The sequence below is a fragment of the Platichthys flesus genome, chromosome 18 (genome assembly GCF_949316205.1).
Source record: "Platichthys flesus chromosome 18, fPlaFle2.1, whole genome shotgun sequence".
Lineage (NCBI taxonomy): Eukaryota > Metazoa > Chordata > Actinopteri > Pleuronectiformes > Pleuronectidae > Platichthys > Platichthys flesus.
This window is the reverse complement of record NC_084962.1, coordinates 15,195,603-15,267,691: the sequence shown is the minus strand read 5'-3', so window position 1 is coordinate 15,267,691 and position 72,089 is coordinate 15,195,603. Positions and strand designations below refer to the sequence as shown.

Below are 72,089 nucleotides of genomic sequence, written 5' to 3'. Positions count from 1 at the left end.
TGAGTATCACCCTGACAGTGTCAATCAAAGACGCACATAATTACCTTTTTTTAAATGTAAAATTTCTGGCTGAGTTGTTTCATCAGACAGGATTAATTTTAATGAGTGTGAATTTTGTGTGTTTGAACGTTGTATCACACAGGAACAGAGCCAAATGAAAATGAGTTTCTCTTCCTCTGGCCTTTGAATTCTCCGTGTCTGTATTAAAAACTAGTTTGCACGGATAGAGCACAGCCCCCCCCCCCATTCTTCATTCCACAGCAGACTAACATGATTCATGATTACTGTCCGACAACAGCCCTGCATTATGCTCCGCTCCCCATTGCGGCTCCGTCTTCACAGCTGTGGTCTGTGCCTGATCAATGTCTGTTCTGAGCAGCTCCATCTCTTTCTAATTAAGATATTTCATTGTGTTCACCTCAAGGTTTTCACAGAAAGGTCACGCCGACTATTCTGCAATTTGGGTCTCGGCGCGCCTCCACAAAGGTCTTGTTCGTGAGGATGACGATCCAATCCCAGCATTTCTATGTGAGGAAAATGTCAGCGACTGATGACTTCTGGGAACTTGGGAAGTGTGCGACGTTGGCCGGTGCCTTGTTCGACCAGCTACGACTTCTGTCAGACTCACTTCCTCGCGTAATCACCTCATGTTTCATCAGAGCTTTCTACTGGGGACAAACGATCACTATAAAGTACAAGGAAACAAATTAACCAGCGGTGTCAAGAATTTAATGGTTCCAATTAGTCAAAACTTCGGGGAATGCACATTATTAAGAACAATAGCGCGTCCCTTCCAATCTGCAGTTTCAGCCTCGCTCTGCCGCAGTCTAAACGAACGTGTCTGACGGTCTTTACATTGGTCCATAGGGACACCATTACTGTAAATGGTGTTGATTAATCACACTGTGCTTGATGGGAGAGCTGGGTATTCAGTGGGAGTGACAACACGGCCCTAATGAACGAGCACACAGACACACACCATTAACAACATCACCACGAAGTATCCTGTGTGCCTGCTGAGAGTGATAAAAGTTCTCTGTCTTGCTGTTGAGTTTCTGTTTGTTGTTGAGTTGCAGTCAAACATTCCACATCAGGAAATAGGAGTAAGGGATTTGTGCCCCTTAATCTGGCGCAACCGGTCACACATGTTTCCAAGGAAGATCAAAACAATAACTGTGACTTGTTAACTAGCGTGTTAAGTAGGATTAGGGGTTCGGATGCCAGTAGCTCCCGTCCGGACCCAAATAACAGGTACACAGAGAGCACCGGTGTTGTGCTGAGTTCGGGCTTCCTGCTGAGAAGTGCATTGTTATCACAGAAATGCAGAAACAACACAATGGAAACAACTGGAGTCAGACTGCCTGTTGATGACGGTACTGGATAATGGATTGCCCATCAGGCCATCAACGCAGCTGGAACTCTCCCCGTGCACTTGATGGCCATTCTGAGCAGGACAATTGTTCCGCTGGGCAATTGTTCCGACAGTGGGGCCAGTTGGAAGAGATGAGCAAATCAATATGCCTAGTGCGGCTTCACAATGAAGCTACAGCAGACAAAAACCCTTGGGATCTTTGAGGTTAGGAGTATTGTACTTCTTCCACTTATCTGAGCTTGGGTTGCAGAGGTACTGTAGCCAGCCACCTGGGGTATCCCGGACATCCCTTTCCCCAGTCTGACCTTTTAGCCTTTCCCAAGGGACCCCAAGGCATTCCCAGACCAGATGGGCTATGCAATCCCTCCAGTGAGGTCTAGGTCTCCTCCCAATTTGACCTGCCTGGTAAAAACCCAATGGAAGCCTTATTAAATGCTGGAACGCCCTCAACTATCCCCTTTGGACATAAAAGGAGCAGCGGTTGAACTCGGAGCTCCACCCTCGGGTGTTTGAACTCCTCACCCTATCTCTGTAGCTTAGCCTCTGTTCTGCAGATCAAGTTAGTTGAATTCATCTTCTGAAGTCCGTGGATTTTAGTTTCATGGCAGTCCATCTGATAGTTACTGAGGTATCAAAATACATAAATGTCATCCTCTGTGAAGCAGGAATGCTAGAATCAAATAAAACTCCAATCAATTATTTCATTTATACACACACGCACATGCACAGGCACATACACACGCACACACACACACACAATCACACACATACGATAGTTCCAGAACCAACACAGGCATCTTTCGAGCCTTTTTTTTTTTTTTACAGAAAATTTAAGTGATACGTAGAACCAAGAGAAAAATTAGCAAAAACAAATGAATATGTTTGTAACTGATATCATGGTCTTAGAAGAAATAACTATAAATCAAGACAGAGACAGACTACAATAACTACAGACAAACTAAATGAGCCGCCAGAGATAAATTACAACAAGCTTGGAACAAGGGGAAAATAAATAATGATATGCATAAAGGAAAGGTGGGAGAAGGACATCAACTTTTCCATAATTGGAGCAATAAGGAATGAGTTGCGGCCAAAGTGTGATTTCATGAGGTGACTTTGACCTGTGATCTTCACATCAGCTCATCTTTGAGTCCGAGTGAACATGTGTCACCAAATTAGCTTCCAACCAAACTTCAGATAGGTTCACAATGTTGAATAATGGTCAGGAAAGTATTTTGCAGAATGTTAATAAGTCAGTGAAGTCGACCTTTTGACTGTTTGAGAATAAAATGTCATAATTTTATCATATCAGGCACTTTTAGGAATTTTCTGTCATCATTAGCATATAAATTCTTGATTCATGGCCAAAATATGTGTCGTGAACGTCACTGTGACCTTAACCTTGATGGATCACAGTCTAATCAAGTCATCCTTATGTCTGTCAGTGGATGTTTGTGGCGGTTGTAATGAAATTCCCTTTGGGCATTACCGATAAATCTCATTCACCAAACATGATGTCGCTGTGACCTTAACTTGGGAGATTATGTCCCTGAAATCGAATAAATTCAGAAACTCCCTAAAAGCAATCTTGAGATGAAAATTCACAAAACCATGAATACAAAATCGAATCTGTTATTCTAATTGAAATCTGAATCAAGGTTTATGTCTTTGTTACATTCTTTAAATTTGATCTGGGTAGTTTTGGTTTCACATTGAAATTCAGTGTTTGGACTAATTTTAAAGGTAAGAAGGTCCTGACTAAATAAGATCTTTGTGAATGCATCCTAATTGTACAAGTGAACGTTATACCTTAGACATCTCGTCATTAGGGCCAAACATGTGCTTTGTCATTGACCTTTAACGACCACAATCTATGCCGTTCATCCGTATGTCCCAGTGAACCTTTGCACAAAACTTGAAGAGCTTCCCTCATAGCATTCTTTCGATATCCCGTTCAGAAGCTCGGGACACAAAGACGAATGGATGGACCACACGAAAACATAATACCTCTGCCCACAGCGGTCGCTGGCCCAGTGGCAAAGAAATCAACACACATTCATCACACACACTTGGCCTGTGTTTGCACAAAGTAAGAAGCAGCAGCTGCTGTTTGGAGCAGATGCTACACACCACAGGCCCATTAGCCAAACGGCACCAGAGTGAAGTCCTTTGCTCCACAAAGTGTCAGCTGGACTCAAACGCCCCGAACATGGCTGGACCTAGGAGAATCGGACTGAGCCGGCCCATTGGTTGTTGAAGAGATGTGCTCTTCCACATCTGGGTCTTAAGGCAAAGCCCCAGCTAAGAGGCCACCTTGTGCCCCCCCCCCCGCACTCCATGGCTTACGGAGCTCTTCAGACAGCAGACGGCAGACGAAGGCTCCTGGCCCTCCCTCTGCTCGTATTGATAAACAGCATTACCATCTTGCTGTGTCATACAGGGGATTCTAGAGGGCGGGGTAATACCCACTCACCCTGCCCACACCCCCAGCACCATCCCAGCCCCCCCCCCCCCCCCCCCCTCCCCACCCACCTCTGCCTCCTCAGCTTAAATACCTTGAGGAAATCGGTGAAGGGCAGAGGAGACAGGCACTTAAGCGAGTTTGTTTATGTATGTGTGTGCGGATGATAAGGAGGATGTGGGTCTGCATTTGTGTGTGTGTGTGTGTGTGTGTGTGTGTTTGAGACGTATGCACCAGCTGAGAACATGTGTGAGAACTTGTGTTTGCGGCGGCGTGAAGCAGCAGGAGACTGTAAGTAAAAACTGCACAGAGACAGAAGCAGAGACTCAGATGCAAAGTGCCGCCGCCGCTGGAGACGTGCGGCCGTGTGTGTGAACGGTGGAAAACGCTCGTGTCGCTCATCGTCTTTCTGCTCACGGCAGTGGTTAATTATTCACCGGGGTTGTGCTGCAGAGATGAACTGAGGGGCTCTGGGATAAAGGCACTGGAGGAGGAAGATGAAATTATAAAATCCTAATGACGGAACTCTGGCTGAATGGTAATTTTCTTAAATAGATTTTGAAGAGGTGCCCAGACAGAACGGACAGGGAGAGGCATTTAGAAAAAGGGGGGGGGGGGAGAGGATTCCTCATCATCCTCGCCATCCTCTCCTCTCCACATTCTCTCCATCTCTCTCTCTCTCTCTGTCTCTGGACGTTTTCCAGCCCTCGTCACCTCTGGCCTAATCTTCCTTTTTATTTCACACTTAAGCTTCATTGCCACACATCTGTCCTTTTGTTTCGATCCACTGAACCTCAGCTTCTCACCACTGCTTCACCCAAGTTATCTCTCCAGGTATCTGCACGATGTGAATATCTTATTAACCGTTCTCTCATTGTACCCCTTGATGATGTATATTCAATCTCAATCCTGTGTGAGGTGAACTGCAGTGAGGTTTATTCTGACTGAACAGTAACCCTAACCCTAATAATCATAGTAATCATAATTTCAAATTACTGAAGGTCCTATTACAGAGTAAAGAAAACTAAATAAAAACAGACCAAGAGCAGAAAACAATGAATTTTTGAATACTAATATTTGCTGGAAAAAGGAAAAGTTTCTGTAAGAATTTCCATGAATGGGAGGTTGCGTATCTCTGCAGGAAGACAGCTCCAGAGGGAGGAGTCTGCCACACTGAATACACTGATGATGCCCACTGTAGCGAGCACACTTGTGTCCCAAGGACCACAGGCTCTGGGATAAACAAGCACGAAGGCATTTCAGACACAGGAAAATGAAAGTTGACGTCTGATGGCCAGCGGATCAAAACCCCAGAGCAACTCGGCTGTCATACTCGAGTTCAGATGTTTCATTAAACATTAACAACTGGTCAAGGACTGCAGACATCCATCATATGCAGAAATCCAGTAAACTTCAAAACAGTTGTAGCTATTCCATTAAGCATATTACTACGAATATATAAGCCAGTATACATATTTTTAAAAGACAAATATTTGTTCAGTGTAAAGCTTTGGCCTTTAAAACGAGAATACCAGTCAGTAGAGCACATAACACATAAATTACAAACACTCATAGATGTCAGTTTTCTTAAATATGCCTGACTTGTTTTTCCAGCAAGACCCATGAATTATTCCCTGGGAGAATGTCAAAAATTAAAATGCCCTATTTTGCAAAGTGTCAAAAACTCCCAAGGCCACATAGTTTTTTAAGTATTCAAGCTGAGAATCAAACAACCAACCAAAGTCAATCAAAGGGACAGAACACAGGGGAAATTACAGCAATCATTGTCGGACTTGTAGCCAATCATCTTAAACATGTAAAACACAACATGACCTCTAAGCCAAAGCTAAATATAAAACATTTTTACATCACCTGAAGTCTAACAGAACCTTTAAAACTAGCACATTCACTCTGGTTGGTTGCCCTCTCCACGCACGACCTGTATCTACATATCATACATACATATAATTTTCATACATTTGTGCTCCAGTTGTCATCTTTCAAAGTCGGTGAGTCTCGAGTCTTAGGCATCTTTCCTCTTTATTATACAGTGGGATTCAGAATCCAGCCGATTTTAAATCACTTCTCAATGGATTTTAAGATTTTACCACGTTTGAAGTGATCGCCAGGGATAGTAACATCTTTAGCACGTTAGCCGGAGCCAGTGTCTGAAAAGCTTGTGTGCTCTGCCCCCAGTTTTGATCCGTTTACAACGATACACTCCACGTTCAGGGATTCCATCATTTCCTTTTCGTACTTGGCAGCAGCCTCATGGGCGATAAATGGTATTGTGAGTGAGAACCATCAATAGAAGCAGCTAGAAAAACGTGGGAGGAAAAAGTGAATGCATTATATGGAGGATATTATGCATTTATTTCACCCTCCCACATTTTTCTCGAGCTGCTCAATCGCTCTCAGTGAATAGCCACTGTTGAGTTACCTTTGAGCAAAGCACTTAACCTCCAGCTGCTCCAATGGAGTAGCTCTCTGGCGCGTGTGTGTGGACGAGTCGGTGAATGCTGAGTTGACTCGAAGTGAAGAAGACATTCTCACAGCCTCCCACTTTGAGTTCGCTCTCACAGTTTAACATCGCCGGCCGTTTATTCACGCTTCAGCACACGAGCCGAGACGTACAAACACGCCTCTTTGATGCTGCCTCTCCAAATACCCCTCGCCTTCTGTCAGCTCCCTTCGGCGGTTCTCCCCCCTCTCCTCCCCCGTCTATCTTCGCCCTCGTCCTCCGTGACCAACCCGCCTCCCTGGCCGGGGCCGTGTTATCCGTGCAGCGGGGCCGCAGAGGACAGCGGGAGAAAAGGCCCGCTGATTGACAGAGATAAGGCCTCTAATTAGAAGCAGTGATTGGGGGCTCTGGAAAGGGGCTTTGCTTCCTGGCAGGCAGAGACAGAGACGTATCCTGGGCGCCCAACCCCTCTGCAATTAGACACACATCTGCTATCGGCGATATCAGCGGTGTCCCTCAAACGGCGAGGGGCTCTGCTGCACGCCGCCCGTCAATGTCATTCATTGTACCTTTTCCCTACATCCTTTGTAGAACCCACCTCCACCTCACCTGATGGTTCGGGGAGATTGTGAGAGTGTGCCACGCCGAAACAAATAACCCACAGCGAGAGAGAGAGAGAGAGAGAGAGAGAGAGAGAGAGAGAGAGAGAGAGAGAGAGAGAGAGAGAGAGAGAGAGAGATGAATATTCATACAAAATGTTAAACAGGAGGACGCGACGCCATCACACATTCGTGCATATGTGTGATTATAGGGCACACACATGTTCAGGGCCAGGCTGAGAACACTCATGCAGAAAGTTAAGATTCCCAAACGCATCTTGTGTTGGGTCTCGTAAATGGTGCGTGCAAACTCGGGCCGCACATCACGAGAGGATGCGTTTAAGGACATCGACCCACTAATTCCACAAACGCCTGTCCGGTCGTTCATCTCACAGGCTTCACACTCGGCATGTGTATTTTAAATTGCTAGAGAAGGGGCCATACTAACATTTTTGTATAAACAGGTGATCAGTAGTCGAACCGCAGGTCAAAATTGCCTTGTTCTCGTTTTGTATCATTTTTAATTACTTATATTTTAGCTTGTGCTGATCGCCGTCATAGCATCAACATTCAGGGAGCAAGTCGTCTTCAAAGCAGAAGCACAACATTTGTTTTTGCTGGAATACTTTCTACCAAGAGGAACTACAGAGCCTTTATTTTGAAAAGTTTTGAAATTGGAGCAGACTGAAAATGTATGAAAAACAACACCAGCTAAGTAAATCAACCTGAACTGTAATAAAGCAAATTCAGTTTCATTTTACCAAAGACATCAACCGTTTGAGAAGCACTCACTAATGATAAGGAACAACTCTGAAATAGCTCAGGAGCATTCAATCAGGCCAGGAGAACAGATAATTCAAAACAGGCAGGTTAAGAACGGGCTCTGCACTAGTGTGATAGATGCACGTTCCAACCAGCACATAGACCAACCTCCTCCTACTGTATATGTGCACAGTTAACATACCATTAGCATGCAGAAGCCTGACTCAGTGCTCTTACTGCCAGCTTTGAAATGACTGTACAAAAGCACCATCAGCCTGCAGAGATTTTACAGTCTGGGCAAAATGTCACATCACCTCAGCGCCAAGTTTTACGACGGTAATCTGTGCGGCTGACATGAAAAACAGCCCCCACTAGCATGTTCAAAATGGAATAATAGTACATCACGACACACAAAAGCACCTATCGCAGTGGTTCTTTGCACTTGGAGTGTGTTGCCGGATCGAGACAATTTATGAGGCGATATGTCTACAGCCTAATTCCAAATATGAAGGAGCTGTCATCTGAATAATCTACACCGAGCGAGCGAAAGGCTAAGGGATATTTAACATGACGAATAAGCCTGAGCTGTACCACTTGCACTATCCACTGAAGTCTTAAATCTAGAGTCCTGGCCCGAGAGGAGAGGGGGTGTAACTGAGGATAAAAAAAAAAAAAAGTCCATGTTGGTCGGAGGTGCTAAAAAAGAGAGGAGGAAGGAGAAAAGAAAAAGAAAGGCCAGACAGTTGAACAGAAATAAACTTCAGGAGTGAGACACAGGGGGCCGGTTACGCATAGTCTCTGACTAAAGAGATTTCTCAACAGAGACTTCCACTGAAAAGGCAAATTAGTGTTAGACCAGGAATAATCCATGTCGGTGAAACTGGCCACGAGTGTTGTCTCTCTGGAGAGCCAGGTCTTCATTATAGCCTCGCTGTATATTCTCAATATGATATCCCAGTCTGCCCAGTCTCCTTAGCAACCAATACATATGCCTTCAACACGCCCCGTTAAACATGCCATGCTATCGGCTTCACACATGTCTAGTGTTCAGAGTTTTATTTTGAAAAGTTGTGAGCTGGTGTCCAAAGATTATCTCGCTCTATTAACAAACTTCTCAACTTGCAATGTAATAAAACAACAACAGCAGTTAAAATAATTCAAAGTTAATATACCTGAATAATAATGCAAAAATCAATCTAATTTTCTGAAATACATCAACAACAAAGAAAATCTTCATTGCAGATAAACCAGGTGGGATGAACACAAACATTTCTTCCATGCACCATAGATTGGATATAAAATTCTCTGCTCACAACCGATAAAAAGTGAGAATACATTTGGAGCTGTTTGAGGAGGACTCGCTTAATCTGAAAGTAAACAACCCATTCCAAAAGTGCCTGTTTGGAAAGGGCACTGCTCAAGTTATTAAAAAAAATAATAATAACGTGTTTTTGTGTGGGCTCAATTCTGATCACAAGCACTTGTTCATCTTGCTCTCCTTGCTTTTTTAACATGAACAGCTCGAGCTTAGCCCTGAATAAGTGACCTTGAGCGAGGTGTGTGCTGCAAACGCCCGGCATATAATGGGGAGCAGGAGAAGACTGTTAGCTCTGTGTGGTGAGGGGGGGGGGGGGGGGCAGGGGGGCAGAGTCGAATTCCCTCAGCACGGGTCAAACAGGTTCTGCCAGACGGGGGAGGAATCAGGACAGCGAGCGAGAAGCTGCAGGGAGGGAGGAGAGCGGGGAGAGATCTGTGAACTCGCTCAAGGAGAGAAATGGGAGAATTGGAGCATTTCCCCCTGGTGGATACTCAACATTTATGACCAGACTATCAAACTGAATACAGAGAAGGGGGGGAAAGAGAAGAGCAGTATATGTATTCTCTATGCCAGTGTTTGGGAATGTCACTCACACGGATTTCTCTGCAGCTTTGGAGATGGAGGCAAAGTCCCTCTTCGACAGCAGGCTTTGAAGCAGAACTCGGGTCCAGTTCATTACTAGAACTGGTCGAGCTCGTGCCTCCTTCAAGTCCCAACAGTCCCTTAAATTCAATCAGGCCTCATAGCTGAGCAAACAAAAGAATTCAGGTCATAAACTCATGGTCTCCAAAGAGGAAGACATTTTTTATTTCTTATTCAAGATCCATGATTTATCCTGAGAAATCTGTGAAACCGTCAAAAAACATCTTGCAATGTTAAAGAAAGTTCAATAAAAACTAAATCCAGAATTTGCCCCTTTGTCCGGATCTGCATCAAAATTCAATAAGTTCTGTTTTGACCCACGTCCCATCCTTCAACCAAGTTTCATAAAAATCCAGTCAGTAGTTTTTTACGTAGTCCTGCTGACAAACAAAAGGACGAACCAACCAATAAACAGAGGGGTGAAAACATAACCTCCTAGGTGGAGGTAATAACGTAGAACCAGACAAACCAGTTGGGAACACGCACTGGAAGACGGCAATAAATGCCACTGAACCCAAAACGTGTTTCTAATCCTCCAGTTAGACATGAAAGTTAATGTTTAATAAATCAGCAAATTCCTGGAAGACAATCAAGGACTATATCTATTACTTCATCTTCAATGTCAACTTGGTCCCTATAGTAGATTAAAGTTATGGTAATATAGGAATATTCAGGGGTCTGTTTTATGAATTTGGGGCAGTTTGATTGAATTTAAGACGACTGTTGAGCCTTGGCGTTGGTCCGTGTTCTACCGAGTGTCATTCTATCAGGTGTGTCCGCAAAATCCAGCATGAAACGTCCTTATTCCACATGACTATTCTCCATCTTCGGTCTAAATCCCCACTCTCCAACTGGCCGCATGAAGGGCACGTTATCCCCTGAACTGGCTCTGAAGGCTTGGCGTTGTATATACACGTAAATCACAAGGTGCAGAACCGTCCTTGGATTTCTGGGTTGGTTTATCTATCCCCACTGTGCCGGTCCGTCGAATCCAGCAGATTTATAAAACAATGTTTACTTTGTCAGCAAAAAAAGAAGAAGTCTTGCTGAATGTCAAAGCCTCATTGGGAGCTGTGTTGTTAAAAACAACACAGTTAAATAATCTCACAAGACAAACATTAAATACTATGGATATGTTTTGTGACACAATAGAGCATTTCCCCCCCCCCTAGGAATTGAGACGCCACTCGCTACATCATCAGCAGCAAACTATAACGTGTTTACATCAGTTATTTCAGTTAAACGCTTAAAAATACTAAGAAAAAAAATATTCTTTTATCCTCCCTGTCTGGGATAAACCAATTAACTCCATCACATATAGTGAGAGAGGGCTGTATATGTCCGTGCAGAAGCTACTTCAATGAAAGCTTCAGCAGGCACAGTCTGAAAACACCTTCCTCCTGCGTCCAAAGTGAACACGGCAGCTCTGTAAATGTCTCATTACACAGCTTCTCCTTCTTCAAGCTCCTGCCCCTCTCCTCTTGTCAAGATGCATTTTTATCTTTCCATCTTTTAGTGTTGTGATAATTTAAAGCGGTGCTTGTGTTACACGCTGAGGCGGTGGAGCCTCTGTGAATCCGAGTGAAGCCCTGGGTATTTATGAATGGCTTTTAACAGCAGGGGAGAGATGAACTGCGGCTTCTTCCCCACTGCTCCTCTTTCCTCTGTCTGCTCTCCCCTTTATCTGCCCATTCTGTCAGCCCCCCCCACACACACACATCCCGAGTCAGTGTGCAGCATCCCACTGTACGTGACATTCAGCCCCAGCATGAAAATCAGCAATGGGTAATTGTGTTTGTATGGTTCGCGGGACGTGGCTGCATATGCATGTGTGTTTCTGTCTGTGTATGTAGAAGGAGGGCCCGGGTGAGGGAGCGCAAAAGGAGGGGGGGGGGGGGGGGTAATTTATGACCGCTGCACCCTATAATTAGCAAAAACTAAATTGTGTGTCAATGAAGGAGGCAGTTAAATAAGGCTCGGCTTCTGTCAGAGGACATTACAAACCTCGGAGAAGAGATCTACAGTAGCTTTCCACAGAGTCCCGCTCCCAGTTGAGAAATGGGATTGCAAAAATAGAAGCCCGTGGCCTGAATGTTTTTTTTTTCAGACCCAGTTTGGTGAGACCGAACCAATAACTTTTTTGATGAATTGCTAATTCTCAATTACTCTTGGGCTTTTAATCTGTTAATATTGGCAGCAGCATGGCCCAGAGGCAGGATCACACTGGGAAGCACCGGAGCACGTTCTGGAGAAAGACGGAAAATTGCTGTTTTTTTTTTTTATTCTTCCTCTAAACACTCTGCAGGGTAGCCTGAAGTCTGAGAGAGAGTTTGTGTGTCTGTGTGTGTGTTTGTGTGTGTGTGTGTGTGTGTGTGTGTGTGTGTGTGTGTGTGTGTTTGCAGCACTTCCACAGAAGAAGGGTTGTTCTCATTTCAAAAGGCGGACAGCGGTTGGCTGATTGATCAGATTGACTTATTCACAACAACGCCCCCGAGCTTCATCTGAGACCTCGACGAAGAACGAGACGAGGTTCGATCCCCTCGACGTTCAAACTCATTCCGGATGCAGCTGCTCCCAACACAACTCAGCATCATTGGCCATATAGAAGTGATACAACTTTGACAACAAGTGGTAATTAACAAAGATATTACTTTTAGCTTCAATTTCTAAAGAAAGGGAATAAACATAATTAAGGAAGATCAACTATGTTATATGATAGAATAAATTGTGTTATAAAAAAATACACATAATATTTACTTGAAATGCTTAAACACAATCTCAATATTTGACACCAATGCATTTTAAAAATCCAATATATTCAGGTTAAATATAAATTTAAACATAAAATACAGAAACTCCTTCATTAAATTTTCATGTGAAACTTTAAGCAGTTGAGTTAAAACTTTTCCCTCACCTATTTTCCATCATTGCAGCTATCCGGGGTTGAAGCCAGAGGCCACAGGCGTTATATTTTATTTTGCGAGAAAAATCTGACATTTTAGATTTTTCCATATATAAATTATTTACCCACTTTTGTACGGGTTCGAGTCGCAGCCTTTTGGTACTTAAGTCACCAGAACGTGCGTAATAAGCAGAGGCAATGCCGGCTCTGACCTCCAGTGAGACGAGCCCACATCAACTTCGACCTCTGCGCCTGCAAAACTTCCCCTGCTCACAATCCCCCCCCCTGGGAAACCGGTTTGCAGTATTAAAGGGCTGCGCACTAGCTGTGCATGCTAATACTTCAGCCCCGACCCACTGGCATACCAATAGTCAGTTTAAAAATCTTACTGGAGCCGAGGATATTTGTTGAGCAGAGAGGTAGAATTCTGGATCGTCGTCGTATCGAAGCCTTTTATTTGGATCTACCTCCCATTCGGCACACTCATGAAAATCAGGCCCTCTGAGAAATCAACGGAAATATAAATAAAAGACATCCTCAATTTAACCTAAAAAGTTCTTCCCTGAACAATACCGAGTTTTGTGCTAATCAGTCCTGTGGTTTTTTTGGTTAATCTTTCTCGTAGTGATACCGACAGACAGGCGGGCAAACACAGCCTCCTCGATGGACGTACAAAGACAAATGTAGGCACTGGTGGACCATTTCTATGGCTGAGGTCAAAGGGTTAGGTTTTACATCACATTATATCATGAGATCAATATTTTAAAGGGCAGGGAAGAGCCACTGACCCCTTTGTTCGCAGCACCATCCTGAAATCTCAGCACATTCCTGTTATTATTATTTACATGTAAACGGACATGTAAAATACATTTCATCGACAGTTTTTACAAACGTCTGACTGCATCTCTTCACGATTTAATGCTTCACAGTCGCCCAATTTCGGCTTCCGAGGGTAATTGCTTCAATGGCTCTGCAACATTGTGGATTGTGTGTAAATTACAGAGTAGCCTTGTTGGTATTGATTGCATTAGACAAGCTGATGTTCATGTCAGTCTCTGATAGAAGGCCTCAGATCTGCTTAATTGACGCCTGTATTAAAAACAACAGAATGATCCATTTTCTGTGAGTGGGTGTGAAAGGAGCTTCATGTATTAGACCAAGCACATAAAAGGGTCTTTGTGACACATTAAGCCTTGTGTACAAGAACTGTTCATTACTTTTACAATTTATATTAATAACTCAAGTCAATTGTGACTAAGACGTCTATGATAATGATCTATTTTAATTTGCATGACATGATAATATCAGGGTTTTGTCTTTTAAATGCACACAGAGACAGGCTGGACCATTATAGGTGAATATCCTGAAATATCGGCTCTAAAGCTACAGAGCACTATCTTTAAATACTCAACCTTTAGCTTAGATTGTGAACAATTATCTTTAACTACTGAACCTTTAGCTTAGATCGTGGTCCACTATCTTGCAGCAGTGCAGCTGGGAAACCTACTATCAAACCTGGTGTCCCCCTCTTGTCCTCACTGGAAGGACCACAGATGTATATGAAGAGGGAGAATGTGACAGAAGATCATAAACCTCAACTCTTCCACATGAGCAGATGGGACATGGACCAAAAAAAATATCACAAGTACTTGTCAATCTTCTCAAGATTGTCATTCTGGATAGTGGGGAAAAAAAAATATATACATTTATATATAAATCCTTTTTGTCTTTATCGACAGTCTGTGTTCTTCCTGTATGATCTATGGAAAAACACAAGCCATGGGAATACAACTTGCAACTCACTTAAAGTATCAGCTGATGGTGGAGAAACAGTGTTAGTCCACAAGAAGAGAATATTTGTCTTCTAGAATCCCAAATATTATCTAAATGCTGTGTTCTCTGAGCTGACTACCTAGCCAATTGTAAAGAATGGAGGGTGTGTGGAACCTGCACATTCCCTGTGGGGCTCGGACAAATTATCCCATCAACATCAATTACCCATCAAACCCAGCACACTGCCGAGCACATCCACAACACCTTGCCAAAGAGCTGCAGCAGTCTGTTCACAATGACACCGCCGACAACTGCCAGTAAAACCTTGGTAGACAACACCACTCGTAATAAGGCCTGAAAGAAATTACCACTAGGAGCCTCATCAAAAGCCAGTGGTGAAAGGCTCCCAGCTGTACAGCGACACAAATCCTTCGCTCACAGTTGCAAAGAGTCCAACCCACCCAGCCTCTCGGCAGATGCCGGTGCCAAGAAATGCAACCGCCCTCTGCGAGTTGTGTGGTTAACATCTGTCTAATCCCGAGTGAAATATTTCTTTGTCCTAAAAAGCAGGTGTTGCTTTCAGCGAACAATCCGGCCCCCGAGGGACGCGTTCAAAGTTTTAGAATGTTTTGCCAAATACCAGGTGACACAAAGCACGGGTCCTTGTTCGCTGCCAAACATCCCGTGAGGTAAATGCTCTTGTATTGAGTCTTCAAGAGCGATCACCTTCAAAATGGGGGACGTGTATAACACCTTTTCTTCACTTGCTTCATGGGAAATAGGTTTTAAAGACTGAACAGAAGATGGAATGACTTGTTATAAAAGGGGACATCTTTTCTGCTCCTTCCTGCCTGTTTTCCACTCTCTCATCATAAATCCCGGGCGGCTAATACAGTATTTAATCTGTGTCCTCTGCAGAGCTATCCATTTGAACTCCCAGCTCATTAGCCGCACTTCAAAAATCCTCCCAGTATCGCATCTCTTTCGCCTTTTATCCAATCACGTGGAAAAGCAACCCTTGCTCTTTCGCATCAATCCCTCTCTTCCTGCTCCCTCTGCATTTCTCCGCTCGTTTTATCCTGTTACTTTTTTCCCTCGGAGGATGAAGCTGCATGAAGGTGAGCGGTCTTGCCCTCTTACCCGGCAGCGCACACATGTTCATATGCAAACCAGAGAGAACGGCAGGACGAGTGGATCTTTCATTCAGTTTCATTTCGGAGCGTTGGTGATGAAACTCTATCCGGCAGAACTCTTTCTTATTTGCTCCTTTGACATAATGCAGATATGATAAATATTGAATGGGACCTCTGAGGTTTCGATGTCTTTTGGAAGTTATTCCACCCTCAAGTGGGATGCAAAGCAAAGAGAAGTGCAGCGTGACTGGAATGAGGCACCGACGCCGCTTCCCCCGGGGCGGCCAGATTAGAAATGGCGACAGTGAACACAGGAGGAGGGAGTGCAAGGCATGGCAAAATAGCAAGCTTAAGAAGGGAAGGAGAGGCGCTGAAGGGGGAGGGCTGTTATTGACACAAAGATTAAATAGATCTCCCTGTAAAACCGCTGGATAAAAATCACTTCTGTCCCTGGGTGATCACACACGCGGCCAAGTCCTCATTAGGGATTGAATATGAGGGCTGGTATCACGTGAGCAAATCGATACGCCGGTTAAAAACGCCTACATCATTGCATGGGAGAATTAAAAGCTGGGAGGAGTGTGTAATAACATGTTAGCATGGTGCCGCTTCATGCCACAGATCTTGTCTTAGTGTGTGTGTACTTGTTTTTGTTGCCTCTTTAGGACCTTTTCCAGCATACACACTGACCTTGTGAGGACCATTATACCTCATGGGAACCTAAGCCTGGTCCTGATGAGTCAGTACCTGGTTTGGGTTAGCGGTCAGCTTTGGTTAGGTCAAGGTTAGATTTGAGTTGGTCATGGGATCGGTTAGAGATGAGGTATTGGTTAGGATGGCCACAATGCGGGTAGGGAGAGAATCAGCAACCCTGCTCCGAGGACCTTACTGGCTAGATCTTCATGTCCCGTAAAAAGGAAATTTCTAATTTAACACAGGGTTAGGTGAGGTTAGTTTCTATAGTTAGGGTTAGGTTATGGGGCTTGAGAATGCATTATGAGTTTCCTCACTAAGATAGAAGTACAAACATGTTTGTGGGTCTATAAAGAAGAAGTATATTGTTAGTCACTGCACCACCTCAGGCTCTTTTGTGACCCTCATTTTAAAAGCATTAATTGGCCGACCAGCGAATCGGAGAGGACAATCCAATTAACAGAGAAACATTCTGTGCATGAAGGTGTGTTTTCTCAACACAAGCGATTAAAAGAACAAGACGTAAAAAGAAAAAACCTTAATTATTCACTCTTTCCTTATTGTTATAATTTGGATTTAAGTCGTAAAACTGACAACCAGGGACAAAGCAGCCGGGATTTATATGTAGTTATGCTCCACTGACTCCTATCTGCGAAATTTGGTTTTAAAAAACAAGGGGTAATGAGAGGTGTTTCTCTTTTAGAGGATTCGTTTTGAACAGACATTCTGCAACTTTAATGTTTTGAATTCTCTCTCAAAACTCATCTGGACCCCGCTCCCAGCAGATGTTTGTAAAAAAACACCTTCCAGGGATGAACCCATTACGGTAACTACCCAGCAACTGACTGAGGTAAAGTCTGGTGTGGAGGAGTTAAAGAGCTAAGGAGTCGGTGGCAACCAAAACAGAGCTAAAAGGAGGGTGAATAATCCTGGAAATTAGATTTGATTATTTTCAATGTTATTCTTTAATTTGTCATAGTTTAAGGAAAATTCAGGGATCAGTATCTTGCTCAACAACGAGAGCAGACCAAAGGAGTCGGGGATCAATCGACCGATCTTCTAGTTAGTGGACGACCCTCTATACCTCCTGAGCCACAGGCAATCACAAGCGGTACTTGAGCTATATAGAAAACTAAAAGTGAAATAAGAACTAAAAAGTGAATCGAAGGGAAATCAGAACTTTCTGAGTTGTTGTTTTTTAATGTCACAATGACCCTGAATGCAAAAGCAGCCCAACATGACTTTGCACAACAACATGCCTGCAAGATAGCCTGAGTCTTGAAAGAATAGAAGCATGCAAATATGCCTCCTTCACAATTTCTTCACCATTTCCCAGAAGCCAAATATCACCAGATTGACAGACTGAGGACAGCTGAGTGACGAGCTGCTGGAGAATGACGCAGACAAAAGAACAGGCCGACGTTTTTCAGACTGCAGAGGTTACAGCGTGGGTGGGAAAAATAATACGAAATAGGGTCCATATTGTGAATGCTACACAAACTAATCATTGTTCCAGTCTTATAAAAAACATAAATGGTGGAAATCCAATAGCAAGTACTGTAGCAGGCGCTCAGTGATAGTGGAGTATGGATGTTAAACCCCAGGATACACTTTTTCAGAGAGGCAGATGAAAGAAACCCTCGATGAGCGTCTGCACTGACTTTAATGGAATAGAAGCACAGGCTCTGAGGACAGGACTCTCTGTGCAGACGAGTAACTCTCTCACCATCTTGGATATCAGCCCTGTGCAGGCTGCACATTAGCAACAGAGAAATTACAAGCTGCTCAAACAAAAGGTTAAACTTTTCAGTTACATTTAAGGGGCTGTCGTGCTTTTAAAAGTCGTCCTTTCTGGCCGGTAGTTCAAGGATTTGTCGTGTCTCATGCCTCGTATACATCAGGGCGACCAGTCATCCTGGCCCCGTGTGCTGGTGATTAACTGCCGGGTGGGATGTCAGAGGGCTGCTCCTCACTTTGATGATGACTCACTGTGGCACGGCTCTTTTGATCCTCTCCCCAGCTTTGTGAATAAAGAATACACTTTGATTGACGCTGTGCACATTATGGCCGTTTGAGGGTTGGCAGGGGAGAAAAAGACGCGTCTGTCATGATGAAAAAGCCCCGGTCCCTGCTGCTGAGGGCCAAGTTGGAGGGAAGCACTTTTTTGAGTTGCTGTACAATGACTATTATGAGTCATACCCTGCCCGGCAGCTATCCGTCCTTTGTCATGGGCAGCATGTCTGACTTCAGCTGTGTTTGATCAACACCCACGGCTATTTAAAGACACACAGAGAGCCCGAATACAGATTGGGTCGGTTCCAGTTATGTGCTGAGACGAACAAATCGCTGCTCATCACGCACTCGATGTGAGATGCAAAAGAAGAGTGAGCATCGGCCTTAATCAAACATAACTGATGATAAAATGAGCTGAGCCACTGCAACAAAACACGGCCCCCTTCTTAGTTTCAGATCCTCTTCAGTATTCTCACCCAGTGCGACCTCATGAGTAATTACCGGCATATAATGCAGGGATAACAGTAAAACAAGAAAATTGGAATCTAAGAGCAAGTAACAAACAGAACTGGGTATTGTGTTTCGGGTAATTGTGTGCGCCTCGGAATTGCGCAAACTAGGTAGAAAAGGACTGAACCTGCCAAAAAACATAATGACAACAAAATGTAAAACAGACGTGTGTAGAATTCCAATGCGCCACCACGGTGATCCATTAGATACAGTAGATATACACTGGAGTAATGCATCACAGCCCAGGCTCAGCCCCGTGAGAGAAGCTGAGGTGGTTTTAATTCAGAAAAAGGAAATTTACTGAGCACCTTAGAGATGTCACGCACACTCCTCAGTGCGGCTGCTAGAACCGAACAGACGTCTTCTTGGTTATTGGCCCCAGCGGGGAACATGAGACAGGTCTTAACATGTATGCAGGGATCTGGGGAAATAGTGGCGTCCTGAGTTATAATCAGTTGAGGTTGTATGTGTTCAATGTGCTGTTAGAGGATGTTATCAGGCAGTGAGAGATGGGATAAAGACGTGATCCTGTCAGGCAGGGGGAAATGTAGGTGTGTGCGAAAGAGCTTCCATACGCGCACGGCCAATGCGAGTGCACGCGTGTGTGTGTGCATTTCGAACGTGTGTGTTCAGTTTGTGTGTGTGTGTGTGTGTGCAAGGCTTTGTTCAGCTGAGCTGTGCTGAGCTCTTCCCTGTGCATTGGGCAAATTCAAAGCAATCTGCCACCGCTCCCTAAACTAGCCAAGCGCTGACTGTTACACAAAGGACGGCGCAGAACACCTGCTGTGATGATGGAGATGGCCGCCATCCAGGACCACATATGGGTCTCATTCTGGCTGTAATGAAGACAACCTGACATAAATATCGGACAAAACGGCCCCGCGCGGAGGACCTTCACCGTCCCGCAGCAGTGTTGCTGACATTGACGGAAACATTTGATCATCCTTGGAGTGTCGAGCTGGGAGGAAGAAGCACTTTCGGGAGAGTTTGATGTAACACAATTGATTTAATGCATAACAATTCGGCTTCGGCAAATCATAAACATCTCGGTCTGCTTTGAAGCCGACAGGTGACGGAGCACGTCATCCACAGTCGAAAGGATGAAATGATTTTCGCTGCTGTAAACAAGAGATAGCTCAGCCCTCACGAGATGCATTATCTGACAGGACGCCGCAGTGTTAAAAGAAAAAGCATCTCGGCGCTTGAAAGACTCAACTGTTCCTAAACGGAGAGGTTGTGTCAAAAAAGACAAACATCAATCTAGCGAGAACAGAGGCAATAAACAGTTTGTGCGTGTTCAAAAGCAGCAACACGCGGCTTAAACAACTTATCAGCTTTTGATTAGTTGTTTTTTTTCCCCCTTCACACAGTCGAGTGGACGGATCCTGAGCAACTGGAAATGAATGCTGTTTTTCTAGTTGCATTGACAAGAGATGGTCTGATAACATGTTCTCGCTTCCTGATACTGATCCGGTACCAGTGCATTTAACAAAATTCAATAGTTGCATAGAAGTGACGATTGCTATCATTGTTGTTTGGCCTTGCTCAGGTTAGACCCACTGAATAAGGAACGCATAGAAAGAAGGGATGCCATAGAACTCCTTTTACCATCCACGCTGACAGTCATAACAACGGTTCCGAGACGTTAATGGCTGTCATGAATGCGAAAGCTACAACACAACTTTCTGCTTTGTTTGGTTGTTCTGTGGTTGTGTTTTTTTGCTTGTGTGAGACAAAACTGGAAAAGAAGATGAATGAGACTCGAGAATACACAACAGCGAACCCGACAGGTTTGTCTGTTACCTGTCTCGCTCTGGGACCGTCTCTGTCAAGTCTATAGCAACGTTTGAAAGCCGCTTCCAAAGTTGTCGGTAGTTTGTCCTTTTTTACACTCCACATGTCAGCGGCTCTGGCTAACGATACACGAAAACCACTTCTTCACCGTTCTAAAAAAGTACTTGCCAGTGGTAAAGAAGGAGGTTTTATCTGGATGGATACATAGATTTGCGTAGACACCGACCAGGCTGTGTCGGCAGTACTGGAGTCGGTCCTGATGCTGGTGGTTGGTATCAGAACGTCATCTTGTCCTGACTGGTTTGTTCTTGGGCTCAAACAGACATGGATGCCGTTTCTCTGTCCATGCTGTGATCCTTATGGAAGCCTGCAGCCAGACAGGGAGGCGAAGTGTTAATACAAGTGCCCGACAAGGAAGCTCTGGCTATTCAGAGAGAGATAACGGCCTGGCCCACAGACACAGTAATAGCCTCCCTCTGTGAAGAAATGTTGTGCTGCCAGTTCACAGCCCTCCGTGTTGCCTATTTTTAGCACACTGCAATTAATACGCTGTAATTGAAGCATATAAGCACAGCGGAAACGTACAGGCGGCTGTACACTGGGGCCCCGTGCTCTTGCAGGAGAAGAGCCAGGCATCGATGTGAGATGATCGACGTCACAGCTGTCAAATTACATATCAACCAGCATTTCTTTGACGTCCTCTTCCCCCCCCCCCCCCCCCCCCCCAATTCGGCGGCTCGTCCTAATCTGTAGCCTCGAGTCATATATCGTAAGTGATGAAGAGAATATGCTAAACCGAGCCGTGTGTCATCGTGTCACACAGACAAAGGCACTTTTCAATTGTGTGTGACAGCGAGGATTAATAATCGTCCATTACTGTCAACGCTCATCAGCTTCCTGTTTCATGTGGTACCCATGTAGGATCTAATCGTGCCTCCAGATCCGTGTTTGAGGCCAGAAGTCGTAACTCCTGGAGGTCCAATTTAGCACTCGTGTGTTATCACGTCGGCGATAATCCGCTTATTAACAATCTCAAAGTCTTTTCTGATAATTAATGGTGTTTAAATGAAGACGTGATGTACCGTATACATGAGAGCAGTGGTCCTTCCAGAACATTAATGATCCATAGCTCCCTGCTAATCAGTCAATTAATCACCATTTTATGAATCTAATGTCTTACTTAGGCCCCGTTCTACATAATGGGTTTTAAACATTCAAATCCATGCCGACCTACAAATGAGACTGGTTGTGGTGGTTCGCTCGTCGTTAACTGGGCCTTAATCAACAGCCTTTGATTCCAGATGTTATTTGGTGTGATAAGTTCTTTTTTTTACCCCCCTCATCAAACGTGTATGTTGCAAAGAGAGCGAACAACATATCCACTGAAAGTCATGATAGAAGCTATTAAGTTTTTCCCTTATATCCTTTCAGGGTGTAAACACAGTTCATTTTCTCAGAGGTTGGAATTTCTCTGATGATAAATAACCTGTCCCATACTTTTGGATCTCGTTCAAAAAACAGCTCAAAAGTCCATTTTGCTCTGTTGATTTCACACAGCGCGCCGGGGAAAAACCCACAGCAACTCATGTTTATTTATTACTTACTTAAATTTGTCATATGAAGAAGTCAATTGGTCAAAATGAGAGTGACTTTGACTCACAGAAGAAAGCAGAGTGATGGAATAATTTACAACACACATTCCTGGATTGGCTTTTAAAAATGAAGTCAATCAATATGACTAAAAGGTTTGAAAGTGTTTGACTAATATGTTCAGTAAATAACCTTCAGCCTTTTGTCTAAAAGTGCTGTTGTTATTGACATCTCGCGTTTTGTTAATGTTGTCTAATTAGAAACTCTTCATTTCATTCATTAAGAGATTGAGTAAAAAGATATTAATGAGAACAACGTCTGCGTGACTATACTGGGAACACTGGTTTAACTGTTTGACCACTAGAAAAGACCTGTTCTCAATCGATCTATTCATCAACAACATACTAACATTTCACTATGAATATGATGAATTAACAACATTTATAAATGAATAAAGGGATAAATATCAGCTAGTTGGTTATTTTTGCAATTACTTGCTTAATTGTAACATAATTATAAACTTTAAATGTTAGTTAACCATTGATTAACTCATTAGTTGCCTAATCTTTTTTAATATTTACATTTCACTTCTATATTACATGTTGGCTTAATGTCCAACATATATTTCCCAGACGATGAAACCTGTTGTGGTTTTATATGCAATGATGTATGACAGATACTCTTGCTCATGATTGACAGCTGAGACTGACTCGTGATTGGTCGAGTCTGTGTATTTGACAGAACTGGTTGCTACAGCACAGGCTCCGGCTCCCATTGGTCAAGAAGTTAATATCAGGAATATTTTTATTTCATTTTTGGATACTGTGGGGATGTGAGGTAGCATCTTCCAGCTTTATATCCAGTCTATACTTAGCATTGTCATGGATAGATTAGATTAGATTCAACTCTATTGTCATTGCATAGTACAAGTACATGCACAACGAAATGCAGTTTAGCATCGAACCAGAAATGCAAAAAAAAGGCAGTAAAGTGCAGAGTATTGTGCATATTTAAAGAGGAATGTAAATAAATAGATATGTAAAGTAAGAAATATATATGGAATAGTACACGATTAACAGGTATTGTATGATTTAAGAACTATGAGCAGTAAGAAATATATACTGGTCGAAGTATCGTTGTGCTTGAGTATATAACATCGAGCATGGCCGTGCTTACTTGTTAGATTTCAGTCTTATTGAGATATTTTGCAAACTACCTGATTGGCTGTGGAAAGCCGAGAGGTTTGAATGAGTGTGTGTTATTGGATGGTGTCTGGGTTCTCATGACATTGACTCAAATACAAGTTGCGGACTATTTTCGGGATACCTGCATGAGAGGTTTCTGCTCATTCACCTGAACCCAGCAGTGTTGGCTCTGCTCTCTAAATAAAACAGTCACATCCGGACCTGGAGTTTACCTCAGCTGACAGAAACACTAATGTGATTTATTCCTGTTCTGCCTGAAGGATCCGGTGACGGGGGGGGGGCGACAGATAAATTCAAGTTCCCCTTTAATCCCAAACTTAAACCCAGGGAGACGTTTCTGCTCAATAAACACATTTCACTTCTTCTTTCACTCTTTTTTTTGTTTTTTTTATCCACCCTATTTAGACATGTGTGTTATTTATGGATGAGTCCAGTGCACGAGGTGGGCTCCTGCTGGCGAGTCAAGCACTCAGCATCTGTACAGTTTCGTTTTGTTTTTTTAAGGATGAGATGTAAACGTCAGCGTGTTGATGGGAGCAGGCCCCCCCCCACCCCCACCCCAGCCTGTCACTCGCCTCAACGCACACATCAGGCAGATTACTAAAGAGGTCAAAACAGAAACACCTCGAAACGTCGTTCAGTAAAAACAAATTGTAATCGGAGGCTGGAAATGGAGTTTGATCTGAGTATAATTATCCATCTACTGTTTGAAGACTCTCGTAGAAGAAGAAAGTGAGTAGTGACCTGCAGGATGGCTTCTGGTCTTTGCCTCAGACGATGTTTGAACAACGAGGGATGTTCATTTTAATAAGGATATAACAGTGGCAACGAAATGCACATTGTTAACAGGTTCATTCGAAGAAAGGAGAGACAGAAAGAAAACCACTATTCAAAGTGATAACAAGCCGACAGATGCACCACAATAAAACTTAAGCAGCCTCATATAATTTAAACTAAATCTATTGCATGCCGGGCACAGTGCAATCGTGATTACCTTGTTGCAGTTTGGACCAAACTGGCTCAAAATATATGCAGGAATTGAACTCCTCCATCGCCTTTCCCATTTACCCTGGCTTTTACAAGAGAGTGTTGTGCCAAGTAATGCAGAGAAAAATAAAATGAGCTGCCAGCGACTCAGCTCCTATACGAGACTATAAAATCGGGTTCTACAGTTTCTTGTAATAAATCTACGATTAATTTAACGCCCATAATGGAAACTAGTGGGTATTACCCCAATATGCTGAATGTAATAATACAATCAACAGGGCATATCGAGTCATGCATCCAGATGTCTCAAGACAATATACCAGAGAGTGGTAATGACATCCTGGAGCAGTTATACTGTAACATGCACTGTGCTCTGTCCTATCTATACTAAAATAGGCCACGTTTGAGCCAAGCTGACACATTACTTGGCTTCTCATATGTGGAGGGCTGTTGGCAATGAAATCCATGTTATATGGCCCAGTAGTGCTGACAGGTTTCTTTTCTCCTTCTCCTCCCCCTCTCTTTATTTCTCCTTCCTCCAGGCTGAGGAGAGGCTGGCACGTGGCAAGAGGAGTTACAGAGAATGGATCTTCAGCCCGGTGTAAGAGCCTCCCCCCGGGGAAGCCGTTGTCGGACGCCAGGCCTCGTGGGCCGCTGACCTGCTGTCTCTGTGATTTATGGCGGCTGGAGGCCTCTGGCCACTGCAGACTCCTCTCCTCCCTCTCCTCCGTTTCCCCTCGCTCACGCTGCACGACCACGAGGAGCCACACACACTGCGCCACCTTCCACAGGAGGATCCAGAGAGGGATTCCTCGCACATGCAGAGCAGCAGCACGGGCGTACGCACGGATATAGTCTCATGCCACGCGGCTACTTCCTCCACAGTCTCGTGCAAAAATAAACACCTCCATAAACATTTCCCCACCGCAGCACCGTGTCCCTCGATCCCATCACATGTCCATTAGCTGGAGCCCACTCAGAGTATTCTCCATTTGACTACGTGTGGATTACTATCAGTCATGGTATGTCAGCTGTAGAGCCCTCGGTGTAGCCGCTGCTCAGGGGCAGGGCCGGATCAATGGAAGTGCGCTGAGTAACGAGGTGATGTTCCCGTTTTCCCATGGTCTGAGAGCAATCAGCAGCCAGCAGCTCTCTGCTGACTCCACACACGGCTCTGCTTTTAAGCTGAAATAACCTCACCTCACACCCCCCCCCCCCCCTCCCACCTTGAAGGGACTATTAGTTCCAGTGACTTATATTATTTTAATACAGACCCCACAGTAGGTTGATGTTTGCACCTGTGCGCGCCAGAGCTGTCAGACCAACTTAAATTCCCTTTTTCCCTCAACTCTAAAGGGTTTGGAAGGGGCACAGCGCTGCGCTTACCCTCCGGACTTTCTCTTTTTCCCTTTGAAAGCTGTTGACAGAGTGAGAGCCAGCCGGTGACCTCGCCATGGTGTTACCGCCCCCAGACAAACGCCACGTGTGCCTGACCACCATAGTCATCATGACCAGCATGGCCTTCATGGACGCCTACCTGGTGGAGCAGAACCAGGGTCCAAGGAAGATCGGTGTGTGCATTATAGTGCTGGTGGGGGACGTATGCTTCCTCATCGTGCTGCGGTACGTGGCGGTGTGGGTCGGCGCCGAGGTGCGCACCGCCCGGCGAGGGTACGCCATGATCCTGTGGTTTCTCTACATCTTTGTTCTGGAAATCAAACTCTACTTCGTCTTCCAGAATTGCAAGGCCGACAGGAAGAGTCTAGAGACCGTGGCACGGAAGGCATTGACGTTGTTATTATCTGTGTGTGTGCCGGGTTTATACCTCGTTCTCGTGGCTCTGGATAGTATGGAATACGTGAGGACTTTTAGAAAGAAGGAGGACATGAGGAGCCGCCTGTTCTGGGTGGCTCTGGACCTGCTGGACCTGCTGGATATCCAAGCGAACCTGTGGGAGCCTCAGCGGACAGGCTTACCCATCTGGGCCGAGGGCCTGATGTTCTTCTACTGCTACATCCTGCTGCTCATCCTGCCCTGCGTGTCGCTCAGTGAGATCAGCATGCAGGGGGAGCACATGTCGCCCCAGAAGATGATGCTCTACCCAGTCCTGAGCCTGGTCACCATCAACATGGTCACCATCCTCATACGGGGCGTGAACATGGTGTTGTTTCAGGACAGCCGCGTGTCCACCATCTTTGTGGGCAAGAACGTGGTGGCCATCGCGACCAAGGCGTCCACCTTCCTGGAGTACCGCAGACAGGTGAAGGAGTTCCCCCACCCGCAGAACGCCATGGCGCTAGAGCTGCAGCAGAACTCCGTCAGCCACACGCAGCCGCTGCCCAACACCACCAGTTTGCCACATGAACCCTCGCCAGCGCAGGACGTCATTGACACATGACCGCCAGCGCCGGACACGGCACCGTTCGAGACCGACTGCTTCTTTTTATGAACAGCTCCAGGAGCAGAGGTAGATCAGCTGCATGACAGGACGATGTTCTGCTCTGGTCACGCCCACTTGAACTGCTGTGAAAACCATCATAGAGATTTTCAGCATCACCTGCCTGTCAGAACAAAGTGTAAACCCACACTTCACTCTGAGTGCAGACTTTAAAAAAAAAAAAATCAAAAGGTTTTTATCGTGTTACTGTGTTTTTAATTGTTTCACATGTTTTAAAAAAGTTCAGACTTTATCAAAAAACAACCTCCACAGTGCTCGGCTCGGTGACATTACATTGTGTAAAAATGGACGCCTGGTTACCCCCTCGGTGAGTATCTTTTTTTTTTTTTGTGTGGTTTCTTTAAAGGTCACTTTTTTTCTTCCCCCTCCGATGGTGCATCTGTGGCATTTCCTTTAGAGTTCCAGCAGCAGAGGACGCAGCACTCAGCGTGAAGCACTGATGGAGAGGAGGAGCAGAGAGAGAGTCAGTGAAGAGGTTCTATCTGAGCCGTGCTCGAGCGAGGCCGGTGGCAGACGAATGCTTTTCCCCCCTCTCGTGATCGGTTCTGCTGAGGATGAAGCCGCCGCCTCGGGTCTGTGTGATGCTTTATGGCCAAAAGGTCGGATCAAAGCACTGGAGCTCGGTGCCGTACACGTCCACCGCAGCCATTCCTGCGTGTGTGCGTTGTTACCGTTTGTTTGACTGTACGTGAGCCTGAGGGAGTGTGTGCGTTCGCCACTGGAGGTTTGTGTTATTTCCGAACCCTCTGGAAGACTTCACGAGCGGTTGATGTGTGCGATGACTTGCAAATGAGACAAAATATGTTGTGGTGTCAGAAGATGAAAAAAAACAAAAACAATATGATTGGGGGGGAGATAATTTTGGATTCCTGTACTATACATTCCTCTAAAACTAGCTCAAGCCTTGAAGTCAGAGAATGCAGAGATCCAGTGAATCGACAAAAAGAGAAACAGAAAATACTTTTTTCTGATGTTATTCAGTTTATTATAATTATAATTATTATTATTATTATTATTATTATTATTATTATGTACATTCTTTACTTGTTGGAGGTCAATGATGTTTTAATGAAAGATAATATAAGAATAGTGATGACAGCATGATTTCTTTTTCCACAATGTTGTTTATGATTAAACTCAATTGTATTTTCCAAGTATTAAGTGCTCCTGTTCTGCTTCCAAGGCCACAACTACATGACAGCCAAGTCATTTCCATTATGTTTTGCACGGAGCAATCCACACAGCACATTAATATTTAGGCTGAGCTGCCTCCTCCTGGACTCCGGCATTAATTTCCCACCCCTCAGGCTACATCTGCAGGAAGCCAGCGAAAGATTTATCTTTAAAATGTGATAACAATGTGTGCAGCTTTTCTCAAATTGTTTTTCTGCTTTACTTTACCCAGATCTCATTATCACCTTCCGACGATTTTTTATGTTTTTGTTTGGTTCACACTTATCTTCTCTGCAGCATTAGTCCAGCATCGGTTATTAAACAGACCTTTTACAGCAGGTGAATGGTTCACGCTCCACACACAGAATGTTATTAACTGACCCGAGTGTTTGTTGCAGGGGTGAAGAGGTCAGACGGGAGAGGTGGACTCACTTTCCTGAGGTCAACTAAAGGTTAACTGCTGATCCTGACACAGTCACACCCTGAACGGCCCCACTTCTGATAATTGTCAGCTTCACAGTGATAAAGAGACGAGACACTTTCCCTTCACTTTAAATGAGCAGAACACGGGACATTCTTTTCATTCGGAGGTCTCGTACTGATTTCATTCATGCTTCAGGAAGTAGTGTCAAACAGAGGTTTTACTATTTGAACCACCAGAACCAAATCAGATTCACCGAACTGTAACAAATATGTGAAGCCAAAGTGTCTTGATTGCCCCCAGGTGGCTGGCTGCAGAATAACAGCTGCAGTGAAAGTTTGGATGCAAGCTGTTATTAATGAAAACTGTAATCTGCTGCAGTGGTAAAGCTACAATAAGGTGAAACATCTGTTTGTCTGCTCTACAAATATCTTCAGCAAAGCAAAGGCAGACGAGGCAAAAACATATTTATATCTCCAATTATATTCAGATAAAAGGCGTGCACGCTGTTTCAGTGCGTTTACCCTCTAACCAAGGAGGTTATTTGAAAGATAGAAGAAGTACAAGGGCTGATTTCATTCCCCATTTCCACTATATATATATATATATATTTTACGCATCAACCTCATCAAACCACCGATCTCTGAACCGAGCACCGGGATGAGTTTGGGACTCACAGATTCTGTACAAGCTGCCAGTCTCTCCTCTCCCATTCTCCTCTGTAGAAACATATTGATTGTTCTTGCTGGTGGATTATTAAATATTTCTCAGGCGTATCTCTCGAGGTCCAGGTTCATTGTGTTGTGTGTTTTCAGTGCAGCTCCTGTCTCGGCGTAGCTCTCCACCACCAGCTCCCAAAAACCAACATGAAATTAAAAGAATGAAGTAACCCTGACAGTAACAGTGAAAGCTTTTCCTACAATTTACTGTTGTGGAATTCTTTGCCGAGCTCTGTAGCTGCAAAGAACTTCAGAGCTGGGGCTAACCGCAGTCTTTGTTATGGCACGTTATACATATTTAATACGAGTTTTATTTATTTATTAATACACTGCTGTTACTGGAAACTCAACTGTCAAAACTCACAGAAGTTACTGCAGAGACAGAGAGGGATGGATTCTAGGACAGATTTGATAAATGAATAAATCGAGGTTTGTTTATGAATCAATTATACATATATAAGTTTATTTTATTCATCGAACAAACCAAACAATTTAAATGCAAAAGCAAAATCTCTGATCTTTTAATGAAAAGGAGCAGAACAAAGATTACCCCCATATATTCTGCCGTCTTTCACAAGACATTAATTAAAAAGGCAAATATATCAATCAAATTTTAAATAAAAAATGTAAATAGCTGTAGGCCGACACAGCCCCTCACTTTCCTCTATAAGTTCCTAACTAAGTCATAATTAATTTAATACCATTCATAGAAGAAAAACGATTTATCTGTCACAACAAAACAAACCTTAATTAACACATTTCATTGTATTTCCTCAACCCACTGGCTTTAATAGTGTTTTTTAATATAGTGTTTGTGTTAGTGTCTTTGTTGAGATTATTCCACAAATTGATTCCTGTCACTGTAATTCAACGTTCCATCAATTTGGTTCTGAATCTCGGTTTTAAGTAACAATGGCGTTCTCTTTTTTCAAATCTTCACAAGTTTTTCTTCTGAGTTTTGTACATTATTTGTAGAATACTGTGATTTACTAGTTCCTGAAATTTCAAAACTTTAACTGAATCAATACTGGATCTGTGTATGGACTTCTGATGATTCTTAAGGCTCTTTTTTGTCAAATGAAAACTGAACGTGTTCATGTTTTGCCCAAAGTTCTACACAATAGGTCAGATATTATTTGACCTCTGCAGCCAACATGGTTTTACATATACGCCTCAACAAGAAAACAAAAACAATGTTTTTACGTTACATCACGAAAAAAAGATGAACACTGATATGAAATGCGAAACATGCAAATGTATCATAATTCACTTTGATAATCAGCATCATCATTATTATTATAAACAAGATTATTCTATTTAACAGCGAGCCTTACCCCAGGACAGTTCAGCTCATTTTGAAGAGAAAATAAAGAATACTCCCAGAATTATTATAGTGACGCAATTATTTATAATTCTGGCCCATGGTGGCACCCCCCCCCCCCCACACACACACACACACACACACACACACACTCAACAGCAAGGTCGGCGACGAAAAGGGATTCAAAGAAGTGAATTTTTAATCAGACCTTCTCACCTCCACAGCATGTCCAGTGGATCCAGGCCTTGACAGGAGGTTCTGATGAGTAGAATGAGGCTAAAGTTAACGAAGGACATTTCACAGTTATGCAACTTTATTCTACTATCCCTCTAGAAGTACTTAGAGCATTCTTTCAGGTTTGTAGTAGCATGCACTGCCTATGGCAAACTGTGCCGTGTTGCCAGCTTGACCCAAACATCCACTGAGGCAAACATCCATCACAGTTCACAGACTGTCCAGGATCAATTTGGACCTGCTGCACTCTCCACATAGAGCACACAGTCTTCCTCTGCAGTGAGAGATAAGGTTACTACCAACACTGTGGTCACACTCACTTTTAGCTTTACCTCCAGGGCCTTGTGCTACGGAGCAGGATTTGGGTTTAAAAACGTCAGGGAAGGATAACCCAGGGTTAACTGAGTCAGCTTCGGAGAATAGGTTATGAGGACTGACAATGTTAGGTTAAGGAAAGAGAGATAAAGAAAAACCCTCCTGTGTTTGTTGGCCTTGCTTCACAGTGCAGCCCTGAGGTGGTTTAGGTCATTTGGCTGAAACTCCATGCTTAGAATCAGTGCGTGTTAGGTTTGTAGAAAACAGGAGCATCACCACACACGCAGAGAGAGAAAGTGAAGAAATGAAGTCAAACATTCTGGCTTACGGTGTTTCATGGCAGGGCGGCAGGAAGTTGGAAATCCAAAGTGAAATAAGCCAAACTCAAAACTCAGTAAACTCCAGGTACTGAGGCTGAGGAGCAGAGTGAGGACACACAGGCAGCTGGTTAACATTTAACAGAGTGAGGACAAACCATCACAGAGGAGGGAAACCAGACGAAGACAGAAAGCAAAGCAGGTGACACAAGGTGAGGAACTTCAAAATAAAACAGGAAATAAAAAGGCCAAAAATCCAAAGAACTGAAATGACACGATCAAAAACAAATCCTTGTGATATTTTAGATTGTTCTGGTATTGTGTAATTTCCTGTAGATAATATGTCTACGGCCTCATACTCTTGTTTCTGGTATTTAATAGACGGTATGTGGAAATACATCTTTATATTTCTAACTATAGCATCATGGCTCTATAGAGGTCATTACAAACACTGGATGCATTTAGGGATTTATAAATCGTCCACAAAATCAATGAAAAGTCCAGAGCAGTTGCAGATCGTGTCACTGGAAGAACTCAGAGATGCTTCTGTATTTTCCATATTTTCTGCTTTTAGTTTGGATAAAAGTATTAAAAAGATAAAAGACCAAAGCTTGGATAAAGCAGAGTCACTGTTAAAATGTGACAAACAAAGTCCTCAATGTCCTCGAACCAAGGACGTTGTGCATCATTACATAATATGCTCCTGGGTTCTATTTCTGCTCTACCTGACTTCACTATTTATGCAAAAAGAGCATTACACTGTCTACTGTACATCAACAGAAAGTCACACAAATCTCCTCTGATGAACTCTCCCTCAAAATGTTGTCACTTCGCATATTTTACTGTCACATGCAGGTCTCTCATATTTAGAGCATCCTTATTAGCGATTAATCTAGGTTTGACAACGCACAACATAAAAGAGTAGATTACCAAAATATCTAATTACACAGCTCGTGCCCCGCAAACTGATTTGTTCAATTTAGACGAGCAGTAACTCTGAACGGTGGAGTGACATCGGTTTTATCTTCAAACTCTTAGCGGGGCCCGGAGACGCAGCAACGTGAGGCGGCAGCGGGTCTGAGGAATCTGGCAGCGAGCGCGTGCTGCCCTCCTTGGCTCCGTGCTGCAACTCACATTATTAAATCCCTCTCATGCAGCACAAAGAGGCGACTCAGCAAAATGCTATTTATAACAAAAATAACAGGAATCAAATCCAGGTCGTACATCTAATTGAAAAACGTCCTCATGTATGAATAAGTCATCGGGGCTACTTAGAACTTTTTCACGTCTGCGACTGAGACCAAATCTTTGCTCTGGTTTGGATCACATCTCGTTTTTGGGGGGACTTGCAGCATTATCACACCACAGTTTGAATAATTCTTGTTAGCACCAGTGGTTGAAGTGGAAAAAGTAAATGGCAAACTTGGGAACAGAATATATTACCTGCCGCTGCCGCTGCCTCTGCACCGCCATCACCTTTCCGAGACCCTGCGAGCGAGAGATTCATCCATAAATCACCAGGGCTGCACATCAGCAGCGTAATTGTGCTCTCCGTGTACAATAAGTCAGGAAAAGCACTTTTTCTCTCCCAGCCTGTGTTTTGCTGTTTATCTCTGACTTGCTAAAAGCACCTAGTCTCAGCAAAATTAAATCAGAACCGGGCCCAAAGCCGTGCTCTTCAAGTATCTCTCTTGACCACCTTTTGTATTTGCTGACTTGTAGGAGTTTCTTGCTTCAGCGGTTTGCTTCCTACTTGTTAGTAAATGTCTGTGTTCTCTCGCGGTAATCACTCCGCTGACTACCTCACCCTTCCACAGTCATATATATGGAAATGGCCTCTCTGGCTGTGCTGCTCTCATAAACCCACAGTGTATTAAAAGTCCACTGAAGGCTCTGTCAACAAAGGACGACCTTCAGGCTGCACAATGATGCTAAATGTGAATTAGTGGATTCTGACGGGAAACGATCGACTCTACATAAAGATGGACGCCAGGTCTCCACTTCCTCTCACTATCTGGAAATAAAGCCGAAATATCCTGAATATGAACGCTGCCATTTTGCACATCTGAAGCCTGAGGTCCTGCTGATATATGGGCTAGACCACCACGATCTAGCTTAAATCACAGAAACAATCTCTGAGAAAAACGTATTTAATGTGAGTTTTTAGCTTCCCATCAATAAACCAGGAGGAGGCAGGATCCGGGACGACCACCAGGGGGCGATCAAGACACTTTGGCTTCACTATTGTCTATCCAGAAGACACCCCTCCAGGAAACAGGAAGTACATTGTTGCCAAGTTTCTTGGCTCCAATTTGACTCAAGTTAATTTTAATATCTATCTGTTAACATTTTGTCAAATAGGTGTCATTAAAAGGAAGCAGATCTGGAGACTGAGGATATTAACATGTTCACAGTATAAATCGGAGGTAATTAGATGTTAACCAATTCCTCAAATTTCAAACATCACAGAATTCTCTTTTTTTGTGCGTTTACACTGCAGAATAATAAAAAGGGCAAAAGATTCAGATGACGGTACTGGTACATGAAGTTTGTTCTAAATCTGAACTCCCTAAGTGCCTAAAACATTTGTGTATATGGTGCAGAGATTAATCACACGTACACAAAGGAATCCTCCCATTTTAACCATCAATAATACACTGAATCATCTCTGTGGGTTCTGCTGAAAACTGACAGTTGAAAAGGTCTGAGTCAGCTTCACTGCTTTATTTTTTAAATGAGCTTTGATTCTGAGCAAGGATCCATATTGCAGGCGACAATATATGCAAACACTGGATTCCTTCCAATGCTAATGTGTTCCTGTAATGATGGATGTCTGTGGAGCGTCCCGACAAAAGTCCACAGCGGCGCTCGTTGATCTATGAGACGCATCCTCACTCTAACTTTGATTAAAAGGCTGCCTGCATGACTCGCCATTAGCGGACTTTCTTCAAATGGTGTTATCGGAACTATCTGTCCCCGCTGCACACTGCTACCTTCACCAGGGCTGACTGCTTAATATTCATACACACACATAGATAGGACGGTATTGTGTTACCCCTCGTGAACTGTGCTGCATGTGCAGGATGGATTAATCACTGAGCCACAATGCACTGGGGGAACAGGCCGCGGAAGCTGTCATAAACAGATAAGCACAAATGAAAGCTGGGCGTGCATGTGTTTGAAAGTCCTGCTGTTCGTGGTGGACACAGCTGACTGTCCTCCGAGGTTTATGGCTTCATTCCTGAGCTTCTATCTTCAAAGTGTCTTCATTAATGTTTGGGATGATAAAAAAATGAAACTCAAAGTAGCCAGTGACCGCAGCCCGCGGCTCTGATAACGTCCTCATCACTATTCAGCTTCATTTTCATTTTATCAACTTACAAAGTTTGCAGACGTTTTAAATGCCAGGGGAAAAGGTCACGTGGCGGCCGAGGAGAACAAGAGCAGTGAACCACAGGGGGATTGTGGACTGTGAGCTCAGGGACTTTAAATGGACTGCGGCCAGTGGAGTGTTACAGTGAGGGAAAGGTGAGATTAAAAAAAAGAGAGTGTGGGGCGAAAAACAACAACAAGAAACAACACAAAAGGACCTGTAAAAGATTATGTACGACATCGTTAAAGCGTCATGTGCTTGATTTGTGCAATTAAACCAATCACAAGTCATGATGTATCAACCTGTTTTTATGGATTCAATAACTTATTAAAACCAAACTTTTAAAAAACAGCAAAATAGTTTGGTCCTTGTCCCGTCCACTAACAGGCGGGTTTTATGACCATCTCTGCAGCCAGCCACCCAGTGACGAATGAGACGCGTTGGCTTCACTTTTGGGGCGTGGTTATGTCGCCCATCTATGGTTGGGCTCTTTAAATAGAGTCTATCTTTAAAACCTAACTGACAAGCTTCTTAAAACTCCTTGAAAAACTTGTTTCTGCTGACCCCCAGTGGTTTAACTTCTCTTTTCAAGTATTTTTTGCAGCATTTTATTGCCTTTGTTGACGAGTTAGATTGTAAAGTGGGAGGAAGGTGGGTGTAAAAGGGTGGAACGAGAGAATCTACAGCCGCTGCAGAGGACTGGAGTTTCTGCAGTGATGTACCGGCTTAACCGGGGGGGGGGGGGGGGGGGGGGGAACACCTCTTCTACCAGGGCTGACCCAAATTATTTGAATCATCAAAATTATCAAGCAAATGCTGCGTTTTTATCAACACCCCATGAAAGAAGTGATTGTTTACTCATTGTAAACACAATATTATTAGTTATTGACAGACATGAGTGAAACGTGAGGGGCACAGAAGGTTAAACAACGCTAGCAAGGTTTTGAAAAGTCAACTTTGTTTGTGAAGTGGCAGGAGCAGATATTATATGCAGCTATTATGCAACCGTCAGGCAGTTAGAACAAAAAAAACTGCAGTTTCAGTGAAAGGTGCTCACAGCGACGTCTGCAGGGACAGACAATGTATTTCGTCTAAATCCTATTCACTCACATCGAATCAGGTCAGAGGCAGAAATCCCCCAAAAACCTGAACCATATTCACAGAGACTAAATAACATCGAGGCAGCCGAACTAATCTGGTAGCCAAAGACACCAGGGCCAGGCCTGTGTATCGTGACGCCCTTATGAGGGACTGCAGCAAACAGCAGCAGCCCAGTTTGTCCACCATCCATCACTGCAGCACAACAATTTACCCACGCAGCCGAGTCGTGTCAACCAAACGCTGGAAAAAGGCACAACCCAAGGAAAGAAAATGTCCCCAAACTGCGGCTGTGGGGGCGGCGAGTGAAAAAGATAAACAACTTCTCAAAGCAGTGCTGGTGCTGCCGTATATAATCGAGGCCGTGATGTGTGGGCCCTATCTCTCGATGTGACACAACAAATGGCGGAGGGGAGTTAAGCCGGGGCGCTCAGGGGGGAGACAAGCCTTGGCTGCCCAAACGGCCTTGTTAGGGGGCAGGGAGGGAGCTCATCAGTGGACGGGGATCAGCGCTGACAGGGACGCTTGTTATCGGCGGCACTGTGGCCAAGAGAGCGGCTCATTAGGGAGAAGCTCCAGTGGCCTGCACGCGCCACGCTGCTCTCACCAGATGGCCGGCTGTCTGATGACTGCGATGGACGTCTCATCATTTTTAACTTTAAGACATTTTTTTGCGGTTCGAAGACATTCACTGCAGTCACGTTTTGACTTTGAAAAAGTTTCAGTTTGCACAAGTCTTATTCCTTTAGGTAAAGAACGTCCATTTTCGATCCAAACTGAATCGTCTGTGATGCCGTGTGACACCACAGGCCTGCTGCAACACTGCCCCCTGCTGGTGCCGCACACTGGAAATCCAGGTTGATGGCAAGATGCAATCAAAACATGAGTTTTCCCATCATCCCCGGGCTCTCGACGGACCCTTCACAAGCTGCCAGCTGTCACGGTAAATAACAAATAGTTTGCAATCACCCCTGCCTGGATAAGTGCAGCACTTTTGAGCTTGATTACTGCACCATGCTTTTTTTATTCGCTCTCCCACAGCGAGAGGTCCAATAACTCATCATTCAACATTCACTCAGGGAGAAATAGAAGCTGCCACAGAGCAACATCCAAACCCCAAAGTGGGACTCGTTCATTTAGATTCTCTTTTCAGCCAAACGGTTTCTCTTTGCTATCTAATCTCGCACATATCGCAGAATTAAAAAGTATTGTTGCATGGTATTACTTTGAGCTGTGAGCCGAGTGTGAATTCATCCACCGCTGATGTGATCGGGACGATCTTTAAACTTTTAATTAAAAATGGGTGAATTCGGTATTGACGAGGAGCAGAAAGGATCCAATCACGCCAGGGTGACATGTCCAGAGGAGCTTCTGTAAGGGGACTCGTGGAGAAGTAGCTTTAATCACAACAGAGAAGTATTAAAACTCATTTCACCCAGAAAGATTGATTACGTGTCTTAAACTTCTCATATTTTGCAAAAAGAAAACAATGTCAACTTTATCTGCCTTGACTGAGCAAATCTGAAGCCTGACCCGGTAGTCTGGTCACTTTCTGTCAATTAAATCTTACATTGATAAATAAGGATGAATTACAGATAAGAAATATCTGCAAAAGATATATGTTGTTCTCTTTACTTTAAGAAATAAATCAAAGTTTTAAAGTCAGAGCAAGAATTTATGCAAAAACTAGAAGATAGATGACAGATACGTAGATAAGTAGATATAGATAAATATATAGATTGATGGATAGATAGATGATAAACCTTCCTTGTCATTGCAGAGAAGATTGAAATTAGTGACAATCCACAGGTGCAATCAGTTTTATCAAGAGTTTTGTAGTAGAATATAACAAATATATAAATACTTTTAGATAGTCCTGAAAAAGTAGCTTCACTCAAGTCTTAGATCATTCACTTAAGAATAAAAAAACAACAAAATAAAAAATACTCCATAACAAGTAAGAGTCCTGCATTTAAAATCCCACGACAGAGACTTCACACATTTCAAGGTGTGTGTACGCATCATATAAATATAAAGATTTGACCGTGAGTCTCAAGTCACAGATCACCTTCAAGTATCAGAAAGTGAAAGAAGTCATTCTGCAGAGAAAAGGCTCTTGTGAATGACGTGTTGTTTTATAGCATTAAATGATTAATATTGATGAATAGGTTTTACTGTTGCTGCTGTTTGAGATGAAGCCAGTTTTTACTACTTTACATATTTTACCCAGTGATTCATAAACCCTGTTTAAATGATCTCAATGAATCTGCTAGATTTGGAGGTGATTAATAGAGGAAAGAAAATATCCTACGTTTTTCTTTCCATATTAAATCATTTCAAACTCCCATCAGCACATGCTGTGAAAAAACAAAACAGCACAAGCAAACAGATGCATGTACAAGTGGCTTCATTTAATTTCTGTCTTTCACAAACAATCCAAGAACTTCTGAGACAAATGTACAGGAATTATTTTTGCCATTTTATTTTTTTTTCTTCACATTATTGCTTTACAGTAAAATGCATTGGTTGGATATGTCCAGTATAGCAAGACAAATACATTCATATAAGTTATACAGATTTCCTCAATAATGTTTTATAGTAACTAACTTTACATTAAATATAATTTTTTTTTGAATCATTTATAATTCTTGACAAACAACTCCCACGTCACATTGAGCTCACAGTGCATCAGGTCGCATTCAATCAAGAAACACTCACCGGTTCTCTCGTGCTCAATTGCCATTTCTAACGTGTGTGTTCTAAAGTGTGCGCTGATTTTCTACACATGATTTCCATACAATCTGAATTTATGCAGAGTTACGACAAATATGGCATCTTATTTCATAATTTTTTTTGTATTTTTTTGTACGCTCTGCCAAAGAAAAACTAACAAAAAGATGTGAGTCAGTCGACCAATGAAAACATATGCTGTGTCAGGATGAGTAAAAAGAGGAGCTGTGGTGTTACCGCTCAAACCTGGCAACCCGGGACATGACCACACAGAGCGACCTTCTAAATAAATAAAACCTCAACCCTGCACATTCTGAATCAATTAAATTACAGTAGAAATATGCCTTCCCCATGAAAAGAGTCACAAACATGGGTCCTGTTTGTACAGAGGGCCCAGCAGGTGAGGAAGGGCGGCGTACAGGTGGGTGTGCGTTGGAGTCTGTGGGCCCTGTGTGGTCACCTCCGTCCAGTTACACAGCTATCTGAACCCAGGCGGGGGAGCAGTTTAAGGGGTCCAACTTTTTAAAAATTCCTTAAAGTCTGCTCTCACCCGGGTCCACTGAAAAGTGACAGTCCCGAGGGCGAAAAGAACTCAACCCTCCATCCCTGCTCCCCCGCTGCTCCTTCAGCTAGTGTTGGCGGAAAGTTAATGCCCTTGTGCGAGAGGGGACGGGGGAAAGAAAGAAAAGGAGGAGTGTGTGTGCGCAGGAGGTGAAATCAGACTTCCCACAATGCCACAGGGTGCAGAGAGGTCCATACTGTTGGCTCGGTTCCACACACACACACACACACACACACACACACACACACACACACACCTGTGAGCTCACACATCAAGTACCACGAGACAAACTGACGTCACATCTCCACGGGGGTCTCCCGTCTTTGTATGGCAACCTCGCAGGGGCCTTCGGTCACATAGATTCTTTACATTGAGATTGCATATACACGAGTGCCTGCTGCCGACGGCGCGGCAGAGGAATATTTTCAAATCAACTAAACACGCCCCCGCCCCCCCCCCCCCCCCCACGTGCTTCAGCTTATAGTCTCTGCACCTCACTGGTGGACTCGTCGCAGGCCTTTTTGCATGATGTCAAAACGTCTGGATTGCAGTGTAGCACGTAGCTGCCGATTTTTGTAAAGTGGGTCGGGCGGGCTCCATGGAGGCGCCCAGAGGCCCCTCAGCCTTTTTTGGCTGTGCTGTGGAGGAGCTGCGGTTTTTCGGTGTCCCAGCATGCACTGCAGACAGAGGCGGGTGTGCTCATGGTGTCGACGAGGTTCCCAGTCTGCTTCGGAGTCAGGAGCTCGGTGTGAGAAAACACACACACGCATACATACATACACTCACACACACACGTTCTCTCAGTCGCACAGACATGTACACTGAAAATACACACGCACAGAAGGAAGCACTAGTTGATTCAGAATGAGAGGATGGCTGTTAAAGTGCAATATCTACATGTAACTCAAAATCAAGAGACCGTCACCATCGCCACCTCTTGGAGTTGTGTCCATTTCCAAGTTTCCCTGATAACCGACAGCTGTGGTTTGCACCCCTTGCCCTGGGTAGAGAGGCTGCAGTACCCCCTACTGGCCAAAGGGTGTTATAGCAGACAGTGCTGAGAACTGCCTGGTTTCTTTGCATTTTTTTTGTTGAAAAACGACTTCCTCCATGCTGCTGCTGTCTCAAGACGAGAACCAGTCTTCACATGATGACAGAAATCTGACGCATCCCACGTATTTGGAGACAGTTTGTTTTTTTTCCAGAAGTTGTGCAGAGGGAAAAGTGAAACAACCCATCACTGAATGAAACTCACGCTGCGGTGAAGTCGGCGCCACGGCCACCAGCCTGAAACGCCCCCCCCCCCCCCCGCGGTCCAATCTCCTTACAGCACAAAGCAAGAGAAGCATTTCCATGTGCAATCTGTTTCTGTGAAAAACAGGCAATGTCCTGTATCTGCAACAAGCGCTCCTCCACATTTCATGACAAGTCAAAACCTTGTTTTGAAAAAAAATTAAATAAATACAAAAGAAACAACAAAAAAAAAGTGTTTACAAGTTTTACATTGTGCAGTGCTGCATATGCATAACACCCTCACAGTCGACTGATCCGGACTGGGCTCGTCTCCACACAAACTGTCCTGACCATGTCCTTTTCAGAGAGAGAAAGAAAGCAGGTTTGACCGAGCAGGTGAGGGGTCAAGAAGAAATATGCCGGGTGAGTGAAGCACGAACAGTATCTGCTCCCTGATGCCAAAGGCCATGCCGGGGGAGTCAGGTCCAGGCTGGAGGAAGGGGAGCTGCCGGGGACAGGACCCTCCTCCAGGGGGGGGGGGGAGATAAAGAGGAGGGTGCTTTTTTTCTTTGGGTGCTGGGGTAACTTGGTTCATCTTTTAGGAATCCCTTCAGGGAGGCTTCACTCTACACGGGGGTTTTGGTTGTTTTCTTTTGCCTTCACAGAGTCGGGTTTGGTTTGTGGAAAGGCTTTGAAAAAGGGTGTGTGTGTGGAAATCTACAATGTGAACAATGAAAACACACGCCAACAATCAACAGGGGGCACTTATGATTCTGGAGGTCCCCGACATCTAAAAGGCATGCTAGAGGGGTTAGAAAGTTAACAGGTGCACAGAGGAACTAAAGAATTTACTGCAGTAACAGGCCGTGCCTGTAATAATGAACATTAAGGAGCTGCACTGAGACCAGAGGGGAAATCAGAAGAGACACAGAATGGAGTCCTCTGTTACAGTGAACTCCCCCTGGAGTAAATTGGATTCATATTTGGGACTTAAAGGATTACAAGTGGAGCACAGGGGAGGAGAGAGTCTGCAGATAGGTCCAGTATTATTGGGAAAAAAAGAAAAATAGTTTGGGTTTGCTATGGGAGCATTGAGGTGTTGGTGTCCACCACATGCTGCTGGGCTCTAATCCTCTATGCACATGGGCAGGTTGACGAAGGTGAAGACGTTGTACTCGATCAGGATGGAGAAGCAGAGGAAAATGGCGTAAAGGACCAGGACGTAGATTCCCAGCTTCATGTCCAGCCTCCACTTATTGAAATGGATCCCCAGAACCTACACGCACACACACGCGCACACACAAACACATCACAGTTGAATTAATCACTTTTCTGAGAATCATCTCAACACCATGACCTGGACATTTAGAGCCTGGTCAATAGTAAGAGGCCGGTCACAGACATGTTTTTATCTGCATGTGTGTTTTTGGATCCAGTAAAGATGTCTATTTATTTCATACCAAGTTGGACATATTTTATTATATTTGTGGTTTATTTTTTATTTAAATATATTCATGATAAAGTTTGATAATTACATTTTGGGTATGACGCCCTATTCAAAATATATATGGTATCCCAAATTTCCCCAGAGGTCCCCAATGGTATCCCCGGGTATCGGCCAATAACTGAAATTCCTGCATTAATAAAACTAAAAGACACACGTTGTGCTTTTGTGCATTATATTCATTTCATGTTGCACTGAAGGGATAAAATGTGTGCGACTTCCTGAGCAGTACTCTGAATTTCACGAGGGGTCATTCTGGTTTATTTTCCATGGTGGAAGGTCTCATGAGTAATTTATCATGGAATGCAGCGGAACTAGCTTCTCCCTGAATGTTTTTTCTGTTCAAGAAAAGTATATTATTACCGGATGATTTCTCACAGGAAGAAACAAAAACACACAGAGTGCTTACGATACAGTTTCTACATTTTTATGAACAAATTACATAACCTGCCTCGGTCACTGCTGCATTGCGGTGCATGAGTTAGTGATGACAGCGGGCAAACAGGGACGTTAATAATTCATATAAAAATACTGTGGGTTATTACTTTAAAAGGTACACTACAGGTCGCTTTCCTGCAAACGGTCGACATGTGGCCCCAGTGAAACGTAAACATCATCAAGTCTTTCTCACCGTGAGGCCCACGGAGCCCAGCAGCAGCACCACCGAGTACAGCAGCCCCCGACTGTTAATCATCACCTGCAACACACAGACGGGACAAAAGATCAGCGAGTCATCCGCAGACGGGTTTTTTTTCAATCTCATTTCTCAACGTGAGATATCAGGACCTTCGGGATTCTGTTGTTCCTAAAACAAAAGTGGGGGGTGAGGCTGCTGCAGAGCAAATTGGCTCCTTACCACTGATCCGTAGCTGACACACATGGTCTGAATCGCCCAGGGAACCCCCAGTCCCACCAGAATGTCAAACACGTTGCTGCCGATGGTGTTGGACACGGCCATGTCGCCCAGACCTGCAAAGAAAAACCAGCAAATCCAGTTAAATGGGAAGCTCGGACTGAAGTTTTCCCTCATTAGGAAAACGCTACACAACGTTTCCACCAGTTCCTTACAGACCCACACAATCCTCTGGTGTTTGTCTGTACTAGCTGCGAAAAACACTGAGTTTGACCATCCTGTTCCCCACTGACAGTTGCCATAGCAACCATGGACAGATGTCTACACTTCAGACCAGTGAGGGGCTAGACCCCCCCCCCGCCCCCCCAGCTCAGGGACAGACTTCTAAACCACTGAGGATGAATCCCAAAGAATCTTCACACGTGTGGAGAGGTGTTTAAATTCTGCCTGGGAGGGAGGACGTCCCTCAGAACTGGGAGAATTGACACACAGGTGACTTGTCCCCGTCCGTCTCCCCCGTCTTCTCCTCGATGCCTCAAGCATCAGTAAACGTTTCTGCTGAGGCCGCTTCATTCCCATCACGTCTTCTTGGATCTCAGGTCAAATAAAGCACCTTGTCTTCCGACTGATGTTTTACATTCTGCTGTTCTGCACTTTCTGGTATTCACGAGGGTCCTAACCTCATTCAGGTGGGAGGGCGGCGACCCTGTAACGTCTATAAACAGCTCTGCACAACTTTGTTGCTCCCGTGCTTTGTATTACTGTGTACTCAATTTATTCCCATGCACACAGGGAGATGAAATACCTCTGGCTGCATCTCTGTAACTGACATTATGTTATGATGCACTAGATCTGAAGAAATACACCTTATCTGGATGTCTGCACGTTTCACAGATTATAAGAAAAGTGCACAAACACGTAAACTCCATCTCTATGTAAACAGTTTAGAATACATACTTTTCCAGATAGACACATTTCTCTTGTTTATCCACAAGGAGAAAGGAAGACCTCGGAAATCCCTCTCACCTCAAACTACCACAAATAGGATGCTTTTGTTATGTTTGCTTACTTTGATCATTCCCCCAACTAGACACCAGGGATCACAAACACAGAATTATAAAGAAATGAGAATTGAGTCCCCGGTTGACTAGTCCCGTTAAATTCAACTTTCTCCTCTGGCTCTCTGCTGCATAATAAACCCTAAGAAAACAACAGTCCATATATCTTTCGGGGGGAGGGGGGGGGGGGGGGGGACCCGCACCTTGCCGGGCCACGATGAGACTGGCTATGCAGTCCGGGACGCTGGTGCCTGCTGCCAGGAACGTGATGCCCATGATGACATCAGGGATTCCCAGAGTGTAGCCGATTACAGTGACCTGAGAGAAACACACAGTGTCAGGGCTCAGGAACATGATCATCTGTCTGTATGAGGAGAAGCTCATTGAGACCCTAATGTTTAACCATCCCTTCAACTGAACATTACTCAATTGATATAGAACTGGTTTGTGATCTGTTAATTTAATAATCAGGGTAGACATTGTGCTAGCTAAAGCTTTGCACTTGGACTGTATTTATATACATAAGCACATACATGGAATTGAGTTGTACTTATGTACCTTCTTAAATTGTACCAATTCATTTTCATTGTGCCTTTGTTGGTTGTGCTTTTGTCAGGATTTCCTTATTTCTCACTTTAAATAGAAACATCATTTCAATCATTAAATAATATTCCAGTTATTTATTATTATTCATTTATTTTTATTGTTTATAGAACCTTTGTTTCAAGAATTTTAAAGAAGTGAAATTGGTCGTTTGGTGACAAGCTGGACATAATTTTTGGGACTTTTCCAACTAACTTTTCAAGCAGAAATAATAAAACAAATACACTTTGTGGACCGATTGTTCATTTTCACAAATGGTTTCACCTCTAACAACCTTACGTCAAACATTCATATGTCCCTGTGGATGCCTCATTCTGAAATGTTGGGAGTTCAATCTCCCTGCACTCACCATCCAAACCATGAAGTACGAGAAGACCGCGATCCAGACAGTGGACAGGATGAAGGAGAGCATGAAGAATCGCTCCCAGCGCGGCTTGGCACAGTTTGGCACGGTTAGGTACAGCATCAGGAGCAGGGGCCACGAGATCAGCCACTTCAACCTGCTGCCGAAACCCGCTGCGGCATAAACACACACCGGCAGAAGAGATTAGCTCCTGTTCACTCAGATGATAAGTTTAAAAGATACGATAACCAGGAGTCACCGTCACAATCATTATGACTTTAATCACTGTCAACAAAACAGTTTAATGTTACTGCTTCAGTTCAGACCAATTTCAATATAATTTCAATATAATTTCTCCTCAAATTATGTGGAGAAAACTTCATGTCAAGCAAGTGTTCTATTTTACGCATCCATTCAAAAGCAGCAGGAGGACTGAAGAGAGCTCAGCCCAGTGGCACCTTGAAAACAATTAAGAACAGAAAGATTTTCATTCAAACAACATCGTCTTCACAGTCTGAAGTAAAACAATCCCCCAAACAGCTGCTACTCGAGTCCTCACTAAGACAATCACATTTTTACCACTGCACTGGCTTCCTGTGTGTCAAAAGGTGGACTTTAAAAATATATATATACTCATCTACAAAAGGTCTCAGGCTCAAGATACATCTCTGCGGTGCTTGTACGCTACAGACAAATCCAGACTATAAAGAACATTTGGCACAGATTTAACTCAGCGTCCTCCTCAAATCCAAAACAAGCAGGATGAAGCAGATCTGAGCTTCTTTGCTGCACCTGAGCTCTGCTAAAGCTGTCGGCTCATTTAAATCAGTTACTGTTTGCACTGTCAAATAATTCAATTTAAAAACCTTTAATATTTAATCTCTTTTCAGGTGTTTTGTGAAATTGTTTCGGTGGCTGTTTTCAGTGCATATGTGTGTAATGTTTTTGGTCATCTAAACCAAATTGCCTTTGGGATTAAAACAGTTGTGCGGTAGCCTTTTGTGTGTCTCTGGTTGTATTGTTTTAAAGTTTAATTGAGGACTCATAATTGTTTTATGTGCGTCTGTGAAGCTCTTTGAATCATCTCGTCTCGTCTGAGTAAACCAGCTTCCTTCATTTTGCTTGCTAATCTTGTCCGTTCTATTTTTGCAGTGCACTCCTACAACATCTCTCTGTCACTGCTGTCTGTTCTGATTAAGTGGATTGAATTGGGATAGATGAATAAATAGGGCTCCAAAAAAAAAATTGGTGCAAATGTTCAGATGCAGAGGAACACTTTATCCTTTTCGCTGAAGTCAAAGCTTTTACTTTGAAGGCCCTTTTCCTGTTTTGTGGCTCCAGCAGCACCTGAGCCTCCTCCCTTCCACTTCCTTTCTAGTCTAACAACACCCCCCTCCCACTTAGATGGATTGGTCCGATTGAGCAGAGATAATAGTAAAACCTCAAGTTCTTAAAATCAAATAAAAGAGGTGAAACAGAATTATAAATATGTCAAATATGTAGTATCCAGCCATGTGCAGCAAATCACACGCAGTCATCAAGTAAATACATGGATCACATACTTGGAAGATGAAATGGGGAGATGGTTACATTTTCCTCCGTCTTCGTGGGTTTGTCCTCGGGCACGTTTCCGTTCTCGATCTCGACCTTGCCGTCGATCACCTGTGTCTCCACGCCGTTGGCAGCTTGGACCAACTTCTGACGCTTTCAGAAAAAAGAAACTAAGTCAAGGAGCACAGGAGCAGAGGCGCTGCTCATTTCACAGCTGATCCGTCCACGTTACGTTCAGGTGCAATCGTGTCGGGGGGGGGTGTAATCAAAACATCTCAAAGCTGAAAATACACCAAGGAAACTTAACATTCTACGTCAGCCACTGAGTGGAGCAACAACGTGCTGCTGTACCTCTGTGATGATGAGGCGGCTGGCCATGCGCAGACGGGTCTTGGGTCCAAAATGGCTGGTGACCATGACACGGAGCCCGGCCTCTGGGAACCTGTACTTTGAAGGGCTGGCGTTCAGGACCTCTTCCACATTCACCACCGAGCCCTGGCTGTACGGCTTGGTGGGCTTCACTGAGGGGCGGAGGGACACATGTTTAAAATATAGAAGAGGTAACAAATGGCCGCGCTGTGCATCAGTCGAGCAGAAAAATCACACAAGCTGCGTTTTTGTATTCATTTCAATTCTGTTTTGTGTCATTCAAGTGATTTAATTGATACCTTCCAGCTGAAGTGCTTTGTCATGCTGGTTAAAAAGTAAAAAAAAAAACGTTTAATCATGAGTCAATTATGTCCCATTTGCAAAAGTGCCAATTAAAACTTTATGAGACTAAACAGAGCTAATTTTTAAAAGGGGAATAACCATCACTGCACACTGCACTATAAACACCTGCGCCAAGTTATTAAGGGATATTAATGGCTGCTGAATCAGAGACATTCTGTCACTATATCAGAGTTAAAGCTGCAATACGCAATGTTCTTTCATGTCAATGATATATTCCTATTACCCTAAATCACGGAGAGTCGTGGATGTGGACGGTTCAATATCCACACAAATCACAACCTGAGAGTAAAAACGTCCCCTAAACAACCGCTGGGATGTCGGGTCGTGACAAGTTGGAGGTTCTTTCCAAAGCTCTGGAAATAACTTCTTCTTTCACTCCCTCATTTGATCCTCTGCAGTTTCTGTCCTGATGCTTGTGTCCGGGGGAAGGGATTCTGGGTAATAAGGTATGACTGAGGGTTGAGGTTTATTTTATGAAATTTAGATCACTTCATATATGTATATTACCGCATATATGAGAAGAATGTGGCGCGAAAATATAAAGTTATGTGGAAGGTGACTTGCAGATCTGAAGAAAGGCCTTCATCTTTTTTAGATTTGAACAAATTCAGTCATAACAGGCCCAGTTTATCTGATCTTAGATGGAGTGGCAGATTAAGAGTCCTGCTTCCCTCCACTTCCCTATAGATTCAGAAGGACGAGTGAAAACTCTCTCACCCCAGGACTCAGCAGCGTTGAATCTTTGACCCGCTCAGTTCACAAGTTCACACGATTTATTTATTTTTTGCAACCGAACTTCAAATAACGTTCTCAAATTGCCTGGTGCAGCTTTGAGGTCCCTCTGCCTGTCGTGAATGTGGATGGACTGACTTGGAGATTGATTTCAGAATCTGTGACCTCACAAACTCCGACTTTTATTCAACCCTTCACTTCAGATAATCTCTTTTCTGACAATACATACAGTAAAAATATGTTTTTGGCATCACATAACTCCTCATTTGCTTTTTGCAATAAGATACAGCATATGGAGAATAATAAGTTCTACAGTGTGCTTATTATTTTCGCCTTAATTGGACTTATTATGCAAGAATGCACATAAATTAACTGTGTAAACAGAGCTGGCATCAACATTTCCTCTTGTGAAATTCATTACCACTTCAGGAGTGAGTGGGTCTGCGCCCCAGAGACCGGCAGAGATAAAGAAGTGTGCGAGCAGAAAGAATTGGCGCACACAGCAACACAACACTGTTGACAACAAAGCAAGACAAGTTTTAGTAAGGCTAAACAGACAGGCATATTAGGACTAAAGCAGCCAAAAGTGGGAAGAGTTAAAAAGTCTCAGGTTAAATGTTAGAGAAGAAAAGTTTTTGAGAAGTTAAAGGGCTGGAAGAGAAGAGGCGACGAGGAGGTTAAAGCCCAACATTAGAGACGGCAAATCTCAAGTTCATGAATCTGGTTAATAAATTCATACAAAATCTTAAATGTTATAGTATCAATCAAAGGTGATCGGTGTCAATCGTCTCCTCTGTCAGCAAGGAAGCAAATTAGCTTATCTCCCAGTATGAGCTGAAGGAATCCAGTTAGTTCAGCAGAAAGTGAAGCCACGATCTTGCAGAAAGGAAACAGACTTCCAGAGAAGCAAAGCCAAATCATCCCATTGATTTCAACACTGATTGATTCTCTGGCAGAGAACAGTCTTGGGTACCCGGCCTGTCTGGTTAACCTTACCTTTCGAGAGTAAAGGCAATGACGGGTTGTCATCCCAAACATTGTCATAACTAGTATTACCATCCTCCATCTCACTGCTGGCCGCGGCGTTACCATTCGCCACGTTCTTCTTCTTCTTCTTCGTGCCCATGAAAAACCTCTGCATGCTGGAGTTGAATCTGGTAAACAGATGGAGCATAATCCCGACATTAGAGACGATGAAGCATTTCAGACGAGAGTCCCAGAAAGACACAAACAAGATTAAAGAAAAAGTGTCAGGATTCAAATTGGTAAAAATAAGGTTTACAGGATGAGCTGCAGATGAAAAGGCTCCCGCTCGTTTGAAATATAGAATGTGTGAATTAGTTAAAGTAAAGTGTTTACACGCCATACTGCTGTTTTAATGAACGTACAGCTAAGGTGGCCTACTTTCTGGAAACCGGCATCAGCATTAAAGAGAAAAAACGGATGAAATGCGCTTCTTCTGCAGAAATCTGAAATGCTCACAGAACCAATCAGGAGACTTTCATCAGCGGCGTCCATGAGACCATTAGAGAGCATCGGAGGAAAAACACTGAGCTGCTGCCTTTCAACATAATGTTCCGAGCGGAACTTGGGTTCCACCATCAGAGGCAAACATTCACTTCTATCATTTAAATTCCACACTTTACTTGATATCCACTTTCTGTGTGTGAACTACGAGTCTAGGCAATGGAATTGTTATGTTTTTGTACAGGGTGTTAAGTATAGAAGCCAAAATACAGATCAATAATCTTACCTCAAATGAAAAGAGAAACGTTGCATAACTTCAAACTTCCGACTCTAATCCTAATGTCAATACCCCATACATTGCAAAGCATTACTAACTTTTATTACAGTAGCTAAAGCATGTGGTTAGCTAGGTCATGCTACTTAAAAAGGGTTGTTACGCTCATGAAAAATGACACTGAATCTAATAATTCTTTAAAATTTAAAGTCACGAGAATCAGACACTTCAGACACAGCATTTGAAGTAGGCGCTAAAGAAACTGCGGTTTTAAGGAGCACTTCTATCAATTTTAGGCCCAATTAAACTTCACTGGACTTATTCTCCGCTGTATAAGCCGATCTTTGTAATTAGGTTTGCCATTTCGTGTCCTCACACTTTGCCGCATGTGAGCCTTATGCTCGGAAAAACAGCCGGGCCCTGGAAGGTCACCTCGGAGCAGAGCTTGTGTTGTATTGAACCCACCCTGTTCCATTTTGAACGGCCCCAAAGTGTCGGTGGGTATTTTGGGACAGGGGAGACATAACAGCGTTTTCTACAGCGGGCACTTTTTATTTTTGCTCTCCTCCAAATGAGAAAGGAGAGGGGTGATCCGGTTAAGCCTGTGCTCTTAGCCACTGCAGAGGGAGAAAGATTAAACTCTTATGGCAGCGAGAGAGCAGACTGCTGCAGAGTGTAACACAGATTACCAGCTGGGCAGTCTGGACTGTAAAGACACAACGTGATGTAAGAGGCGGCTGCGGACGCCCCAACAAGCTCCATGTTGACGGATACAGTAAAAGACAGGGGAGCAGAGTGTAACCCCCAAAATGATTCAGGTAACAATCAACACGATTCACTTCTATCGCTTTGATCTGGATCAAAACTTCAAACCAAAACCCTAATACATTACTTTGACAGAATCACGTTTTATGAGACTAAAGAATTGTTACCTCCACCAGGAAGTATATGCTTTCACAAGTGTCCATTTGTTTGAACAGATTTCATTGACAGGTATTGAAACGACATTTTCACCAAGTTCCCAGGTGATAATTCATGGATCTTGACAAGAGAAAATTGTTCATATTAAAGTGCCAGAGTATAAGATTTAGGTGAAAGGGATCTATTGGCAGAAAATGTATACATCATAATCCTGGTGATGTTCTAACTTGTGTGTTTCATCAAAATTGCACAAATTATTCTTGACTTTACCCTCAAATGGACCCTCTGTGGTGAAATATTTTATATCTACATCAGGAGCTGGTCTTCTCTCTGGGGGCTGACATGTTTTTTTAAGTACTTCAAACTGGAAAAAACATTCATGTTTGGAGGTGGAGGGTGAGGTGAGGGGTATTCAGCTGTAACATGAAGCTTCACCACTAGATGTCACTAAACTCATCACACCTAACCTTTAAGAGGGGACTGACATCAATGTGCATGTGCAGCTTGATTTAATTCAAGAGGTCTGTTGGGCCTGGGCGGAGTTATGCCCTCGTCTGACGACCATTAGTTACACATGACTTTTAAAGTTCATTATTAGGTGAAGTGAACTGTAATTTGTCCAAGTTAAAACAAAACGCATCGTAGAAACCATACTTCTCTGCAGCTTGAGTCAGTGGAGCAGCAACACATTTTCACCAGAAGTGCTCCAGAGTGGAATCTGCTGCAAACATCTGGACGGGGGACGTGACAGAGACAGCCCCCCCCCCCCCCCCCTGAGCATTTCCCCCCCGACGCCCACACTCAGCTTCTCATGGCGATGCAGCATTGCTCAACTTGCCGAGAGTCAATATAAGAATATGAATGTGCAGAACTCACTTCATGACGAGGATGTACCCAGCGTACATGAGCACCAGCACCAAACTCTCCCACCTGATGAAAACAAAAGTAAAAGGCGGAGGAATGAATACACAACAAACTGCAAATTTATAAGAAAATCCAAAATATTTTAGATCACGCAATTGTTAGAAATTAGGGCCTGAGAGCAAAACTTACCAAACTATCTTCCCGTCGTAGATGAACTGAAAAATGGGAAACAGTTCTCTTAGATTAAATGAAAAGACATTGAAAGAAGAAAGTGCCAGTTGGTGTCCACTGTAAATAATGTAGGTGTTGAGCTTACTGCAATCAAAGCCAAGACGGACAGGGTGTAGTAGAAGGAATCCCTGAAAACAGCCCACCAGGTCAGTATCACCACCTGAGGTTTCACAGGGAAGAGTGCAGACATTTATTATTCTAAGTTTGATGGAGTACTTCGATAGTTACACTACAAACAGCATATGTTACATATATTGGATTGACTGGAGGAGAAGGGGGCAAATCTGAATTATTATCAGTTTATGTCTCCAGGGTTTCATTCTCCACTTCCACTTAAACCAGGGCTGAGAAAACTAACTGAGGCAGATGGCTTTGTTTCCCCTCAGCGAAAAGGAACTTCTGCTCCACATGTGCTATAAATAAACAGGATGATGCAGCCACAGCGGTAAGTCACTGCCTCACACACACACACAAACACACAAACACACACACCTGTCCAGCGAAGATCCCGCAGACACCAATGATGCAGAGGATGTTGAAGACTGCTGAGCCAACGATGGTGCCCACCCCCACGTCTCCATGGGTGATGAAGACACCTGCACACAGGGAGTCGGCCAATCAGAATCAGCAGTGACACCAACCATCTGGGGATGTCGTGCACTCGTGCATTGCACACCCGGTATAGATGTGTATGTAGGAATGTGTGTGTGTGTGTGTGTGTGTGTGTGTGTGTGTGTGTGTGTGTGTCTTTACCAATGACGGATGCAAAGAGCTCTGGTGCAGAACTGCCAGCTGCCATGAAGGTGGCTCCGGCAACATCTTCACTCAGATCGAGTTTCTGCGGAAAACAACACAAAGACGGGCGTCTCAGGCAGACAGGCCAGCGGTGTGCTCCTCAAACACTGAAAGATTAGAGACTACAAAAGAACCCTGTACCTCACAGATCTTCTCCAGCGCGGTCACAAAGTATTCGTCGCACACGATAGCGAGGGCCAGGAACATGTAGAGGGTCTGCGGACAGAGTTAAGATTGAGTGTGTGAGAGAGATAGAGAGAAAGAGAGAGAGAGAGAAGGGCAAAACAGAAATGTTAATAAATCAGTGAATTGGCAGAGCAGAGATGTTTTTGGGCTAAAGGACGAGTGAAGGGGAATATTAAGCACGGCACCCACTTAAATTTAAAATGGCATTAAATTAAACCGTCAGTTCAGAGACGTTTTCCCTTATAATCTAAAAAACCTACGGGACCTGCACACCACTGCTGTGTGTGTGTGTGTGTGTGGGGGGGGGGGGGGGCTATTTCAGTAGCTGAGGAGAGAGATCTATAAATTATAGATCAGCTGTGACATCATCAAGGCCAGGCAGCTGTGGCAGGCGTGCTCTGCTCTATGCTATCCACAGGGGGCAGTGCAGGACCGCAGTGCACACACACACACTTTGTACTCGGCTCTGTGCTGAAGCCAGGACAATAAGTCATATTTGTATTGAGTCATATATTCGGGTGTGCAGAATAAAGTCTGGGCCAAGGTTCAGATGGGAGAACAGGATCTTTAAAATCTCAGCTACTTGCATTAAAAGATAAACGAACCTGACCAGACTACGAGAGGCTGTAGGGATCATAATATTTAATTTGTGGGGATTTTATGAGCAGTTTCTCATTAGAACTTATCTCAATTAAACTCAAGCATATCCAAGTGTTAAAATATTATTTAAACCATTTTAATTCATATATTTTTCTGTTTTTGTTCGTAAGGGGCCATGATGAGACTGTTTGTTATTCAGTATGAAATTCTCTTTCCCTGTCCCTGTTCAGTGTTTCCTTTGTTGAGCAGCAGCGAAGGATTTGTTAGAGAATTTTTTACTAAAAAGTCAAACTATCCTTTACTCCAACAATCATAACACATTACACAGCTTCAGCACTTCTCCAGCAGTAAAGTGAAAGCTTTGAAACTATGGAATTTCATTTTCAGCTGATAAAATTTCAATTAATTTACAATAGATTACCCCCGCAGTGGAGGTTGTGTTCCCCTGCGTTTGTGTGTTAGTTAGGAGCGTTACCATAGTCTTTATGTCAAAGTCAGAAGAGCTTAACATGAAGCAATATAAACAACAGTTTTCAGCACCTCAAACTCCTTTTGCTTAATCCTCACCTTATCTGAACTGTTCTAATGACTCAGGCGACCATTTCAAACAACACTCTGTACCCCAAGAGAAGCTGCATCATATTTATGCAGCTTTCCAATTTACTCAGAGTTCAAGCTCTCCTTTTAGAGACCATCATCTTTTTATGATACTCCAAGTGATAAAATGATACGAACGGCTGCTCGCTGTGCCTCTGTTGTGATAATGTGCGTTCAGATCTTTGTTGTTGAGGATACTTAAATGCTTTATTCACTTTTTGTTCTTTCCCTATGTACCTTTACGAGTCAATACGCCACTGACCTCCAGCAATGAGGTCTTCATTGTCGGGGATTGGTTTCTGCAGAAACGTAGCGAACAGATTTCCACCAAACATGGCAGGATGGAAAAGAGACCAAAACATAAGAAATCTAAATTTTGGTATAGATCTGGACAAGGGGTCAAATATGGAAATTTATTTGAATTACTTTCTTAAACATTGCAAAATTTGGCATTTTTTCCCCAAAATTATTTCAGATTTCATAGAGACTAATTTATATATATATATATATATATGCACTTTTAAAAGGGAGTGATATGTATGAGTGTACGGCCTTGAACAAGGTCTGTTCTGTGCTGTGCCAGTATAGGATATTGTTTTCACAATAACCTGGGTGCATGCTGGTTTTAATAGGATCATAACTTTCCCACGAGTTCTCTTTCAAATCTGGCTTGGCAGAAACAACCCTCATAACCCCAATTTACCTTCCAGGCTTTAAAAGCCAGTAAAGCAGTTACTAGCTACGTGAAAAGCTTCTAAATCCAACCAAGTATTCTTACCGCCACAATGTGCAGCATAATGGCCCCGCCCTTTCTTTCTGGATTGGTGAAAAGGTCACCGGGGAACTCGTGTATCGCTGCGGAGAGAAGGAAACGTCAGGGTCAGCACACATCAGCAGCATGACAGTACATGTTCTAGAGAGGACAGTGTGAATTCATAGAGGATGTCGGGCTCCAGGGAACCGGCCTGGGCTGCCCCGAGGCTCAGCTGGCTTAGACTCACTTCATTTTGTGGTGGCACCCAAGGCACAGTTACTCCTTGTCTAATATCGCTTTCCAGTGGATTATGTATTACAGCAGAAGTGTCTTGTTTACCAGGAAAAAAGAAAAGAAACAGGGCATAACAGCCAGAAAGAGTCAAATGCAAATCAAATCGCTGCCTGTGATCGTCATCCAAAAAATGTCTGGAAACGCAGACATCAAAGGCTTTAAATTATCAAAAGGACTGAGAGGGTTTAAAATTTTCACTTCAAACCCTGATTCTCCTTGTGGTATGTCACACCCCCTACCGACCGATGACTTCGTATCTATTCATGGAAAAGAGAGAATCAAGCATCTAAAACAAAAAAAACACTGTTGTAAAAAACTTGAGCTATATTAGGAGCCTGAAGTCATAGTGAATTAAAGCAGGGGGCAGAAAAACGTGCCATGCTGGGGACTCGTCATCCATCATCCAGAGCTCCAGCTGGAACACAGTGGGATAGTGGTACCACCAGACGGCTCAGATCTCTGGGAGCACGGCCACACCGCAGTGCACCTGGCTGGGGAGCAGAGCTGGCCGCCCCCCCCGGCCCCTGTGGGGAAGGGCCTCTGCCCGGCCGACCTGTCCCCGTTGGACCCGGCCTGCAGCCTCTCATCTCGTCTTGCTTTGTAACAAGCCGGCAACATTACCGGTATGCTGCTTACATAAGCCATGTCTGTCTGAGCTACAGTTAGCCTTACCCAGCAGCCAGCTACTCTCTCTGAGGCGGTTCTCAGGCACAGCGGGGCTTTGAGCTAAATGCCAAGATCAGCATGCTAACGTGCTCACACTGACAAACATGTTAGTATTAGCATGCTAACGTGTACCAATTAGCTAAAGGCTACTGGGAATGTGTTTAGTTTTACAGACATTTAGTCACAAACCCAAAGTATTTTGACGAATTCACCCGATGAAGGCCCAAGATGAAAAAGATCAGAAGATAGAGAAAAGGTAAGTGGCTCTTGTGGCTCTACATGTCAGAGGAGCCTCAAGGTCACTGGGATTCCTCCTCTGGGAACCATGAATGTACAAAACCTCATTGTTATCCAGCCATGTATTACCAGTTCAGAATGGACACCAGTCCCGAGAGACAAACACATACATGCCAATTTCTTGGAATGACAAACACGATGGCACCATTCGATTCTCTTCATTTCATCGGACATGGAGATGCATGGTTGTTCTCTTAAAAGGAATCTCCCCTGGATTTTGCTTAATCAGATTAACAATAGAACAAAAAAAGAAAAGATGACTTCATGGCAAAGGATGATTCAATCAGTCACACATCCGAGTGTGAACGTCGCCTCGGTACAATGGCAATTTGACTCTCAGTTGATCCTCAGCTGACTCCTTCACAACAGATTGATTACTGAATCTACAAAGTTCATCTTTTCCACAGTTGCTAGAATGCAAATAGATTAACAACACTTCTTTTCTCTTCCATTAATGTGTAATGCTTTGGAAAAACAGCAAACACAATGCTGTTTACAAGATTTGGGCCCTTGTCACATATGGACCCATGAAGTGGAACAGTGCTCACCTGAGACCTCTCACTGCATCTGTCCCGACCTCACGACGCCTGTTTTCACGACACTCGATGATCCCACACACATGACTGAGTCGGCGCAGCGTTTGGAACACTGCACAGGCAAATCAAATACTCCACAGGATGCGAGTCCGGGTCCACCTAATCAACGTGCACGCCTCCTGGATTTCATTCAATTGCATCACGTGGATGGAAATGTGGCACACGGTGCATCTCCATATGTCATCACACACATTATCTTTTGCCGCATAACAAAAGAGCCGTGAGCTCAATGCCATTTGCAGGCGGTGGGAGACAAATTAATCCGACCTTGATTTGGAGGAGATTCGGTATCTTACAGGCATCGTGACAGCAAATGCATCCCGTTTTCATTACGGCACCGAATAACACAAAGTTTAGCATACAAGTAATGTGGATTATGACCTTAATACACAAGGGTAATGAGAAGCTGCAGAACACCTGGATGACATTGAAAACACAGAGTGTGGCAGGCGGCTTTAGCTCATTTCATTTCAGACGGCTTTATGGGGGCTGTATTAAACGTGTCAGGGAGCCGGCGGCCTCAGGCAAAGGCACAATCAATTACGGGATTTGTCAGCTGTGCCCTCAGAGGTGACTGAAAACAAACTGATGCCAATACAGAAAGCTAAACTCCCACTGATACCTCGTCCACAAACACCACGGCTGTATATCATTCGCGCTCCAATGGCTGAGTGTTAAACGGGGAAATATCCTTTCCACGTCTGTTCGCCTCCTGCTCTCCGGCCTTGTGGTGCTTTCAATTCAACCATTGAATGCCGCAGCCACCCATGCTCTTTAGTTACCGTTTAGCCCCCATGCTGATGTACACAATCAGCTCCGGCTGCGTGGGGCGTTAAAAATAGGTGGTGTTCACAAAAGGTGTTTAAAGGGCGCCGGCGCTGAGGCAGCCGAGAGGCGACGGGCAGGCAGGGGGTCACCTCCCAGTCCCGGTAAACACTCCACTCGACAGAGTCTGCAGGGTTCGTTTGTGTCTCCTCAGCGTTAGAGGTCAAACCGGACATGCACATGCTTCCACAGCCATTTCACACACTAGGACAGGACAGGACGTGCACACGGGAGCAGGGGGACAGACGGAGCACTTCAGTGAGGCATCACAAATGGAGGCCCATAAATAGAATCGTATGTAATATGTAGCTCTGTGGGGTCAAAGGCCATTTTTACAGATGTCAAATGAAAGAACTGAAGACACATTATAGACATTTGGCAGATGTGTGCCAAGTGGTGCAGAGTAGTGAATTGAAATGTGGTTTCATAAGGGGGCACTTCACTGAGTGTCACTCTAGTTAATCCTTTGTCCAATAAAACCTATCATGCAATACAGCACTGAGATCTACAGGAATCCAAACATCGGGCACCTTGAGCCAAAGGACATCTTCAGGTAAATGTGTTGAAGGAATCGTGCCGAGCTGACTGCGTTCAGAATAGACTGCTGTGTGCTGAACAAAGGTTTTGTGATCGTACACTTCTGAAAATACAACTAAAGCCTTTATCCTGTTTGTGTAGCTCTGCTGCCTGTCAGCCAGCGAGGGAGGAAGGGAGCGAACGAGAGGACGTCAGGACTGGCAGGGCGTGCAGGAACTAAAACAAATAAAATAATAATAAAAAGTCCCTTTCAGAAGCTAAGCCACAAGTCTATAAATAAACCCTGGATTCTCTGTTTGGACACCTGACTGGGCCGCTTATGCAAGAAATTACTGGCAACAATTTGTGTTCATCCACCCCCCCCCCCCCCCCCCGCAACCCTCTGCTCCTCATCTTATCAACTCCAGAAGTAATTACAAGGCCACGCGGAGACCTCACGAGAAGTGTTGGGAGGATTTTACGAGACGCAGCGCTGCCACAATCCACATTAATACTTTTAACAGCATCACTGCACTGGGGTCAGTGAGGTACAGCACAAGAATTACTGGAGGGGTGGTTTAGTGTGCTCAGTCGGCCATTAAGGAGCACATTCATTTGCGTGTAGGGTCGTCTGGTCGAGCTCAGTAATGCCCGTCGTTCTCAGCTTTATCTCATTTAACAGTCGTCAGTTCTTTAAGTGAGAATAGAACACATGAAACATTAATTCACAAAAAGTAGTAATTTAAAAGTTAGCCGATGACACGTTAGAACATAAATAAAGATGGCCGACACATCTCTACCTCACCCATTGAACAAAAATGAAGCCAAAATATCTCGGATATGAGAAATGCTGAGACCTAGTTCTCTCACTTTGTTTAAATGACTTAAATAATTCTGGCAAGAATCGTTTCAGCTATAAAAAAAATGTGTCACCGAATTTTCAACCCCCCCCCCAACCAGTATAATTTTGGAAAGCCGGTTCCTCCCTCTAACTCATGTAAAAGTATTTTCCTAAGTTCTGCATCACTGCTGCTAGAAGTGTGATTTAAAATGAACAAATAAAAAAAAAAAAGTAGATCTCATGTGTCATACTCTACATATTCTACACAGGCTACTTTCCACAGCTTTAGTTCTTAGTTAATATCCTGAAATCCCCTCAGATAGCCTGGATATACTGACGTGTTAAAGTCAGAGAGCATGCGAGCCATTCTTTACATTTGCACAATTATTATTCCATAATCTGGTAATATTTCAGATATTATGGTGCTGTTACATAATGGAGCTCAGTATCGGGTGCCGTCTGTTGTCCCAGACGAGGACTGACAGGGCTGTGCACAGAGGGGGCCACGCTCTAACACAACGCTCACACAAATCCCAGTTACAGATGAAGTCCTGCAAACGCCACATTTTCCAGAACGCTGTCATCTACTGAACCTTAAAATAGTTCTGATGCGTAAAATCACAATAACTGCTGATTAAAAAACAGCCACATCAAAACATAACTACACAAGCGGATTGTTCTGGCTGGACGCCTGGTGCTACCTTCTGTCACGGCCTGCACTCACACACCAGTCGGGTCATTAACGCCACGCGAGCCACACGCCAGTACAGTAATGAAGAGACTCTCGAGAGGAGAGCGGCTCCTTTGGGTCATTATTAGCCTATTAGATAATTAACTTGCTCCAGCAGACATGAGCGGGCATCATGACATCGGCCCGGCTGGTCAACACGATGACGCTGGCGCAGGTTCGCCTTGTGGGAAAGGCTGAGGGGTCAAACAGAAGCAAGTCACCAAATGCACAGCGGCTCGGTCGACACGCACGATTATCCCTTTGTCGTTCGGTCAATACTTTCCCGTGCTCACGCGTCACATGTACAGCTGTTCCCACACGGCCGGGTGAGCACTTAAACACATGTGATTTCACCTGCATGAGCACACACACACACACACATGTACCTATCGCACATGTATACATTTAGCATGAATTCCCATCACGACGTGTGTGTGCATCGCGGTGGACCAGAAGACCCCCTGGTTCAATAACTTTAAGGGGACACCACTGTCAAACATATGCGTTCAACTGTGCACAGGAGAAATAGGTGAGCAACTCCCTCGGGGGGGGGGGGGGGGGGGGGGGGGGGAGGAAGTAGGAATCTGCAATAACAAAGAGAACAGAGCGGCTACTGTTTGAAACCCATCACGAATGCCCTCCCTCTCCGCAGAATCTAATGAAAAGCACTTCTTGCTTTACGAGCAGCGAAAAGGCAGCAGATCTCAAAATGGACAGAATGACGAGGAGTGTTTACATAAAGGGGTCAGGCCTGCTTGACGTGCACGGCGTGGAGAGTGCAGGTGCTCGTGCCTGCGCTCGCCTCGCCGCATTGTTCCACTGTTGGCATGCGAGCGAGAAGCAGAGCGAGGTCAGTTCCCATTATGCGCAGCAGCATAATCCCCCCCCCCCCCCCCGCTTGTGTAATTCCCTTTTAAAAAGCCTCCTTCTGGTGTTTCCCTGGGAGTGGACGAACCTGCAGCACGGCTCCCCCGCTGGCGGCTTTACTCCTCGTGCTCCCGCCAATTCTTTTGAGCCCGTTCCTACCCCCCCCCCCCCATCCCCCCCACCCGTCCCAGAAATAACTCAGCATTATCAAATCCTGCCTTTTCTTTGAGACTCGCACACACAGTCGTCATTACAAACAAAATACACTGTGAAAAAGGACAAGAGTAACAAGTCTCCCAGTGGAATGAATTAAATTAGAATATGTTAGTTAATGCTCATATATCTCTAGTCTGTACCTGCTTGGTGGTATTACCTTTTTAAATTACAAAATACCTTCAACACTTAATGTAAAATTACAGTAAAAACTAAGGGTTACCAATACAAATGCATACATTCAGCAGTATGTTTACTTTCACATAGAATTCAATGTAATTTATCATTTAAGACGATGAAGAATTTGTGTAATTTCCTGTTTTATAAATCCACGAATTATTATAATAATCTATTCTAGGTTAAATATAAATTATTTAATTAGAGGAATTTGATCGTAAAGAAAAACGGTATTTACACTTAATTTACAAAAAAAATACCATTAATAATAATACTCTGTGTGCAGGATGGGCTTAACCACAGTTCCTCCCATTTCCTTCCCCTTGCCTAACATGCAACATGTGCAACCCCCCCCCCCCCCCCCATGAGCAGATTAGTGCCACAGTTATATATCTAAAAACCACCATCACAAATCACATCAGATGAATTCATAGCAACCTCTGAAACCTCTGCTTTGTTGTGCACGGCCCTCCACTCCATCCGGGACAATAATACCACTCGAGTGGGAGTTTTCAGTACGTAGCATTAGCACCGTCTTTATTAAAGGTAAATTACTCCTCCTGCAGTACATTAGCCACGGTGCTCTGCCCTCTCACCGGTTCCCTGTGCTCTTCCATCTGTATCGGTGTGTCCCACATGAGGGGGGCGACATCAGCTATGAGAGAGCATATCATCCGACATTCTCCATCCCTGTGTAAACCTCTGAGTTGTTCTCAGCAAACACACAACTGATCACGCCCCTGGAGGCACTCATAATTAATTAATTTAACCGCTACTTGTCAAATATTCGTGAAAAAGCAACAACAAAAAATGCATCTATTCCATTTGTCGTGGAAATGGAACCATGGACGGTGTGACTCAAGGGTGATATGTGACGGCTCATAAAAGTATTAAGAGGTTTTGTCACACAACGAGCAGGAGCACAACAAACAGCAACTTTTGTTTTCGAGGAATTAATACTGAACGGCTGATAAAAGCATGTACTAATGATGAATGGCCGCCCGCCTGAGCTGCAGAAGTCTCAGGACGCAGTAGAACAACATTAACACCCCACGACCTCGGAGAAGGGCTCCCCCACCGATCAGGGAAATAATAATGAGGGAAAGAAGGCGTGGAGACCAAAGCTGGCCGAGCGTAAACGACGCAGCCCACAAACAGCCGCCTAATTAAAACGGAATGCCGTCAGATGCTGCACCCGCTCAGCAGAAAACCAAAAAACAGCCTCCGGTAGTAACTGTCATCCGAACCAGCCCGGTTGGTAACTTCCTCACCACAGCTGCACAGGGAATCAAACGCACGGACATGTGGCACAAACACGTCTCACTCGGCCTTTACCGAGCTCAGAAGATACATTTCATTCTGGAAGCCATCTGGAAATCAACTTTATGGTGAGATCAAGCATCAATGGTGAGCTTATCTTCCCACATCTTCATGCCAGAGTGGCGTCCATCAGTTTGAGAGCAGGACTTATCGATTTCACGTGCAGATGTTTTTTCTGCAGATGTTTCCCGTGTGCACAGAGGCAGCGTGAGGGCGAGGAGGAGAGCAGAAGCTGGATTGGGGAAATCGAAGCACAAGCGGCGCTGCCACACATTGTGGAGAGTGACACCATAACAAAATCTTTACGCAAGATCAATAAGTTCTGCCCTGCAACTGAGGGACCACGCTCTTTAATTAAGACGGGGGGGGGAGGGGGTAAACCACTGGATGATTATAATCCATGATCAACTATTTTACCTAGTATTTTTTGTAATCAATAAGTAATTTCAAACTGCATCAACGTCATCCTGACTAAAGGCAGACCCTCGGAAGTTTATATAAACCTCATATCTCTGCTGAGTTAAGAAGTGTCTGTGGTGGATGTATCTAAAACGTTAGCTCCCTCAACATGAACCAAGACGTCTTCTCCCTTCCTTGTGAAATAAGAAATCAGGCGGGGAGCGTGACACTTTTTCAAAAACAACATGAACATCCAGTCTGAGTCATTCCTCTTTTCATTCATGATAATTCCTCCTGACAACAAGTTAATTGCGTTCGTTCAGACCTCACCACTCGTCTGACGGCTGGAAGCAGATTCACCGAGTGTTAGATAACATTATGATCTTATTAGTCAACATTGCAGGAGCAGTGCAAGGCCAGTTAAACTCTGCTCTCGGAAGATCCCGTTCAATTTTCTTGCAGATTCGGATAAGGGCCGTATCCAGTTTTTTGTTTTTCTTTGCTTGTGACATCACTAATTGATTTCTCACAAAATTAGTCCTGGATCTTTACGTCAATAAAAAGAAATCACACGTTTAGGAGACTGATTCATTTTGAGTGTGTGCAACTAGGTGCAGATCGATATAAACCTAGTGATGTGGTTTCAGAAGTATAGTTCCAGTCTAGTTCTACACCATCAACTTCCATCGAGAAAAAAAACTTTCAAAACAAACTTCCAACAGATTTTTTTTACTTTAATCTGCCAAAGGCAAAATATATAGTCATGGCTGATGTATCAAAATACATCTGTATATTAGTCTTACCAAACATTCAGAACAAGCACATGCCACCAAAACAACCTGTCAGCTGATGGGCCTGCAGTAGGACAGGATTATTCACGAGACCAAGCCCCGAGAACAAAGAGTCATATGATCAGGTCACATTGATGAGGCCGGGCGGTGGGGCGGGGGGGGGGGTAAGAGCAAGGAGGACTGGAGCCCATGAGAAATGTTTGGAATGTGAAGTCTGCTGCCTCCGCTGCTGCAGACATTTGAATGTGGGGGGGAGGTAATCCTGGAGGATTAGGAGGAAAACTTCCAGCACATAATCTTGTCATTTGGCGCTCGTGTCAACAGAGCCCCAGCGTGACTCTGGAATAAAGTTCACATTTAAATGGTCACAGTTTTGAAAAAGTGTTTGTTTGTCTGGTTTATATGTGGAACAGCCGATTCACTGTCCTCCAGTCCTCAGCCCCAGCAGGTCACTCATGATGCTGCAAAATGAGACATTAGATTTAACCCTTCCAATGATTTCCAACATGTCTAAATCTTTGTTTCATCCATGTTTCGATGTTTTTAATAATCGAACGAGCAGGTTTTTCCCCAAAATCCTTTACAACCAGTTTATAACACACAACCAGAAGCTCATAGCTGCATCACCAAATGGGACTAAAACTCAGAACAGGACAGTTTCTCCACCGTGTCACAGTTATCACAGAAAGGGAACCATAGATCGCCTTCACACCTACTGGTCTACAGCCTGACCCATGTGATGGACACTTGGTGGCTGGTGTAATTCAGATATTAAGGAGTAGAAAAGTTCACATGTTCTCACGTTTTCTGCATCATTTAAAATCCTTTTTCATACGAGCACATATCGACAAACAAGAACAGCTACAGTTTTCTGTGGAAGGTTCATTTTAGCAGATTGTCATCGACCAACAGAACAAATCGCTGCGATCCCATCTGATGTGTGACCGGTGCCTCAGACCAAAGAAACCAAACTTAAGTCTGATCCAAAGAGCTGGAACCAGTGGTTTGAAGTGGAAAACACTTTTTTTGTGTTGTTAAACTTTTCAGAGCAATTACAGGAAGCGGAGGTGGCTCGCCATCAATCAGCCAGGAGATAAAAATAACCGGTAGAGGAGTAAAGATGATGTAGCACACACACGGGAGAGGAGGCGATTAAATATTTAGCTGTAATGTGCTACAATGATAAAAAATAAAAAAGCCATCGTGACAATGGTGCAGCGGCAACACAACGGATCAAATCATTACTCTCCATGAAGGCAAAAAGCTGCTGTGAAAACACTACGAGTGTTTGTTAAAGAAATGATTTAAACTGAGGCACAGACATGAAATAACAAGAACAGGGTCATTTCTCCTCATCACCTCAGATTCAAACAATAACTTCACGACATGCAGACTATGAATGTTGTGTTTGTAGTGCAGATGTCAGCAGCTGTCAACACACAGTCCAGTGGAACTCATTACAGAGAATGCTGCTTCCTTTAAAATGTGCCAAAGATGCAGTGAGACAATCAATGGCCGACTCTTTTAATGGAGCTTGGTACAGGGCGACTGATCCAAACTGAGTCAGTGAAACACGGAGTCAGTGAGGAGGTGAGTTCAAGCAGCAGATCAACTCAAGCTACACGACCACAACTCGTGACCATCTTCAAACCGATAGTGTTCACGACACAGTACTGGATCCTGAGCTGCCGCTTTCCGACATAGACTCTGGGCTCACACGTTTTCCAGCCTTTGCCTTTCACGTGTGGAAAACGCAGCAGGAGTTTGTCTGAGTCAGACATCGACCCCAGCGTCTGCTCTTATCAACAAATCTCTTGAATCCTGCGTCTGTCCAGCTTCACATCTTCCTCCACTTCATTCATGTGTTATATTGATATCACATCATACTGCACTTGTGGTTAAATTAATATGTACATTTAATTGTGAGCTGGGAGAAATGAGAGGAAAACTTTGCCAAAACATACTTAAAAAGTGGTTCCTCCCCACATTACACCACTGTTATAAGAAACAATGGATTGTACGTACCTGGCTCTGAGCAGTTCTTCGGCTCCGTCTCATTGTCTGGAAGCGAAGCCATTAGTCGTCTTCCCCAGTATTCCGCGTGTGGCTGTCCTTCCACGAGCATCCCGTGACCTGCCACAGAAAAACAGATTTCATTATCAGATCATCACATCAAATCTGCATCTGCGCCTGGAGCCAAGTCCACGGCACACAGCGTGTTGGAGGTCAAATGATTTAAAATCCTCCCCTCCGCTACAGAGAAACATAGAAACTCCCGTTTGACACATTTCCCTCCGACAAGGTGGTTATGTTTTCACCCCTGACAGTTTGTTGGTGGTTTGTTTGCAGCAGATTGGTGCCGATCAAGGAATTATTTTAACACTGAATTACCATAAGGAGATATGCCCTCTACTGAGTTATATTGCATTTTGAAACCTACAGAATATGTTTCCCAACCTAAAAGATCTATGATCAAAATCCTTTATCAAAATGAAGTTGCTTTTCCAGGAGTTTTGTTTGTGTCTACATGACACTTTCCTCCTGCAGCAGCAATAACATCAAAATGCAGATGCTGTGTCATTATGTTTTGGGACGGCAGAGTGGGAGGTGCTGTGCACGACTTTCATTTTTCATTAAACTGCTCTTAAGCTTCCGTAATGAGGACATAAAAAACCAAGCGGTCCCAAACCTATTAGGTAAAATCGTGCCAGCCAATAAGCTGAGCAGCATTTTTCATGATGATTGAACTGTGTTGTTGTAGACACACACACTTATGAGCTGCTTCGTGGGGAAAACCCAGGACTGATGTGTGATGCGTTTCTGTCCAATTGTTCATCCGCGGATCACCTCTGTCTGGCTCTTGGTTTCAAACTTTCTAGATTCACATGATCCGAGTGTCTCCAGGAATCATGGGAGTGTCTGCGTGTGATCACTTAGTCTCGCCTCAGTCTCAGTCTATGACCGAGGCACGGTGGAGACAAAGGAGACAACTAACACTTCAAAAGGGAAACAACAGAGAGTTGTTCTATCAAGCTGATTTTTTAAACAATGGGTTGACACGTAGGAACATTTGCTCCTTGAAACGCACATTATCTCGTTATATGGAAAAACTAAACCAGTCACATGAGATATTATCTTACAGCACATGTTACAGGATCAGTGATCAGCTGATAAGGATCCTGTGTTATTCTGAATCTAATGTGGTAAAAAGAGTATTTTGTGTGATGTGTCAGAAACACACTTATAAAGACAACGTTTATTAAAGGCCGAATGTGACGCTGCTATGACAGACAGTAAAATGTATTCATTCTGATAAACTGTCCGAGATATTAAAACCATCTTTTAGCATGTTTTTTAAAGCATTGAATAACTAATTAAAGCAACAGATACAACTAACACGTGAACAAATAAAAGTGTGATAACTACGAAAAATGGCAGAATCCATGTTTTATAAAAAATAAGTCGACCTAGACTGACTCATGTCCCATCCATCAACATGAGACAGGGTTTCTGCTCAGACTGCAGTCAGCCACCAGGTGGCGAGCTAAACAATTTCGTCTTTTTGTGAGAATGAGAGGAGACGACCAGAAATTAATCCAATTTGGGAAGTTTAAACAAATTAATGTGGGAATTTTGTTTCCTAAACGACTTGAATTATTCATAAATTAATAAATAAAAAGACCCTACACATTGCTTTCTGCTGAGAGGCCGGGGGAAATCCGTGGTTCTTTAGCGGCTAAATGCTCTGCCGTGTTCACCGGCAAGTCGCTAACTGTGTCAATTTGCCATTTGGTTGCTAAAGAGGTCAGTCTGCAGAAGGTTTGCTCAGAACAGCTGCCTCCTGCAATTTGAAACAAAGCTGATGGGAGTGGAGACTTAAAAACACGATGGCTCCAGACTGGAAACCCAAAACAACTCGAAGATCACGAAGTAGAGCTCACACCTCCGCCAAGGCCCAACAGTCCCCTTAAATTCTATCAAGCCACGGTGTTCCCCTAAATGTGCCTCATTTTTCAAGGTCCGATAAAAATGAAAAAGTTGAAAAAATGCCTCATCTCGAAATGTTTCAAGGGATAAAAAGATTCTGAATCCGACTCCTGATCCGGAACTTTAATCGGTTCTTCCCTGACTGACACCACATCCCTCCACATAGAGTAGTCCTTTATTTCATTGAGGATATTCAAGTCGACCTGATTGCATTTTCAGAGGAACAGTAATGACTTTATTAAAATTTGGGTTTTAATCCGGCACAGTTGGGACAGCCTGGAGATCAGCAGGCGCTGGACCAACAGATTGTACACAAGGCGACTGCAGCTGCTTCCCACAGTCGTCCGATCCAAAAGACCAAACCCTCCAGTCACCGCTCCAACCTGTTCCTCCTCACTAACCAGCTCCGCCGCCTCTGGTCTCCCCTCTTCTGTTTAATTCTGTTCAAGCAACGCTCCCAATAACAGCTCGGTCCCATTCCATGTCAGGGGGAAGGACGTGGATAGGTGGAATGTACTGTGCTCGACAAGAAATCAATTGTTAAGGGAACTAAGGCGACTGTCGAGTCATCACGCTGATTTTTAAAAGGACATTTGGCGAATCATGACAAAGCATTTAGTCATTGAACGCCATTTAGTTGCCATTATGACGAGACGTTTGGTGGTGGAGGAGGTTTTCAGATCATCTGCTACAAGTAACGACAGACAAAACCTTAAATTAACGCATGTATCAGCAAAAAGTACTTTAGGTACGAAGAGTAAAAGCTCTTGTGGTGCAGTAAAATGTTTGACTTTTCTCTCCGATATTGTTGGATCATTACTGCGGCTGTATATTGAAGGTTGACCTCATTCAAACTACTCTATATGCTTTTATTTATATAAATGATGTTCCTTAAGATCATTATATTTCTGTGAGAACCTTTTATTTCAAAACCTTTGAAAATCGTGGATTTGTGAGGATGCATTTTCCAGCTAATCAAAGAGGCTTCAGAAACTTGTACAAGTACCTCCAATGTGTATTTATCACTATCTACTGCTGGAGACTTTACAAAGAAATTAAACATCTCTGTAGTGTTAGGGTGTCTGCACAAAGTGTCAGTACAGCCTCCATGACAAATGCAACCACAAACTTCTGGGGTGTCGTTTGTGGATATTTTCATGTTATAGATAATTGTGCACAATAGTTCATTTGACTTTAATGTCTCCAGCCAGTCATGTGTAAAATCATTTGACCACCACAAGGAAATCGTATGAGTATAAAACCGAGGATCTACAAAAATCAATTTTCACCGAGACAAAGCAGGACAACAGTGTGCGTTTGTATGATTGTGTGATTGTATGTGTGTGTGCGTGTGTGAGAGCGTGTGCATGCAGGGGACGATCAGTAACTGTGCTCTCTCTGCCAAGCATTTGAGAGGGAAAACAAAGGGGACGTGATTCTGTCAGTACTTCTACACAGGCTGGACGTGGAATCAGGGCTGCAGTCTGTTCTTCTCCATGTTGACTCACTGACTACTGGTCGTACTCACTGTGTTCAATGACCAGAGGCCTGCCGTCATAAAAGGAATTCCATGGGTCGGTAAAACTGATTAATTCTTGTTTTTGAGACGACAGGAAATCTCAAAAGACGCCCTGAGCCAAGATCTCATCAGTCCTAAAATAAATCGATAAGTCCAGTGGTTAAGTAATCAGTTGATTTGGTGATTGCAGGTTTAATTCTGCAAACTTTTTTGAAATTCATATTTATTAATTTATTTACATAGCCAAAATGGACCAGTTCACTTTCTGCTGCTTTCGTGTTTTGAAACTCTTTTAATAACCCTTAACCACTCTAGACATTAAATGTTATGGGTTGCAAAAAAATAATATTATAATTAGTTGCCCTATCGAATTTAGAATTTCATTCCTTCCAAACCAAATTGAGGAGACTGATTTAGACAATGTCTCAGTATTGAAAGAAGTCACCTCTTTGTAGGCTGATGAGCTGTAATAGCAACATTTAGGTAGGCTCATTTGGTGAGTTGTTGGTTGTTTGCAATCTGTACAGGTTCAAGTTACTACATCTGCCATGTTTTGTTAGTAAGCAGTATTACACTACTGCAGGACGGATTGCTACGAATCGTGATGGAAGGATAGGATGAGATATGGGTCAGGGAAGAAGCCTTTGAATTTTGGTGTGGATTCAGGATTTTCCTTTCCCACTTTCCCCATTTTCTAACTTTCACAAATTCCCTCTGAAATGATTAATGGCACGTTGAGGTGATTGACATCTACGAGTGTGTTCAAGTTGGCTCGATTGAACACAAGGAGGCAGTTGGGACATGGCAGAAGTATGTGCACGTTATAGATTGCTTGGTTTATATGCATATATTTGGTTTTAATATAGGAGAGAGACCGAGCTGATATCTTAAAAACTACAGGGAAATAGGGGTTATATTAAAAAGATGCATCTGCTGGGCTATTTTGGAGAATAAACCAATGAGCTCTGATGGGATTTTAATGAAAAGCTGTGACTCCACCCCCATCAGACTGCACCGAGCAGCAAAGGGACACAGAACGGGCCACGACAGCACAGTCGTAATGTCCTCCCTGCAGCTCTGCTCAATCAGCTCAGGGAGGAGACGGACCAAGGACAGCCATCCATCAATCTCCCCGTGCTACACGAGTGTTCACCCTCCCGTCGACAGAATCATCACCAGCAGTCTGCCGCCTACCCCCCCCCCCCCCCCGGCCATCCCCTCCAGCCATACTGCAGCTACCTGTCAGAGCTGGGCCCTGCCCTGCCGCTCAGAAACACCTGTTTTACCGTCTCCCGTGACGAGCTCCATCACACATGAAGCCCGATCGGCATGCACGACAGCATGTTGGGCCCCACCCCTCTTTATGGAGATGTAACCCAGGAGTAGTACATCAAATCCCATCCATCTGGACCATTCGGCACATCAACGCGGCCCCCACCTCCCGTTACTCTGCCATCCATCACACGAGAGGCAAACACGCAGCTCAGGGTTTGTGACTGACGTGAAGAACGCCCGCTCCGTGTTGTGATGGCTGGAAGATGAGAAGAGTGCAGCTTTTCACACGCTATGGCCGGGCTTTGTGGTCTCTTGGGTTCATGGGGGGGGATTTTCTGCTTCTCTTTCATCAAACACTTCTCCTGCATGTCACCTTGAAACCACCAACACCACCACCACCACCACCACTAGAGCTGCTGCTGCTGGGCCTGAGATTCACGAGAAATGCCTTCTATCAAATACCCACACATGACAATCACTGTGTGGGTCAGGCGAACTTGATTAAATGTAAAAAAAAAAAAAAGGGCGAGCCATTAGAGACGGACTTACTTTGGCTCCCACAGCCTGCCTTTGGAGATAAGAGATTTGCACTCGCCTGTATGATATCATTCCAGAATAAGCTTTTAAGCCTCTTGTTGTTTTTAATGTAATTAATAAAACTCCCGATACATCCGTTAGAGATCTACAGTCAGGCGAATAGCTGTGGCGAGTTTTAGAGCCGCGTGTCCAGCCTTCAGGCCTAAGTGGTTGCAGATGGACGGATGCCACCACAGGGTCTGGGGGCGCTGAGCATTTGGGGGTTAGAAGAAGCACTTGCTCTTTAAAACACATACACAAAAAAATCCTGGTTTTAAAATGCGGCTGGAATAGAAATTATATAAATTCATGTTGACACTGACAAAACTGGGTATGTGTGTGTGTTTGTGTGTTGTAGTTGCCCCCTGATCCCAGTGGTGTGTCAGATATCATTCTTCACCAGCAAAATGTCAAGGTTGCTGGTTGGATTACATAACCGTGTGGGAGGCTGTGTGGGATGCTCTGAGTGTCAGTGTGTCCACGGGCCTGAAGTAAGAGTTTTGACACGTGTGCATGGATGGACAAGTTTGTGTGTAGTGTGCATGTGGGTGTGTGTTTGCATGGAGGCATCACACGCGTCACGCATGATCGGCGGGATCTATCGTTTGCACCGCGCACACCTCGGACACGACCTATGAATATTGCAACATGGAGCGAGAAGAGAGCATCCCACCCTCCCTGCTTTTGCCCAAATGGCCTCTGCGTAAAAATCGGCATCCCCTCAAATCACCCTGCGGCGCCTGGCAGCAGCGTGATGATGGTGCACGAGTGTGATCGAGGTGAACCACTGTGTGTGTGTGTGTGTGTGTGTGTGTGTGTGCCTGATGTCAGACACGACGATAACCACAGCTCCAGTGTTGTGTGACCGAGGATGTCTGCGCCTGGCACCGGAGAGAAAAGCGCCACAATTTGGATTAAAAACGCGTAAACATGCCAAAACCGGGGTGCGTTGCGGGGTCGGTTACTTTGGATCGGTGCGTGTGCGCATGTGGAGCAGGAGGAGGTGTGCGTGTGAGCGCCATGACCATGAGCCTGCCTCTCAAATTAAAAAACGTGCCGCTGCCACGGCGCGCACACTGCGGCATCGACACACCGACAAACAGGCGCGTTTATTCTCCAGATAAAAAATAAACCCTGCGAGCTGAAATCATGTGCATTTGACTTTTTGTCTGCTGAGCGATGAAGCAGCGGGGTTAACGCATCCTGTGATGCTCTAACGCAAACCACACACGCGTCCTAAATGGGGCAAAAACCACTACCAGAGGCGTCTCATGCGCATTTTGGACAAGACGGAGACGTCTCCTGCTCCAAAATGCGCACGGATTCAATGTCTGCCCGGCGTGCCCTTGACACCACCGGGCTGCGCTGATGGAGGGCAGGTGTAGCTCCGTGGTTGCGTTCGATTCCCCCCAGATGCATGTGTGTGCATGACTCCACCGCAGTCTCCCCCTTGTGCACTCACCTGTCTTGGTCAGCAGCGCCGACATGCCCCACGCCACGAAGAGGACACTGCAGATGAAGCACACCTGCACGAACAGCATCTCCCTCCGCTTGCGAACTTTAAAGATCCTCGCCATCATTGTCTTTTTGGACGAGCTCACGGTGTCGGTGTCGTCCCGCTCCATGCTTCGCAGTTCGGGCCGGCGGGCACTTCTTTCCCCGTTTCCCCCTTCCTCTTTCCTCCTTCCTCCTCCTCCTCCCCTCCTTCCCCCTGTTTCCCCCCCCGTGCGTCCTTGAGAGCCGATGAAGCAGCCGCCCCTGTCGCCTCAGAGCCGGGATGTGCTCCTCATTTCACGCCGTCCAGGTCAGTCTCTTTCCCCCGGCGTCCTCCCGGAGCTTGACTCTGTCCCCGCTGCTGCTGGGACCGGGCGAACCGGGGCAATGACACGGAGCGGTCAAATTCCGACGCTCCCGGATTCGGATCGTGCGAGCGGCAGAGGAGCTCCCGCTGCAGCGTGCATCCTGT

At 44.2% G+C, this 72,089-nt stretch overlaps 2 protein-coding genes across 4 annotated transcripts; one reads left to right on the top strand and one right to left on the bottom strand.

Annotated features, from left to right (window-relative positions):
* Window positions 1-24,769: 24,769 nt before the first annotated feature.
* tmem121ab (transmembrane protein 121Ab) lies at window positions 24,770-27,689 on the top strand. The gene is made up of 2 exons (XM_062411519.1): window positions 24,770-26,980; window positions 27,071-27,689. The coding sequence occupies exon 1, from the start codon at window positions 25,669-25,671 to the stop codon at window positions 26,611-26,613; it is 945 nt and encodes a 314-aa protein (XP_062267503.1). The 5' UTR covers window positions 24,770-25,668; the 3' UTR covers window positions 26,614-26,980; window positions 27,071-27,689.
* Window positions 27,690-38,053: 10,364 nt separating this feature from the next.
* Window positions 38,054-71,786, bottom strand: slc24a4b (solute carrier family 24 member 4b). 3 transcript variants are annotated; one of them, XM_062411927.1, is made up of 17 exons: window positions 71,586-71,786; window positions 64,792-64,899; window positions 54,259-54,335; window positions 52,239-52,313; window positions 52,056-52,140; window positions 51,795-51,898; window positions 51,388-51,462; window positions 51,261-51,286; window positions 51,084-51,137; window positions 48,542-48,699; window positions 46,433-46,602; window positions 46,093-46,228; window positions 44,537-44,703; window positions 43,788-43,902; window positions 42,530-42,642; window positions 42,305-42,370; window positions 38,054-41,445 (listed from the first exon to the last, which is right to left on the bottom strand). In XM_062411927.1, the coding sequence occupies exons 1-17, from the start codon at window positions 71,746-71,748 to the stop codon at window positions 41,296-41,298; spliced, it is 1,842 nt and encodes a 613-aa protein (XP_062267911.1). In that variant the 5' UTR covers window positions 71,749-71,786; the 3' UTR covers window positions 38,054-41,295. The 3 variants fall into 3 exon arrangements, with proteins under 3 accessions (XP_062267911.1, XP_062267910.1, XP_062267912.1); XM_062411926.1 differs by having other exon boundaries at window positions 38,055-41,445; window positions 46,093-46,234; XM_062411928.1 differs by having other exon boundaries at window positions 38,055-41,445; window positions 46,093-46,234; window positions 48,602-48,699.
* Between the last annotated feature and the right edge of the window lie 303 nt (window positions 71,787-72,089).

Bases quoted from the DNA above. Each gene is read 5' to 3' on its own strand.
- tmem121ab (XM_062411519.1), top strand. From the start codon at position 25,669: ATGGTGTTACCGCCCCCAGACAAACGCCACGTGTGCCTGACCACCATA.
- slc24a4b (XM_062411926.1), bottom strand. From the start codon at position 71,748: ATGGAGCGGGACGACACCGACACCGTGAGCTCGTCCAAAAAGACAATG. The intron at 64,900-71,585 runs GTGAGTGCACAA...TTTCTGTGGCAG, and splicing joins GGCGCTGCTGACCAAGACAG to GTCACGGGATGCTCGTGGAA. The intron at 46,603-48,541 runs GTAAGGTTAACC...TCCGCCCCTCAG, and splicing joins ATTGCCTTTACTCTCGAAAG to TGAAGCCCACCAAGCCGTAC.